The sequence below is a fragment of the Rutidosis leptorrhynchoides genome, chromosome 4, assembly GCF_046630445.1.
Source record: "Rutidosis leptorrhynchoides isolate AG116_Rl617_1_P2 chromosome 4, CSIRO_AGI_Rlap_v1, whole genome shotgun sequence".
NCBI lineage: Eukaryota > Viridiplantae > Streptophyta > Magnoliopsida > Asterales > Asteraceae > Rutidosis > Rutidosis leptorrhynchoides.
Window position 1 is genome coordinate 270735648 of NC_092336.1, and position 72089 is coordinate 270807736.

General features: G+C 32.8%; 3 protein-coding genes across 3 annotated transcripts; 1 reads left to right on the forward strand and 2 right to left on the reverse strand.

Annotated features, from left to right (window-relative positions):
- Positions 1–20180: 20180 nt before the first annotated feature.
- On the forward strand, positions 20181–21345 carry LOC139845050 (acyl carrier protein 3, mitochondrial). Its single transcript, XM_071835273.1, has 2 exons — positions 20181–20384; positions 21014–21345. Exons 1-2 carry the CDS (start codon positions 20184–20186, stop codon positions 21206–21208), a joined length of 396 nt encoding a protein of 131 aa, XP_071691374.1. The 5' UTR covers positions 20181–20183; the 3' UTR covers positions 21209–21345.
- Positions 21346–22093: 748 nt separating this feature from the next.
- Positions 22094–23264, reverse strand: LOC139841610 (uncharacterized). Its single transcript, XM_071831823.1, has 2 exons — positions 23048–23264; positions 22094–22413 (listed from the first exon to the last, which is right to left on the reverse strand). Exons 1-2 carry the CDS (start codon positions 23262–23264, stop codon positions 22094–22096), a joined length of 537 nt encoding a protein of 178 aa, XP_071687924.1.
- A 2436-nt stretch (positions 23265–25700) lies between these two features.
- LOC139843549 (nudix hydrolase 2-like) lies at positions 25701–30463 on the reverse strand. The gene is made up of 9 exons (XM_071833651.1): positions 30293–30463; positions 29678–29910; positions 27631–27696; positions 27387–27524; positions 26784–26861; positions 26652–26702; positions 26484–26518; positions 26247–26355; positions 25701–25889 (listed from the first exon to the last, which is right to left on the reverse strand). Exons 1-9 carry the CDS (start codon positions 30393–30395, stop codon positions 25701–25703), a joined length of 1002 nt encoding a protein of 333 aa, XP_071689752.1. The 5' UTR covers positions 30396–30463.
- Between the last annotated feature and the right edge of the window lie 41626 nt (positions 30464–72089).

Consider the following 72089-nt stretch of genomic DNA (forward strand, 5'->3'; position numbering starts at 1 on the left):
GGAAATGGGAAAACATTACCATGGATTTCATCACTAAATTGCCAAGGACTGCAAGTGGTTTTGATACTATTTAGGTAATAGTTGATCGTCTCACCAAATTAGCACACTTCCTGCCAATAAGAGAAGATGACAAGATGGAGAAGTTAGCACGACTGTATTTTGAAGTAAGTCATCTCCAGACATGGAATACCAATCTCTATTATCTCTGATAGGGATGGCAGATTTATTTCAAGATTCTGGCAGACATTACAGCAAGCATTAGGAACTCGTCTAGACATGAGTACTGCCTATCATCCACAAACTGATGGGCAGAGCGAATGGACAATACAAACGCTTGAAGACATGCTACGAGCATGTGTTATTGATTTCGGAAACAGTTGGGATCGACATCTACCGTTAGCAGAATTTTCCTACAACAACAGCTACCATTCAAGCATTGAGATGGCGCCGTTTGAAGCACTTTATGGTAGAAAGTGCAGGTCTCCGATTTGTTGGAGTGAAGTGGGGGATAGACAGATTACGGGTCCGGATATAATACAAGAAACTACCGAGAAGATCATCCAAATTCAACAACGGTTGAAAACCGCCCAAAGTCGACAAAAGAGCTACGCCGACATTAAAAGAAAAGATATAGAATTTGAAATTGGAGAGATGGTCATGCTTAAGGTTGCACCTTGGAAAGGCGTTGTTCGATTTGGTAAACGAGGGAAATTAAATCCAAGGTATATAGGACCATTCAAGATTATTGATCATGTCGGACCAGTAGCTTACCTACTTGAATTACCACAACAACTCACGGCTGTACATAACACTTTTCACGTCTCAAATTTGAAGAAATATTTTGCTAAAGAAGATCTCACTATTCCATTAGACGAAATCCAAATCAACGAAAAACTTCAATTCGTCGAAGAACCCGTCGAAATAATGGATCGTGAGGTTAAAAGACTTAAGCAAAACAAGTTACCAATTGTTAAAGTTCGATGGAATGCTCGTGGAGGACCCGAGTTCACCTGGGAATGAGAAGATCAGATGAAGAAGAAATACCCACACTTATTTCCAGAAGATACTTCAACACCTCCAACTGCTTAAAATTTCGGGACGAAATTTATTTAACGGGTAGGTACTGTAGTGACCCGAACTTTTCCATGTTTATATATATTAAATGAAATTGTTATTTACATGATTAAGTGTTTCCAATATGTTAAGCAATCAAACTTTTGAAGACTTGATTAATTTAAATAGGTTTCATATAGATAATTGACCATCCAAGTTGACCGGTGATTCACGAACGTTAAAACTTGTAAAAACTATATGATGACATATATATGATTATATATATATATATATATATATATATATATATATATATATATATATATATATAACATGATATTATGATAAGTAAGTATCTCATTAGGTATTTTAACAATGAGTTATATACATAAAATTGAGTTTATTGAATTAAGAAACTCGAAAACGATATATATAACGATTATCGTTATATCAACGTCTTACTAAGTACATATGAATCATATTAAGATATTGATACACTTGGTTAATTATTTTAAATGATAAGTAAATATATCATTAAGTGTATTAACAATGAACTACATATGTAAAAACAAGACTACTAACTTAAGGATTTCGAAACGAGACATATATGTGACGATTATCGTTGTAACGACATTTAACTGTATATATATCATACTAAGATATATTAATATATCATAATATCATGATAATGTAATAATTTAATATCTCATTAGATATAATAAACATTGGATTAACAACATTTAACATGATCGTTAACTTAAAGGTTTCAAAACAACATTTACATGTAACGACTAACGATGACTTAACGACTCAGTTAAAATGTATATACATGTAGTGTTTTAATATGTATTCATACACTTTTTAAAGACTTCAAGACACTTATCAAAATACTTCTACTTAACAAAAATGCTTACAATTACATCCTCGTTCATTTTCATCAACAATTCTACTCGTATGCACCCGTATTCGTACTCGTACAATACACAGCTTCTAAATGTATGTACTATTGGTATATACACTCCAATGATCAGCTCTTAGCAGCCCATGTGAGTCACCTAACACATGTGGGAACCATCATTTGGCAACTAGCATGAAATATCTCATAAAATTACAAAAATATTAGTAATCATTCATGACTTATTTACATGTAAACAAAATTACACATCCTTTATATCTAATCCATATACCAACGACCAAAAACACCTACAAACACTTTAATTCTTCAATTTTCTTCATCTAATTGATCTCTCTCAAGTTCTATCTTCAAGTTCTAAGTGTTCTTCATAAATTCTATAAGTTCTAGTTTCATAAAATCAAGAATACTTCCAAGTTTGCTAGCTTACTTCCAATCTTGTAAAGTGATCATCCAACCTCAAGAAATCTTTCTTATTTATAGTAAGATATCTTTCTAATACAAGGTAATACTCATATTCAAACTTTAATTCAATTTCTATAACTATAACAATCTTATTTCGAGTGGAAATCTTACTTGAACTTGTTTTCGTGTCATGATTCTGCTTCAAGAACTTTCAAGCCATCCAAGGATCCTTTGAAGCTAGATCTATTTGTCTCTTTTTCAGTAGGTTTATCCACAAAACTTGAGGTAGTAATGATGCTCATAACATCCTTCGATTCATACATATAAAGCTATCTTATTCGAAGGTTTAAACTTGAAATCACTAGAACATAGTTTAGTTAATTCTAAACTTGTTCGCAAACAAAATTTAATCCTTCTAACTTGAATTTTAAAATCAACTAAACACATGTCCTATATCTATATGATATGCTAACTTAATGATTTAAAACCTGGAAACACGAAAAACACCGTAAAACCGGACATACGCCGTCGTAGTAACACCGCGGGCTGTTTTGGGTTTGATAATTAAAAACTATGATAAACTTTGATTTAAAAGTTGCTCTTCTGGAAAAATTATTTTTCTTATGAACATGAAACTATATCCAAAAATCATGATTAAACTCAAAGTGGATGTATATTTTTCAAAATTGTCATCAAGACGTCGTTCTTTCGACTGAAAAGACTACCTCTTACAAAAACGACTTGTAACGTATATTTCTGACTATAAACCTATACTTTTTCTGTTTAGATTCATAAAGTAGAGTTCAATATGAAACCATAGCAATTTGATTCACTCAAAACGGATTTAAAACGAAGAAGTTATGGGTAAAACAAGATTGGATATTTTTGATTGTTGTAGCTACGGGAAATATTGTAACAATTCTATACAAATCATATCCTAGCTAACTTATATTGTATTATACACGTATTATAATATATTATGTAATCTTGGGATACCATAGACACGTATGTATTATTTGGAACAACCATAGACACTCTATATGCAGTAATGTTGGAGTTAGCTATACAGGGTTGAGGTTGATTCCAAAAATATATATACTTTGAGTTGTGATCTAGCCTGAGACGTGTGTACACTGGGTCGTGGATTGATCTAAGATAATATATATCGATTTATTTCTGTACATCTAACTATGGACAACTAGTTGTAGGTTACTAACGAGGACAGCTGACTTAATAAACTTAAAACATTAAAAAGTATTAAAAATGTTGTAAATATATTTTGAACATACTTTGATATATATATACATATTTGTTATAGATTCGTGAATCGACCAGTGGCCAAGTCTTACTTCCCGACGAAGTAATAATCTGTGAAAGTGAGTTATAGTCCCACTTTTAAAAACTAATATTTTGCGATGAGAATACATGCAATTTTATAAATGTTTTACGAAATAGACACAAGTAAATGAAACTACATTATATGGGTGAATGTTCGAAGATGAATATGCCCCTTTTGCTTGGTAACCTAAGAATTAGTAAACCGATCTACTAATTGACGCGAATCCTAAAGATAGATCTATTGGGCCAAACGAACCCCATCCAAAGTACTGGATGCTTTAGTACTTCGATGTTGTTTTTATCATGTCCGAAGGATTTCTCGGAATGATAGGGGATATTCTTATATGCATCTTGTTAATGTCGGTTACCAGGTGTTCACCATATGAATGGTTTTTATCTCTATGTATGGGATGTATATTGAAATATGAAATCTTGTGGTCTATTATTATGATTTGATAATATATAGGTTAAACCTATAACTCACCAACATTTTTGTTGACATTTTAAGCATGTTTATTCTCAGGTGATTATTAAGAGCTTTCGCTATTGCATACTAAAATAAGGACAAGATTTGGAGTCCATGCTTGTATGATATTATGTAAAAACTGCATTCAAGAAACTTATTTTTGATGTAATATATTCTTATTGTAAACCATTATGTAATGGTCGTGTGTAAACGGTATATTTTAGATTATCATTATTTGATAATCTACGTAATGTTTTTTAAACCTTTATAGATAAAATAAAGGTTATGGTTGTTTTAAAAATGAATGCAGTCTTTGAAAAACGTCTCATATAGAGGTCAAAACCTCGTGACGAAATCAATTAATATGGAACGTTTATAATCAATATGAACGGGACATTTCACACTCAGTGGTCACCTTATTGTAGGAAAGGCACTAGGTGGGTTTCTACTCTCAATATTTAACGGCTAATCACAACACCCTCGTAAACATCATCTCTATGAATCAGTATGTTGAGGTACAAGAAATCATTTTTGAAATTCTTTTCACTTGGAGTAAACCATTCTTTATGACCAAGGGTTCACGTATCTTCTCATCCGCGCATCCCCTTAAATATAAGGATAAATTCAGATCAACTCGCTCGTTGTACGAAGAGTTCACTCTCGTTCAAAGATCACACCTTCCGTGCAATTTTCTTTCGGAAATGTAATGTAAATTGCTTTAAAAATCTATAAGTCTTGCTATCCTCTTGGAAGGGACTGCTTAAAACGTCTATAACACCGATATGGTTACTCTATATATTCCTTCCTTCGTTGGTTACAACTATATGTTGTTCTAGTCGATGTTAACCATAACTTCTGCATTTAACTGAAAGCATATAGTTACATTACGGAACTGTGCTTTTACTCCATCCAAAGATAAGTTCACAGGCAGTATGTTAAACTGGGTGATATCTTTCATTGTTCGTTCAGACCGTCCTGAAGACACTATGAATAATTGTGGCTTGCATTGCATGTAAGTCTGATTAGTCACTTTCAGCTAAAATTTTGATTCATTTATTCAAATTGAACATTCCTTAAATATCGGGTTCTTTATGCCTATGGTCTCCTTCCGAAATTAATGAGTTAGTAAAATCCGTGGCTAACACTATCCAGACATCAAATCGCATGGTTGTAATCACCATGTTTTCCATTCTATCTGTCAGCTTTGTATTGCGACATAAGCGCTCAATGTTTTAGGTGAGTTTGGTAACATTCATGGTGCATTTCATGCATCCAGCTTACTGAAGATGCCTGTAAGGCTAAAAACATCATCTTTCCTTTTTTGGATATATATTCAGATGACATACTCATGTTAACAATAAACGAAATCAATTTTTTGATCTCTAAGGTCAAGAGACTTAATTAATGGCATATACTTTTATACGCCCAAGTACCTTTCAAGGTAAATAGCTCACTTCTGAGCCCACGAGTCTCTCAGAACTTTGATACGCTCCTTCTTCTTCAAATTCGGTACCGTTGTTAGTCACTCTTCAAAATTTCGGGACGAAATTTTCCTTAACGGGTGGGTAATGTAACGACCCGACTTTTTTGACTTATATTTTTATGCTCTATACTTTCACGAATCTGCGTATATGTGCGTACTGAGCTAGTTTATGCTCTGGGATCTTATTTCATGATAATTACTTTCGTTAATACCTTACAACGTGTTATTAAGTGTTTAATCACTTAACTTGATCCTCGAATGCATTTATGACCGTTAGTGTCACTTGTCGTTTTATAACGAGATACGTACTTGGTACACGTTAAACTTTGGTCATGATTGGAGTATTATGACTACTTAATTATAATTGTTATTTATTAATAATAATTACTTGACTTATTGGTTGCTTAATTACGCTTAGTAATTTACTAATGCACACTAGTTAGTCTTAATGGACTTATTACCTTAATGGACTTAGTCCCACCCTACTCTAGTTAATGGACCATTGAATTAGCCCAACTTTAATGGATTTATGATCCATTAAGATGTAGGATAAAAACTCATTTAGATGAGCCAACATACTAGCATTTTTGTTAGCCATTACTACATATGTTGCATGGGATCCCAACAACAAGCACTACCTTTAGACCACCACCATGCAAAAAGAAAAGTTTGTCTCCCCCTTGTCCCCAAAAAGCTACGGCCAAACCACCCCCACCACCGCTATAAATACAAGCCTTATTCTTTCATTTCACACTTGATCTCATTCTCATTTTACACGCGCACTTGCTCTCTAATTTTCTCTCTAGTCTTTCTCACACTAAAATTGTAAGTTCTTGAATTTTATTTCTTCTTCTTTTTCTTCTTTAATTTCGACATCATCATCATCATCATCAAAGGATTAAACTTTTTAGCTTTTTGATCTTGTTATATATTGTAGATTCAAACTTTGATTTGAATCCTTCAAGAACAAAAAAGATTCAAGCTTTTTAGCTTTGAATCTTCATTACTTTGTTGGATCTAAGTTTTGTAGCTTAAGATCACTTTATTTTTGTTAAAAGATCAAAACTTGTGTTTATGATCTTCATGTAACTTGTAAATCTAGCTTTTTTGCTTTAAGGATCTTCAAGAGCATTAAAGATCCAAGCTTTCTAGCTTAGGGTTTCATTATTTTGTTTAGATCTTAGCTTTTTAGCTTATGGTCTCATTACTTTTACTAGATCTTAGCTTTCTAGCTTATGGTCTCATTAATCTTGTAAAAATCCATGCTTTCTAGCTTAGGGTTTCTTAATACTTGAGATCTAAGTTATTATTTTAGATCTCACTTACTAGGAAACTTTTTATGATTTTTATGGTGATAAAAATCAAGTCTTCATCATCTCATATGATGAATATGCATAAACTTGTCTCAAAAGGACAAATGTTGAAGCTTTATTGTGTTTATACAATAAAGAGACAGCTTTGATGTTCAAAACTTATAGAAACTTAGCTTTTACTTTTAGATGTGTGTTGATGGTTGAAACTTGACCAAAGTGATGCTAAAACATCAAAGAGTTGTACATTTGAGGCTTATACGCATCAAGGATGAGAACCGTGATAAGCATCAATTACCAAGAAACCCACCGGAGCACTTGCTTTCTATTTTTCAGGGTCTGACCAGACTCCTGGGGCTTCTAAAAAGTTGATTTCCAGATCGTTCGATTCGAGTAGATGACTTTTCATTTAAGTCTCGCCTAGGTCGGTGATAGTGCTCCAAATGAACATATATTTAGGCACAATATCCTTCCAATATGTAAAGTTTTTAGTTGCAATTGTTCTATTTTTATGTAATAATCGTTTAAATAAATAAGTGCGAAGACAAAAGAAGAAAATGAAGATTTGAAGACGCAAACGTCCAAAATGCTCAAACGTACAAGTTAAACTCCAAGTGGTTTAATTTATTGATGATCAACATCTAAATATTGACAAGAGTACAAGTTGCGGAACGTAAAGTACAAGATATTAAATCGTACGAAAGGACGTTAGAAAAACCGGAACCGGGACCTGAGCCAACTATCAACGCGCGACGCAACGGAGCTAAAATTACAAATCAACTATGCACATGAATATAATATAATATATATATAATTATATAAAATTATATATATATATATATATATATATATATATATATATATATATATTACAAATCAACTATGCACATGAATATAATATAATATATATAATTATATAAAATTATATATATATATATATATATATATATATATTATATATTAAATAAATATGTCGACAAGCTAGGAGCCAAAAACTATGTGACCAGGAAATGATGGCCATGCGGTCGCATGGCCAGAAGGCACAAAACTCATGCACTCGCATGAGTTACTGTAGCAGGCCACATTCTATAAAACTCACGTTTTCTGGCCGAAATTAAACACATCTTTTTCTCTTCCTTTATCTGTAATCAAATATATATATTTATATTTATAATATTAAGTTTAAATTAAGTTTAATAATAAAAATAAATTAGTTTTTAAGTTATTTTTGTAAAAATATTTTTCATATAAATATTGAAATACAAAAATATAAAAAAAAAAGTATAAAAATATTTTTTTGTTTAGTTCTTAAAATTATAACTTATATTATTATTTTGTAAACTTAAAAAATCAAATTATAAATTAAAAACAGAAAAAAAAATATAAAAAGTATTCGGGCCTGGTACTGTAGCAGCCCAAATTTGACCTGGTATCCGAATCCATGCGATCGCATGGCCCATAAACGTAGAACTCATGCGATCGCATGAGCCTGTCTGACAGGTCTGATCCCTCTGCTGGTACAGATTAGGGTTAATAATTTTAATTGTTATTATTATTAAACCATAATTAGGGTTAATTATTATATTAATTAGTTTTAGTTTTATTTATTTTGTATTTTTAAGTTATAATTAGTTTTATTAATATATAAATTAATAATTTTATTAAATAATAATAATATAAAAATAATATTTTTATAAAAATATATAATTTTATTATTTTTTATATCTTTTATAAATTGTATATTTTAATCGTTTATTTCGTAATTTGTATATTTATCGTTCGTAACTAGTTTTAAACTTAGTATTTTGCCGTAGTTAATTTTTATTTCTATATTTTAAGACTTTGCCGTAAAATCCCTTAAGTACTTTTTCTTTAGATTAAGATTTAGGCGCTTTAGAATTTTGCGACGCCGTTTATAAATTTTCGTGCCTTTTAAGTTATTGCCGTTTTGGTGATATATTTCCTTTTAAGCTTTAATACCTTTAGGCGCAACTTTTTAGATTTAGTTTTTAGACTTTTAAGTTTCGACGTTTTTCTTTCTTATTTTTATTTTTCTACCTTTTATTTTTCGACGTTTTTCGACACGCTCTTTTTCTTTCTTATTTCTCGACGCTCTAGTTTTTAGGACATAGAATTTTCTTTATCTTCTTTAAATTTCAAAACGAAAAATTATTTTAAGCGGTTAAATTGATAGACATCTAAAATTTTCTGGTTCGTAGTAATAGTTGGATTTGTTAGTGGCGAGTTGTGGGCTTCCGATTTAAAGGGTCCTGGCTACCTGCTGCATCTATTGGCTATTCGAAACGTGGGCAAAATCAGAAAAGTCTATTAATTTGATAACTTATATAATTTTTATCTTTTATAACTAATAGGATATTCAGTGAATGCACCGAGCAAAACGTTCAACACCTTTCATACGTTCACCACCTGTAACTCGATCAAGTCATCTACCCAATATTGTCGCCATTGATTTTTCTTTAGAATCATCATCTAGTTGAACAAGTACTCTAATTCAAATTTTCGATAATCCATTTTTTGAACCCGACCTCACAATTGAGAATCCAGAGGATATTCAGGGACAATTCAGAGATCCTGAACCACTAATCATTCCTCCGGAACCACAAATTACTCATCCAGAGATTGTCGAGAAAGAAACCATTAAATCAGAATCCTCTAGTGATTCAGATTCAACAAATTCAATTATGGAAGTAACGGAACCCCTAAGTATGGAAGACCGAATGAGAGCCACACGCACGGGCCAAGGACACGCCATTATTAAGCCAGACATTAATGCGCCAGATTATGAAATCAAAGGACAAATCCTACACAAGGTAACCAATCAATGCCAATATAGTGGTACGCCGAAGGAAGATCCAAACGAACATCTTCGAACCTTTAATAGGATCTGTACTCTATTTAAAATCCGAGAAGTGGAGGATGAATAGATCTATCTCATGTTGTTTCCCTGCACTTTAAAGGGAGAAGCCAAAGATTGGTTAGAATCGTTACCTGAAGGGGCGATTGATACATGGGATGTTTTAGTTGAAAAATTTCTTAAACAATTCTTTCCGGCATCCAAAGCCGTGAGACTTCAAGGAGAAATTGTTACATTCACGCAAAAGCCAAATGAAACTCTATATGAGGCGTGTACAAGATTTGGAAAGTTGTTGAGAGGATGTCCTCAGCACGGTTTAGATACTTATCAAATAGTACAAATATTCTACCAAGGTGTCGATATTACTACACGAAAAGACATCGACATAGCAGCTGGTGGTTCCATTATGAAGAAAACTGCAACTGAAACTCACAAAATTATTGATAACACAGCCTCCCACTCACATGAGTGGCACCAAGAAAAAGATATCTTTCGTTCATCTAAGGCGGCTAGAGCCGATTCTAGCCATGACTTTGATTCCGTTTCCGCAAAAATAGATGCTTTCGAGAGATGATTGGAAAAGATGACTAAAGATATTCATGTAATACGAATTAGTTGTGAGCAATGCGGTGGACCACACTTAATGAAAGAGTGTCACATTGAGCAAACGATGGAACAAAGTGAGAATGTTTCCTACATGAACCAAAGGCCGGGAAATAATTATCAAAATAATTATCAACCGCCAAGGCCAAACTTCAATCGAAATCAAATCATTCTTTACAATCCAAATGGACCCAACAATAACTCGTATAACCAACAAGGTCTGAATAACCAACCAACTCAAAACAACACTTTCAATCAACAAAGACCTGGCTTGTATAAGCCATCACAACAAACCGAAGAGAAAAAGTCAAATCTGGAAGAAATGATGGCAAAGCTAATGGAATCTCAAACACAATTTATTACATCTCAAACCCAAACAAATGAGAGGTTTGATCATTCATTAAGAACTCAACAAGCTTCCATTTTGAATCTAGAAAAACACGTAGGTACTCTTGCAAGCATGATGAGTGAGAGGGAACAAGGAAAGCTACCGAATAATACTGAAGTAAATCCTCGAAATGAGAATGTTAATATGGTGTCAACAAATTCTGAAAAACCATCATCAGAAGATGGGAAGGTTTTCGATGTGAGTAACAATGAAGAAGTTACAATACCATCACCACCACCCGAGTATGTAAAGCCAGTGGTGGCACCATACAGACCACCCATCCCGTTTCCAAGAAAAGGAGTTGAGTATGAGCAAGTAATAGGTAATAAAGTTTGTGATACCTCTGGAAAGAAGAAGAAGAATAAGAAAGTGCAAGAAACAAAAACCGTAAAGATAAACACGGTGAAGACAGTTCCACCAAAACCTCCACCCAGGGTGGGTGATCCGGGTGAATTTATTGTTCCTTGTCTACTTAGTGATTGTGTCATGTATCATGCACTAGCAGATTTAGGTGCGAGTGTGAGTGTTATGCCTCTTTCATTATATAAGAGATTAGGAGTAGGTGAGTTAAGTCTAACAAAAATGAGTGTTCGACTCTTTGATCAAACCATTAAGCACCCATTTCGAATTGCTGACAACCTACCCGTTCAAGTAGGTAATTTAACCTTTCTAGTTGAATTTATTGTCATTGACATAGAAGAGGACTCAAACGTTCCTCTAATTTTAGGTCGACCATTCTTAGCGTCCACCGGGGCGTTATTTGATGTAAGAGAAGGTAGAATGACACTTAGTAATGATGAAAAATCGATCACCTTTGTGAGTCGAAAGTCTAAATCTCCAGCAACCAAAACCGCTGAACCAACAAAAACGATTGGTAAGAACCATATTGTTTTACCAACTCCAATGGTAGTGCTTAACAATAATAAAACGCCTAAGTGTGGGGAAGATGAAGTAACACCTAATGATGACCTGATAATAAAGAACCCCGTTGTTGATACGAAATTAAATGACCCCGTTATTAATAGTTCAATGAAGAAACTTATTAAACGGATGCGCGATGCTAGAACCAAAGGGAACTTTAAGTTATGTAACCGGTTAGTATCTAATCTATCGCCTAAAGAAAAGGAGAAACTAGTTGAATTTGTGGATATTACACAGGAATCCGATCAATGGCTTAAAGCAAAAGTCACAGATATGCAAGTTGATTATAGTCCAAGAGAAATTGACAATGAAGTTAATCACAAATTCAACACCACAGCTACCTAAGTGTGGGGAGATTCAGATGTTCTAAAAAGAAAATGATGTCTAGATTTAGTTGTTCTCTTCTCGTGTAGTTCCGAGAATGGAATCCAATTGGTCTTTTTCGCTAGCAGACACTAAAGAACTAGTTTTCTTCCCCCATTCAGAATTTTTTGTTTTATAGGTTTTATATGAAATTTATATGCATTTTTAAATTTAAGTTTTGTCTGAATTTAAAAACAAAATTTACTTTATTTCATTAAGTTTAAAAAAATGATTTCTAAAATTCATCGTAAGTTGAAGACTAGGTCATGGAACCGAAATTGCTTTACCCGAGGGCGGGGCGAAAAATTTTGTTATCATTATTTTCAATTTTATTGATCTAAAGTATACCAAAAAAATTAAAAAAACCCAAAAATCTTTGCTTATAAAACAATAGCTTTAAAAATGACAAATTTTAAATTTTGTCAAGGGACGGACTAGGTAAACATACCGAAACTACCTAAAGTAAAAGGAAACAAAATTTTAAAAAAATTATTCATTTAAATTGTTTTAATAAATAAAGGTTTTATAAAAAATATATATTCATATATATATTATATATATATATATATATGTTTGTAGTTTATCTTATATACAAAATAGGGTAGAACAGCGCACTTTCAAAGACTGACATTAAGTGCAGCAAAAGCTACCAATTTTAACGACAAGACGTAAAATATCAAATGTGATATAAAATAATATGTTGCAAACTCGGTATTTTTAATCAATTTTCTACACTAATTACCATCATGAATTTATAATTATAGTTTGATTTCATGCAAATGAGGGCATTGCATGATCTCAAGTGTGGGGAAGGGTTATAAATTCTCTCAGGTTTACACTTAGTTTAATTGCCAAATTTTGTGAAAATTTGAAAAATTTTCAACTAAATGAATTCAAAATCATGTTTACTAGGTATCACTACCGAAATTATTGTTACCTCGGAGGGAACATAAATGGAGAAACAACCCAAAACGTTAGAATTCATTTAAAATGGAATAGAGGAGAATAAAAAGGAAAAGAAAAAAAAAATAAAAGCTAAGTGTGGGAAGAATTTACCAAGTTCTTCAAAACACATATCACATATGTTTGTACAAGATTATTACACGTACTTTTGTTTTGGACGATTTTAATCAGTTTTACCTAATTTACTGTAATATATTTGAAAGAAAGATGGATCTACACGATGAATCAATTTCATCATTAAAATGATGTAAAGTCTTCAGAAAAAGACACGCGCTTCTTGATTTAGGTCAGGAAGCTGTCGTCCAGACCAGCTGTAGGTTGACGAAAAATCTAGAAAAGTCATCTCTAAAATCAGCAGGAAATCCACGGACCTCAGCATCAAACAGGGTCGCCAAGTGGTCAGACTTATCCTAACCATGAGAGGATCTGTCTCGTAAAATGGGGAGGGCGCCGTGCAAATTAGCTTGATAAGACTAATGAATCAGACCCCCAGAAAGGATAATCTCCTTAAAGATTAAAAATCAGCTTTTAAGACTGATATTACTCATTCCTTGATATTGACTTTAAAGATTGAGAATTACAAACTCATGGAATTCAATGATATCTAAACTCGAGCTTGAACGAGAAAATATTTTGATCAAATTAAAACCGATTTGTTTTCTGAAAACCCATTTTTAATGCGTTCATTACCATTGAACGTAAAATCCTAAGAATTCACCGAAATTCATTAGGTCACCTGAACCAAATCGGGTGTCAACCGTAAGAACGGTGGTTGCATAGCATGGTCGAAGACAGGACCTTGTGCCAGACCAAAAAATTATAGGGTGATCTTTACTATTGCTCCTACAAAGAATAGTAATTGCATCCGACACGTTTTTGACCATAATTATCTGCATGTCACGGGACATTGCCTTAACAGTTGCTTGTTCAACGCTTTCCTTTACAACCGGACGGTAGTTTACCGAAAGGTAATATACGGAGCAAGTATACTGAACGTGTTGCTTTCCTAATACAAGGTTAGCAAGTGGGTGAAACAAAACCATAAGTTTTGAGCTAAAATTTTAAAATATGAAACCCACAAAACCCACAAAAACATTTGTAAACACCGGTGAAGGGTTATTCCGGAAAACTTATCTAGGGTAAAAGCTAGAATGAATTTTCAAAAGATCAAATATTTTCATAAAGATCCAATTTCCTAAAGGATCTAAATTTTTATAGTCATGTGGGACTGTAAACCACATCGTTACTATCATTGTTTATACCGCCATACCAAAATCACTGATGTATAAAGTGTGAGAATAAAAAGTGATTCGAGTGAAGTGTGATTTAATTTCAAGTTCTGTATTGCTTGAGGACAAGCAACACTCAAGTGTGGGGATATTTGATAGTGCTCCAAATGAACATATATTTAGGCGCAATATCATTCCAATATGTAAAGTTTTTAGTTGCAATTGTTCTATTTTTATGTAATAATCGTTTAAATAAATAAGTGCGAAGACAAAAGAAGAAAACTAAGATTTGAAGACGCAAACGTCCAAAATGCTCAAACGTACAAGTTAAACTCCAAGTGGTTCAATTTATTGATGATCAACATCTAAATATTGACAAGAGTACAAATTGCGGAACGCAAAGTACAAGATATTAAATCGTACGAAAGGACGTTCGAAAATCCGGAACCGGGACCTGAGCCAACTATCAACGCGCGACGCAACGGAGCTAAAATTACAAATCAACTATGCACATGAATATAATATATATATATATATATATATATATATATATATATATATATATATATATATATATATATATATATATATATATATATATATATAATTATATAAAATTATATATATATTATATATATTAAATAAATATGTTAACAAGCTAGGAGCCAAAAAGTATGTGACCAGGAAATGACGGCCATGCGATCGCATGGACAGAAGGCACAAAACTCATGCACTCGCATGAGTTACTGTAGCAGGCCACATTCTATAAAACTCACGTTTTCTGGCCGAAATTAAACACATCTTTTTCTCTTCCTTTATCTATAATCATATATATATATATATATATATATATATATATATATATATATATATATATATATATATATATATATATATATATTTATTTATATTTATAATATTAAGTTTAAATTAAGTTTAATAATAATTGGGTTATTGTAAGGAATATTTTAAGGTTTTGTAAGTCGAAACTCTGTCCGTGTAACGTTACGCGATTAATCACCACTGTAAGTTATGTTCTTCCTTTTAAAATTAATGTCTCGTAACTAAGTAATTATTATGCTTATTTGAGCCAAAGTAATCGTGATGTTAGACTAAAAATTAAGATGGGGTTATTAGATTTTGTACCATAATTAAGGTTTGGACAAAAAACCGACACTTGTGGACATTGGACTATTGACTATTAATAGATAGGGGGTATTGTCTAATCGAATAACAACTCATTAGAATCTGTCGAACCTATCTTCAAATTAGTTAATCTAATAATTATTAAAATGATTATGTATGTTCTATTTAGTGACGTTTATACGACATCTTTTACGATCATTTATTTAATTATTCGGGTTGGGTAATTGATTATTCATTCTGATCAAGTTGGTAAATTAATATTCATATCTCATTAAAATAGGGGTGGATTACATACAAGGATAATTGGTGTAATTGTTAACAAAGTAATAAAACCTTGGATTACACGAAGTCGATAACCTGGTGTAATCATTAAACAAAGTATTAAAACCTTGTTACAGTTCGAATCCCTAATTAGTTGGAATATTTGACTTCGGGAATAAGGTTAATTTGACGAGCATTTTATAATTATGACCGATGGACTATTATGGACAAAAACCAAATAGGTATCAAATAATCCAGGACAAAGGACAATTAACCCGGGTAACAATTAATCAAAACGTCAAACATCATGATTACGGAAGTTTAAATAAGCATAATACTTTTATTTCATATTTCATCGTACCTTTATCTACTGTCATTTTAATTACTGCAATTTACTTTATCGCAATTTAAATTCTATCATTTATATTATCGTCATTTATCTTTACGCTTTATTTAAAATCGACAAATCGGTCATTAAACGGTAAAAACCCCCTTTTATAATAATATTACTATATATAATTATATATATATTTTTATATAAAAATAGTTAATAAAAATATAGCGTTAAACTCAGCTAGCTCCCTGTGGAACGAACCGGACTTACTAAAAACTATACTACTCTACGATTAGGTACACTGCCTATAGTGTTGTAGCAGAGTTTAGGTATATCCACTCTATAAATTAAATAAATAACTTGTGTAAAATTGTATCGTATTTAATAGTATTTCGTAGTAAAAATAATAGTATTTCGTACCCCTCCGCTCACACATCAATCGAATATACGGTTTAGGATTTATAACCTTCCAAAAATCACTACGCCCTTGTAACGACGTGATGAAATTTCTGACCTACTCGCACTTGAACCATCGCCACGGTCAAACGACATCGAGTTAGGGTCTGAAAATTGTACAGCGGTACGAGGACTCACATACGGAGCCTTGGCCACTGGTCACGCATCTTTTTAGTTTGTTTAGAGGTCGTAGCAGCTGATCGAATTCAGCCTTTCGTTTAGACTTCCATTCTTGTTGAAAACTTACTTTATCCTTTAGGAATGATGATGATGATGATACTTAAGACTTAACTTATTTACTTTTAAACTTTTGGGGACGATTTATTGACCTAGTAACCATTGACTTAGGTTGATGACCTTTTGGATCGACCAACTTACTCGTTTGGACCGACTTACTACTTGATTACATTTTCGTATCGATTTTACCGCACATTCACTGTGAGTTATAGCTCCCTTTTTACTTTAACTATTTTTGGACTGAGAATACATGCGCTTTTTATATTTTACATACTAGACACGAGTACTTAAACTTTATATATGTGTGGGTGACATAACGGCACAAAGATTCCCCTTAGCACGGTAACGTTTAACTATTGGTTTATGAACCGGTAGACGCGAATCTTAGATATGGATCCATAGGGTTTGACATCCCCACTCGGGCTAGTTGCGCTAGCATTCAACGGGTGTTTAATACTTCGTAAACTTACGCACTCGCCAAGTGTACCTTTAGGGGGGTGATTTATTACTTGTTAAGTTAGTTACCGGGTGCCCACGGATAAGCATATACTTTATCATACTGATCTGAAATACTGATTTGAAATGCTGATTTGAAGCACTGTAATTTCGTGGTCTACATTACATTGCTGATTACAATCAAACTATAGCTCACCAACATTCGTGTTGACTTTTTAAGCATGTATTTCTCAGGTGCTTAGACGTTGTTGCTTCCGCTGTTAGACTTGCTGTTATAGTCTTGGTGCTATAGACTTGCTGTTATAGACTCGTTGTGTTAGACTTCTGCTGCATTGTTTAGAGATGTCTCAATCATGGAACTTTTATTTTGCATTCACAACTTATGATATTTACGAGCTATGGTTTTGTAATGACCTTTGTGTCACGCACTTATGTTAATGCTCTCTATTCGTAGAAACACGTTATCTTTTGTAAAACATTTGACGTTGGTAAAGACGTTACCTTTTGTAAAACATTTGATGTTGGTAAAAAAGTTGTCTTTTCATGAATGCAAAACTTGTTTTAAAACAGCATATAGTGTTGTAACCGTGTAAAGATCCTGTTGTTGATGATCCGTACACATTGATTTTGTACGGGACGTCACAAATTATATAGCATGTGAGTCAAGTTGTCAAGTTTCATGCAAGATATAAGTATAAAAGCATGTTAGAACGATTGCATAAGTATTTGGTTAAGTTTGACTAAAAGTCAAACTTAGTCAAAGTTGAAGTCAAAGTCAACGGGGTCGGGTCGGGTATCCGACAATTTTTCTTCAATTAGTAGTCATATATAAACATGTTGGTCAAGTTTCATGTTAATCGGACTTGCGAGTAAGCGGGGGTGAAATTGTGGAATCACAAAGTGATTTTGATCAGCCAGTTTCAGCTCTTTCAGACACTGCTCCGCGATCGCGAGGTTTTGTGTGTGGGGGGCTCTGCGATCGCGAAGCTTGGGTTTCCAGGAGCTGTTGCTGAATTTTATCTAGTGCACGAACCAAACTTCAAACCAACACAAATAATGAACCGTAAACATTCAAAACGCATATCATACATCGTTAGAAAGGTAATTTAACGAGGAATACAACTAAACACATATCGTTAACCAAATCCAACATTTACGATAACCGAATCCTCGTCGAATGATCATTTAATGCACCTCATTTAATGTTTCAAGCTCATAAATGCATATGTAGATTCGGAAACTTAACATGCACATATAATACGCCATTTCGTAGGTAATTACGCATATAATACTATTAAACACTTACCAACACCATTGCAAAGCATTTAAGGCATCAAAATTCATATTTAAGGCTACCAAACCCTAACCAAAAATCATAAACTCATCAATCATGTTATTGGAGTCTTTCTAAGTCAACCTACATACCAAATTGAAGCTAGTGATGCTAGTAACACATTTAATACATGCACTTTAACATCTAACAACATTTAATCAACCAAAACGCAAGATTAAACAAGTCACTTTTCATGTTCAAGCTAGTTGCACAAAAATGTCAAGAACGAACAAACAAATCATATATTCATGTTAGACTTGAGCCACATACACTAACTAACACTTTTATTAGTTAAGAACACCAAGAACAAAAATCTAGAGTTTTTGAAAAGCTTACCCAAAGTATTAAAATTGGTACCAAAATGAAGGTCTTGATTAGTAGATCACAAATATGTAGTTTGTTTTGTTGTAAGCTTGCTAAATCGAATTTAGATGATGAATCTTTGTTGAGTGGGTTTGAGAGAAAATGGAAGTATCAAAAAGAAAAAGGGAGGTGGAATGAATGGTGGAGAAGAGATGGTTGACTAGTTGACCTAGTTGATCAAGTTTGGTCATTTGGCACAAATAGTCCCTCGAGTTTAAAAGCGGGTACGTTAATTAGCCTTACGAATTATCTTAAATACGTTAGTGTAAACGACAAATGTTATAATTAAATAACGTACTTTAAAATAATTAAACGGAAAAAGACGGATTATTACACACGCATCGTACATGATGCATGATGTGTGGTGCGTTAAGAGGGATTAAATACAAATATGAAAATTTACGAGCATATCATTAAACATTTGGCGATATTTACCCAGAAAATATCAGTATACATCTGATCCGAATGCAAATGATTAATGGGCCAGGTTCTATTTGGGCCATCATCGAAAGCTTGAGGGTCCAATTCAATTGCCATATTTTGACCAACGCTTACGATTGCACCAGGGTTCTACTTCTGCTGCCACCGCCGACGACGACGACTTCCGTTCAAATCTCCCCAGGTTTTACTTTTACCCTTCAAATGAAATGATACACTACTTTGTTCTTTCTTTTTTCAATTGACCAGCATATATAATATAACTACTTTTTAATATTAAAACCCAACTAATATAAATTTATAATATAATACCTGTTTTTTACTCAATCATATAAATATGATGTTTCATTTTCTCACAACAGTTTTTTAGCTAAACTACAATTATTCCACCTTTTTTTTAGAAATATAAAAATAAAGACCAATTCATCCAATTAATGAAAATGGTCGAGTTACTACAGATTGATGTTTGTTGTGAGATAAATTATTGGAATTAAAAATGAGAATGGATTGAGGAATTGAAAGATTTTTATTAAGAGTTATTTTAGGTAACTGGATAAAATTGGGAGGGAGTGACTCTCATTTTTACCCTTTCATAGTAAACTTTGTGAAAAAATGTAAGAATTGAACGGTAAAGTTGGTTGACTGGTTCTACATTATTGAAAGGTAAATTCACCACATATATACTTTAACAAGTTTTGGGATGTTTGCCATATATCAAACAGATATCTTTTTAGTGGAATACAACAAAAATGGTGAAGTTAGATACATTATGGTATTAGTTGCGCCTGTATTGATAAATATAAAGTCTGCTTATCTATCTATAGCTATAATCAACTAATTCAGGTAAATATGCAAAGTTTAAGAGAATCCATTTTGAAGCATTTAAGGATCACAGTTTGTAGAAGACGAATTATTAATGGAGTGAAAGAAGTGAGTGCAAGTTTCAGTCTTCAACGACAACTTTGCACGTCTACAAGGTCGAGTAGTGACCTGGTTATGGATCGAGTGATTGGGATAGTTAAGAAATTCGACAAGATCGAAGCATCTAAGGTACCTTCATGCTAATGAATGACCTAAAGTATCTAAATTTTTTTATTTGTTTATTTTTTTATTTTATTTTTGTAACCACCTCTTTATTCTGCCAATATAAAGCCTTAAAAACTTTCTGATGTTTCTGTTTTTGGTATTCAGTAAGACAGTAACCTTGTTAGGTAACTGTTTTTGCCGATTTTGAAAAGAAGTCAACAAGGTCAAACTAACCGTTTTGTGTCCTCAACCATGATCATTGTTTCGACTTGGTGACTTATTCAGAGTATTTCAAATTGAATTTCTTTATCAATGTATTAGGGCCAGGGGCGGAGCTAGATATTAGTTAATTTTTTCGTTGCCTTTTTTTCCGGGGTCAAAAACATTAAAATGTCACTAATACCCAGTGTTGTAAAAGTCGGCCGACTTGGCCGACGCGTCGGCTGATGGGTATTAGTAATACCCATAAAACAAAATCAGATTTTTTGAAATTTTTGAGGTGGCAAATTGATTAGGGTGTTTATGACTGATGATAAGAACTTTAAACCGTGACTCGAACTGAAGTTGTTTACCTTTTTTTATGCAGTAAAGTGATCCCCTAAACTACCTAATCTATTAACTTTAAATATATTTTATATTTCATATTTAAACAGGTAACTGAATCAGCTGATTTTCAAAAAGATTTGAGCCTTGACAGCCTAGACAGGGTGGAGCTTGTGATGGCTTTTGAGCAAGAATTTTCTATTGAGATTCCGGACGAACAAGCGGATAAACTAAAATGTTGTGCAGATGTTGCCAACTACATAATTTCAATCCCTAAACGGGAGACTGCATCTGAAGATTCATGATGAAATGTATCTCAGCTAATATCAGATATCAATTCAAGATTTTTAACCTCTCAGGTTATCCAGTTTTATTATGTTTTTGATGTTATATCCGTGTACACATATTAGGTATTCAGGCACATTAGTTGTACGTTTAAAAAGTTCGTTCCCAATGAAAAAATCTTTAAGTCATCTTCGGTTGGCAGGAATGGAATTATACTATTTGGTTGGAGTAATGCAATTCCAATAAAAATTGTAGATTCCATTAGTTTTTTTTTCTTTTTTTTCGCAAAGAATTGTTATGGCGGAAAGTGGAGGACTACTTGATTATTCGTTCGTCGGAACCAGAATTCCCTTTATATATAGGCAATATACTCTAAATAACCAATTTGGTATCTGTGTAACAATTCCGTTTTGTTGCAACGTTGAAAATCAATGGGCAAAACAACGAATTTCAAGCTTTGTGATTGGTTGGTGTTATTTAAATTATTTTTTTCTCTCAACTATCAATCATTTTTGTCACATCAATCACAACCTTCTCCCGCAACCTCACCATAACAACTCATTTTTCCACAACATTGCTACGCACAATTTCTCCCACAATTACGCATCATCCACACCACTCACTATACAATTAACAAATGGTATATTATAAAATGTAAAGATAACCCTTGACGAAAACACACAAAGATGGTATAGTATATGTCAAGTGCATATGAATTGTCTGGGTATGATCAACGCTTTAGTATATACATCGTCTCACTGGACTTGATTTGTTTGCACTCGTGCACACACAAATGAAAAAAAAAAATGTAGCTTATGAAACAGGATGAATTTCCGCAACTCGTTGTGACTGAAGCGCCTTCTGGCATAAGTTGTGGTCATATTAGCCATGGTTAAGGTCTCTTTTTAGAATGTGACTTGTTTCTTGAGGCATGGCTGTAAATCTTTAGGTATTAAATGGATCTCATGGGCAGTGTATATGCGAAATCCATTATCTGTTGATGAAAACTTTATTCGTCTGTGTTCACCGGTTAAGGCTTGGTTGCAGGGAGAGGTTTTTGGTACCTCGAGGATCTTGACTATGCATTTATTTTCGATGTTTTGAATTGCGTGAAGATGGGATGGGAGATCTATAAGGAAGTCGCCGTATTCGTCTGCTGTTCCCTTAATCCAATCTGATTTACTTGTCTTTTTGCTAGTGTCGCATATAACTGCCAGTGATGCTCCTGAAACGCACAAATGTATTTCATTAGAACTAGCAAAAAAGAGCCTAATACAAGTAACTTTAAGCGTAACCATCAATTTCGACCCATTTACTTACTATTTCGTTTATTTGGTTTAGGTTTATCCCTGACATGTCAAATAACATAAAAACCATTAAGAAGGATGCACGTTTAATGGGTTTATCACGTTTAAGTCGTTCAAAACATTTACAGACTCATAAATTGTATTCTTTTAATAAGATACATGTTGTAATAACGTAAATCATCCCAAAATAGTCAAGTAATTTGGGTCATGATATTTTAAAGAGTTTCCATATTCAAACCTCGCGAGTAAACATATATTGGAGTGGCCAGGGGTAAATGTTAGAAACGGTTAGTGGATAGCCCAGTTAGGCCGTCAGGCTGCATCTGAGTAAAAAAACTCGTTTTCCCCGAGTGGCTTGGAGAGGGAGAACCTTGTTTATTTACATATTGTTATATCGTAGTTCATGTAATGATATTAAACGCACTAACGTTTTTATACAAAAGTTAAAAAAACATTGAATAAATTGGACTATCTTTGCAAGCCAACTTGACCCGACTTGTTTTGGCCCTTACAAAAACGTGTTTCAACCCGAACTCACACTACAATACTTACCAGTAATGGGTTGTGATTGAAGAGATGAATTTTCATCATAGCAAGCATGATCACACACAATAGAACCGCCAACCAACACCGTAGAGAGCTTATCTTCCCCATATCCAACTTCTTTTCTAAAATGATCGTCTTCAAAAAGTTCCGCTACAATATCACGTCTAGCGGCCTTAGCATGATGGCCGAGATACACGAAAAAGATGAGAAATAATATTCTCATGATATTGGTGAATCCTTGAAAATTGGTCATAAGTTTGTGCATTTGTTTACACAAGAAAGAACTTAAAAATAAAGCAATAAGGGAGAAAATGATAAGCTACCAGCCCCTGACTTAGAGGTTTTATTTATGCTACTAGTGGTAAATTTGTGCATGGGGATTTTAGTTTATTTAAGATACATACATTTAGACTTGTCATATATTAAACAAATAATTTTTTTTCAATGTTCTTGTGGTTGTATACCTACTATATATCCTTTGACCAGTGCCTTATACCAAAGTTGGATAGGTAATAAACCACAAAATATAGTCCAACTAACACTTGAGAAAGAAAGGGGAAGTTGGCTTGTCAAGTTTTTAGTGACCCAAAAATTAATGAGACTCAACAAGGTTGTGAAACTTTGCTTTACCTTTCTTTTTACTTTACTCATTGTACTTAGGAATTAAATAAATTACTTCTATATTTCGCGTCTTTGGGAAAAAAATTCATATCTTAATAACGTCACTTATGATATACTACTGTATACTTAGCATGCATATGTTAGGGTACTATATGGAGTGGCGGAGCTCGAATTGAATTATTAGAACATCAAACTAACTGTAATTTTCTTTGAATCAGTCAACCCAAATTATAAACACCTATTTATTAAAAACGGTAACTATGTAGGTAAACCATTCGATTAACGAGAAGGGTATTTTAGTCATTTTATCATGGTTAACCCCTGAGTAGGGGTGGCAATTGATCGGATATGGATCGGGTGATGCCGTATTCATATCCATATCCATTTAGTTTTTGTCCATCCATATCCGTATCCATATTCATTTAATTATTGTTCATTCATCCATATCTTGTGGATGAAACGGGTTAAAAGATATCCATTGAATATTAAAAAAAAATATTATAATATTTTCTAATATGCGATAAAAACAAAAACGTAGTATAGCAAAAATATATATATAACATGACATAATCAAAATATATATACAAGAATGTGTAATCTTTGTCGATGATAAAAGAAATTTGTTGAATTTGCTACTCCGTATTAAACATAGATTATGAAAAATTAAATATGTAATTTGTTCGTTTAATTTGTTAGATATACGTGTTTTATTGTAATATATCATAGTTATTTCATTATAAGTTTAAAAGCAAAATGTAAATCTAACGATAAATACATTTGTAATAGTAAATATATAAGCATATATCTATATTTATGTATTTATTTATTTATTTAATTTTTTTTTTTTTTACGAGGAACTCCTACTACGAACGGGCACATTGGCCCCCTGCAGCGGGTAAACCCCGGGTAAACGGCAAGCCAACCCTCCACCTCTACCAGGTAAAGCATCCTCAGGCTATTGGTCTCTTAAGTTCGCCCCAAGCGTTTGAAGTGCCTTGAAGGGAATCGAACCCGTGACCTCACCTTCATTGAAAGTGTTGGTGGCCATCCAAGCTATGCCTGGATGGTTTATTTATGTATTTATATTTTGGGTGTTAATAGATATATCCAAGGTTGCAAAATTCGCTATTCGGGGATTAATCGGTCGGCTTTTGAAAGATTAATCGGTAAATCGGGGATTAATCTGGGATTAATCGGATTGTACTGTATACATTTAAATATTAAAATTTAAAAATTATGTGTAATTATAGAAAAAATCATAAATATAAAAATAAACTTTAACATAATTGTATAAAATTATTCATTTTGCTCAAAAACTATAAATTTCTAGTGTAAATTCATGATAAAATGTTAATCATTTTTTATTTTTACCGACTTTGATTACCAAATTCGATTTTGTCCCATCAATTGACGTTGACCGTTTAATTAAACGGATTTTTGAAAATCGAAACGGATTCCTCTTAAAAATGATTAATCGGAGATTAATCGGCGAGTAATCGGGTTTTTTACAACACTGGATATATCTATGGATGAAACTTTTCATCCATGTCCATATCCATATCCACTTAAGTTCATCCATATCCGTATCATTATCAAGTTAGGTTCATCCATATCTATCACAAAACGAGTGGATCATATGAATATTCGCTGGATCAGGTGACCATTGTCATCCCTACCCTTGAGTGGTGTGTGGTGGGTAAATAGAAATTTCAGACGCAATCAATCAATCAATAGAGGTTATACACGAGGACAATGAGTTGGAAAGAAATACAACCACAAAACTAAAGATGGTTAGGTAGGCAACCAACCAAATACTCCTTGCAAGCTTAAAACACTTCTGGTCTAGCCTAATTTAACCATCCTTAATTTTATAATATTTCCAAAAACACTATCAAACCTTCTTCTTGGTTGACATAATTTTTACTTAATTAAATTCAATTATGTGTCACTCTTTTGGGAAGGATATGACCACATGCCTCTAATAGAATATTCATACAATATCAACATAAGTGTAGGATACATAATAATGATATTCTAGCTAAGAGTTAAGATCCCTGGTGTTGAAATAAAGGTTGCTATGTTTGTTAGAGAAACTTGTGATTGTAGGTACAGCCATAAATCCGGCATACTTTTCGTCTCGTTTTGCTATGCATATCTTCACCATATACTTGAGAAGATCATGCTTCTGTACGAACGATTGAGCTGCATATTCCTCGAACGCCATCCACTACATAACAAAATAGCCAAACTAATTAACAAAAAGGTAACAATCTCATTCATCATTTGGGTTCTGTATTATCTAGAGGGCGCAATAATGACCTGTTTACTCATGAATGTGTCTATTTGGGTTCTGTATTATCTATAGTAGTTCTGATGGGTCGAACATGTCATATGGACTGAAACTCTGAAAGCCATCCCCATTGAAACCATACACCGCATAAACACGTTTTTTTATCTAAAGATCTATATTGTGATATGTTGTTTTTAAGCTATATTAATGGAGAATAAGCGTTTGTAGTTCAACCTGACCGACCCATTATGACTACTACAACAAATGACCATTTTGACCCCTTCAGAAATTAACCTGGGCTGCCTCTATTTCTCTTTCTTGTTTCTGGATGTTGAAGGATAAAGGTTGCAGCATGCACATGAAGAATAAATCTGACTTGTCAAAGAACGATTTATGGCTTTGTCTGCAAAATAAGGAATAAGGCGAATAAATAAACAATCAAGAACCCTACAAACATTGAGACTCGAGAGTTAAATTGTAGTAAATTGGTTCCAATCGTATGCTTTATTCAAAGAGATTAATCTTGCTTACCTGAATGCTAATATTTCCACGAACTTGGTATCAATCTAAGCAATCAAAAACATCCATTTAGTTCCAAATAAGAGATCAATTTTAACTTTTGAGGTCAAATCTCATGTTTTTCAAGTCAACTCATAAAATAAACCAAAAAAGAATATGTGGTTGTAAATTGTAACCTACTCCAGTCTCTTCTTTTACTTCTCGAACTGCTGCATCACAAATATCTTCTCCCTGTAAACAGCATTTTAATTTTAGTTATTAAAAGTATTATATCCTCTATTTGTGATGAGTAAACTACCGAAATGTGCGTACCTCATCAACGACACCAGTAGGAAACTTCCATATGCCAGTTCCTTGAAATTTTCCACTCTTTTCTTGCACCACTAAAACCTAAAAACAAAAGTTAGCAATATAGCATGTACGCACATATATTATTGGTCACTATTGTAATAAATACCAATTACTCCCGATTAATCCCCGTTTACTCCTTTTTAAGAACATCCGATTTCCAAAATCCTTTTAATTAATCGGTCAATGTCAGTTAATGAGTCAGAATCGGATTTGTTGGTCAAAGTCGGTCAAAGTCACTCAACATTTTAATACGAGTTTAAAACATTTTAATACAAGTTAAACTAGAATTTTAGATTTTTTAACAAATGAACAGATATATTTATGTTTTTAGACAATTATGCTGGAATATATGTTTATGCTTATGGTTACTTACATATAATCCTGAAACGTATTATTTAAATGTATAAAAAATCCAATCCGATTAATCTCCGAGATGCCGATTACTCATTACAAAGTCCAAAGTACTCCGCGAGTAGCAAGTTTTGCAATTGTTATTGTTAGTTTTAAATTAACTCAAACCATAGAAACATACAAAATTATACGATGGACTTGTACGAGAAGTACCTCTCCGTTCTCGTTTGTCACAAAAGCACCAATACCAACTCGATGACTTGCATTTGCGGGCAAAGTATTAATTGTATCTTGAACCCACTTCACAAGCATCAAGTATTTTGGTTCGGCATGGTGAAACTCGAACCCTTCCTGCAACATCAAAAAAAGACTTGAGACATATTGAGGCTTAATAATTATTAACCACAAGTTAATTATTTCAGTCAAATCTCTCAACTATTTGTAACCATCAACTTACTTTGACTACAGGCTCGATGAGATTTGCAACCTCGATTGGCAATTTGATCCATATACCCCTTTTACCCTACATAAATATTAAACTTATATTTAATATAGATGCAAAACAAATTCAATAAACTTAACTACAATACAAACAAATATAAAAAAAAAAAAAAAAAAATAGCGATAGAAATTAGCTTAACATAATTAGCCATACATATATAATTTATACTTTGTAGAGAAGTTTCACAAAAGAACATAGTAAAGTTCCATTTGGGTTTTCAATTCATTAATATTTGTGATTTGTGATACAATGATTTGTATTTACTACTAATGTCACTTTCATCGACACGTACTGCAACTCTAACAAGCATTGTAACTACTCACAATACTTATCGTATATGCTTCAATCATGATTTTAAGTCGTAAAATGAAAGCAATGGGTACACTATTTCTCATATGTTAGATTACTGTACATTGACGAAGTCAGACGTTTAAGTAACCGAGGCACAAAACAATTAAAGAATTAATCAGGCTGAAATACACTAAGATTATTAAGAATATTACATTTTGCATACAAAAAATAAGCAATCTTTTAATACATGGGATATATTTACCTTAACATATTAAACCTAAACCTAAACACTATGCAATCAAATTTATTATAGAGTACTACACAAAAACTCATTAGAAATTTGTAATTACTTATGAATTTACGTCGTTAAAAATTGGATTTAAACAACCCATAATATTACACTTGATGAATAAAACCTTACCATTATGTGGGCTTGATATAAACAACAAAATTAAAAAGACTGATGTTAGCATAATCAAAACCACTGGCAAAGTTGCTTGTTTCAAAAAATGCCTTTTGATGACATTAGTAATCAAATTTAGCATAATCCATATGATGCTATCGATGATAATTAATTTTTTCTTATCGATTACATCTAAAAACATAACCCTTTATACTTGGATAGAATGATTCATGGCCTGCCGGAAATACTGACTCACTAATAATTAATTTGATGATAAATAGTTTGGTTGAGAAGCATTTGTGTTTTCAAACCAAGGATCGGAGATGGTGAGTTGAGATTTGTTGATTTTCTTCTAGGGGAAAAAAAGGAACAAGTCTTGAAACAAGTATCTAACGCAATTGACGATGACATACAATTTAAACTTAATGAGTATCAGGATAGCCTAGAAGAACACAATTGAAAGCTTTATGATCACGTCTACCTTCGGAAATGTGGGCCATGTACCACTAACAAAACAACATATATAAAAAATGTGAGAATGAAGGCAGTTCGTCAAATAACATATCATGAGGTGTATAGATTATAAAGACTGACGAGTCCTCAAGGTTGTTATATGACTAACAGCTAATGATATCCCTAAGATTGTTTTTGTAAGTGTGTAATTTAGAGTTCTTGAAATTTTCGTTTAATTACTCCAGTTAGTTAAATCGTAGGTGGATGCGCATAAAATAGGTGATTGAATGATACAAGATAATTAGTCCAGATAATTTTAACCCTAGAGGAAAGTGCTTCTTCACGAATATTTGAATTGCTCAAGGTCCATTATAATGAGTCTTAATAGCCATAAAAGGGGGAAAATATTAGTGAACCACGTATGTAGATGCTCTATAAGGACCCCACTCATGCTTAAGAATGGACAAGACGAGATCGTTTATTTGTATTTGTGTTAAAAGAAGGCTAAGTACACAGAATTTTAACCAGAGAAATGTAGAACAAAAATCATCATCCTTATTGAATGAATTTACATTATAAAAAAGAAGAGTGTCCTCTTTTATAAGATTCTAATTTACAAACAAAATAGTCAACAAATATTTGAAACGGACACGAATAGTTGGGGACATGAGCAAAGGATTACTAACATGTAATGTAGCATATAAGCATGTAATCAGCATGATCCAGCATGTCAGTATAATCGAAAAATACACACTCGTTGTCATACATACATACATACATCCAACTTATCCGCCACTGGAAAGGACTCGCACTAAAAATCACTTGTAAATAGAATAGGAAGTGAGAATGAGTGACCTGTTGTTTCCAATGCAGCATTGAAGCTTTAAGTGATGAAGTAAACATAACTGGGTCAATGGGCTCTTTAGACATTTCGACAATAACACCTTCATGTTCATCCTCTTTACCTTTTAATAAATCAATATCCGGTACTGTTTGTTTCGCCGACAATACAGGAGACGAAGAACTCGCTGAAGCTGACATAGATCTTACATTTAAATGGACCCCAAAAGTATTACTCTTTAATTTACCTAGAAAACCAGAATAAAACCATGAATTCCAAATTAAGGGGGTCTTACATATGGCTTATACAAGTGCTCATCTACTTAAACTATAACCTGTTTACTTACTTATTTACTAATTAAATAAGCACTTCCAAAATGAGCAAATGGAAATGGGTCAAATATCAAACAAATGGGTACTTAAATTACCCTACACTACAAACATTACCCGAAAAAGAAAAAAAAAAAAAAATCTAAATCTAAATACCATGAGCAGAAAAGATTCAATTTTTACAGGTGGGTTCTTATACAAAGACGATTTCAAATCAACCTAGATAAAAAAAAAAAAAAAAAAAAAAAAAAAAAAAAAAAAAAAAACATCTGAATTTAAAGTAAGTGAAGAGAAATTGACCTTTAGAATGGATCCAGTTTGACCTAAAATGTAACACGGAAGGATTAGTTTTGGTGGTGATGAAACAAAGAATTGAGGACCTTGGAAGAAATCTGAGTATCATTTTATGATTCTTTTAACTCTTCAGTTTCCTATGATTGGCCTTTTAAAAGAATTAAAAAATACATGTAAACCTAATTTTTTAAAATATTATTTATTAAAATAATACTCCATAAACCATACGATGGAAAGAAGAGTCTTTGTTTACCGTCAAAGAAGGTGGGGTTGGAAATCTGAGACGTGGCCAAGAATTTTGAAAGGGATTGATAACGAAGAAAGATATCATCAACAAGAGGGAGTGTTAGATGAATAATCTTTTATTTAGGGGATGATTCTCACACACTGTTTTTTGATCCTCACACACCAATTTACTTGAACTCCTCCCTAATAATAGGGTAAAAGGGTGTGTGAGTATCAAAAAACAGTGTGTGAGAATCATCCCCCTTTTATTTATTTTTTTTAAAGAAAAAAACGATTAATTTTGCTTAAGATGTAATTAAATTTGCTAAGATCTGATTAGTGTCGATGAAAAATTAAAAAAAAAATAAGCAAATATAATGTTGCTTAGACTTTATTGGCGACTTGACTGACTCTTAGAGCCTAAAGTAAATTTCAGGAAGGATTTAAAACTCATGAAAATTTGATTTTACCATTTTCATGGCGTCTTAATTTTATTTTTAATTTTATTAAAAAAAATTTCTACTTATTGGCCGGAGGTCCACTCGGAAGCAATCTCTCTATCCGTCGAATAGAGAGATGGATGACTTTCTCTACTTTTGAGAGTGTTTTCACTCTGGTTGGAGAAATGACTTGTCTTTATTCTCGGATAGGGGAAGGATTGTCTACATCTCACCTCCCCATACACCACCTATGTGGTATTGGGTTTTGTTGTTGTTGTATAATGTTGCTTAGACTATTCGTTAGCATGATTGTGATATGGAGTCATCTGAAATTTTTTTTTTTTCCGTGTTAGAGTGAAATTTATTGTTACGTGACAATGTCATTTTTATGGCGTGTTAAATATAATTGTGATATTGAAGCATTTTGAGAGTGTTTAGGTGGAATGATTGTTAAGTGTAAATGTTATTTTTTTAAGAGTGCTATGGGAATTTGTGAGAACAACAACAAAAATATATAATCCTGCACATGCGATATATGGGAGCTTAGATATATACAATTCTTCTTCTACCTTAGAATAAAAGAGAAGTCATTTTTCTAACTACGAGTCGAGAAAAATTTCTCTACCTACAGATGAGCAAGTCATCTCTCTCTACTTCAGAGTAGAGATTTTGTTTTCGTGCGGACCTCCAACCAAAAAATTAAATGAAATAAATAATAAAAAGGGTAAAAAAGATAAAAAAATAAGAAATAAGAAATAAGAAATAAGAAATAATAATAATAATAATAATAATAAGAATAATAATAATAATAATAATAATAATAATAATAATAATAATAATAATAATAATAATAATAATAATAATAAATAAGTAAATAAATAAAATAAATAAAGGGACTCCATGAAGATAGTAGAATCAAATTTTCATAAGTTTTAAAATCTGCCTGAATTTAAATTTAGGCTCTACAAGACAGTCAAGTCGCCAATAAGTCGACGATTGTTGTTGTCTCAATTAATAGAGCCGAAAGGCAGTGAAAACAGAAACTCGAGAGGCATGCCAGATGGAAGTTGTTGCGCAAGCAAAGAGGCAACCACCCGTAACAAACTAAACATCACTCGTGCACCTTTACGATAGACATTCTCGAAACCACACAACTAAATAAAAATCAACCAAACTCACGAGTAATAAAGGGAGTTTGTGAGAAGTGTTATTAATATATTTTAGGTGGGATGACAAAGTACGGTTAAAAGTTAAGTAAAAGAGAAAATAAATCAATATTATATGAATGTGGTGTCAAAATTGTTTAAGTTGTCTTTTTTGCCCATGAAAAACTTGCTCGACCTCCACTAATTTGTTAAAAACGACGCCCTATAAGGAGCGTCAATTTGATGACATGTTCGTGACAAGGAAGAAAATGATAGCCCGTAAGGGTAGTCTTGTAGTGTTGATTATTTTGAAGAGTTATTTTTGTGTAAGTATTGTTCATTTTTATTAATATAACTAAAAAATTTGAAGTAATTAAATAACTAATAAATTCATAAAAATAAAATTATAATCATTTATAAAATCTTAAAATAAAGAATAGCATAATTTAAATGTACTAAAAATATAAAATTACATAAAGTCTAGTCAAAATAACAAAAATTCAGTGGAAGATGTCAGATGTGCTTGATTTGGTCCTGCCGCAATTGATCGTGGGCCCTCTTATCTCGTATTTATCTAGTTACTTCCCACAATCCCTCATCTATCCTTAATACGTCAAACTGGTTAGTTAGATTAATAGTCATCTCTTTCTCAGTTGAACTAATTGTGAAACCATTAATTTCTTGTATCATATTATATGATATTGCGCAAGTTACATTACTCTTCGCATCATGTTGACACTTATAGAAACGTGAAGTTTTTGTTACAAACTCAAACCCACCTTGTAATATCTAAAGTCCGCTCAATATCTTTCCGTGCACTTTTTTAAAATTTAGTGAACTTGGCTCGTGACTCATCAGTATGAACTATAAACGCTTTGACATGCATCATCTGGGATGTCAATGGTCACCCGACCGACATATATCCATCCGATACACCTGCTTCATAGCGGATATGAATGATATAAATCGATGAAAAGTGGGTGTGGATATAGATGTGGATGATTTACGGACCGGATATGGATGAAAATTTACATTCATAGATATATTGATCGAACATAAATCTGCTCAAATAGCTAAATTAATGTTGAGTGCATGAAGGAGTGTTTAAGAATGCTTATAGCTTTGATCTCCGGTCCGGTTTACCGTGAATAACCCTTATTGAGATGATGATCTACGAAAGGGTGATCAAAGCTACGTCCACCATTGATGGCAGTTTTCGCAACAATGACCACTAAAGGTGGTTGCATAGGGTTTATGTTCATAGAACATACCTGTTACCGTAAAAGTATTTTTTGGATGCAATCGCAAGTTCGAATAGTACATAAAATGCTATGTGTTTAATGAATGAGGTTAGGGCTGTATTTATAATAAAACCCTAACCCTAGATCGTCTCATAATTAAGTTCTAGATCTTTCTGAATAACAACCATAAGTAACGGGTTTATAGTTGGAAAAGGATCATTGTTAATTATGGATAAGATTAAATCTGATTGCTTTCATGTGCGCTAAGCAAGACACGCGTGCGCACCTCCTAATCAGATGTTCCGATCATATTCAGGACGTGCCTGATGCACGTGATAAGCACGAGCGCCATGCGCGTAGGTACGCGTATCATTAAGTCCCCCCAGTTTAATATGATGTGCGATCACCATGACGCATCATGTAAAACTACTACTTCGGAGCACTTAAAATGAAATAACATGTTTTAATCTTTGTATGATATATCTGAAATGTCCCGTTCATATTGATTATAAACGTTCCATATTAATTGATTTCGTTGCGAGGTTTTGACCTCTATATGAGACGTTTTTCAAAGACTGCATTCATTTTTAAAACAACCATAACCTTTATTTTATCAATAAAGGTTTTAAAAGCATTACGTAGATTATCAAATAATGATAATCTAAAATATACTGTTTACACATGACCATTACATAATGGTTTACAATAGAAATATATTACATCGACATATGTTTCTTGAATGCAGTTTTTACACAATATCATATAAACATGAACTCCAAATCTTGTCCTTATTTTAGTATGCAACAGCGGAAGCTCTTAGTATTCACCTGAGAATAAACATGCTTTAAACGTCAACAAAAATGTTGGTGAGTTATAGGTTTAACCTATATATATATCAAATCGTAACAATAGACCACAAGATTTCATATTTCAATACACACCCCATACATAGAGATAAAAATTATTCATATGGTGAACACCTGGTAACCGACATTAACAAGATGCATATATAAGAATATCCCCATCATTCCGGGACACCCTTCGGATATGATATAAATTTCGAAGTACTAAAGCATCCGGTACTTTGGATGGGGTTTGTTAGGCCCAACATATCTATCTTTAGGATTCGCGTCAGTTAGGGTGTCTGTTCCCTAATTCTTAGATTGCCAGACTTAATAAAAAGGAGCATATTCGATTTCGATAATTCAACCATAGAATTTAGTTTCACGTACTTATGTCTATTTTGTAAATCATTTATAAAACCTGCATGTATTCTCATCCCAAAAATATTAGATTTTAAAAGTGGGACTATAACTCACTTTCACAGATATTTCCTTCCTCGGAAATAAGACTTGGCCACGGATCGATTCACGAACCTATACAAAATATGTACATATATACCAAAGTATGATCTAAATATAATTACAACCATTTTTATTATGTTTTAAAGATTTGAGTGTATTAAGTCAGCTGTCCTCGTTAATAACCTACAACTAGTTGTCCACAGTTAGATGTACAGAAATAAATCGATATATATTATATTGAATCAATCCACGACCCAGTGTATACACGTCCCAGGCTAGATCACAACTCAAAGTATATATATTTTTGGAATCAACCTCAACCCTGTATAGCTAACTCCAACATTACTGCATATAGAGTGTCTATGGTTGTTCCAAATAATATATATACATGGGTCTATATGATATGTCAAAACATTTGCATACGTGTCTATGGTATCCCAAGATTACATAATATATTAGAATACATGTATAATACAATATAAGTTATCTAGGATATGATTTGTATAGATTTGTTAAACATTTCCCGTAGCTAAAAAGATCAAAAATATCCAATCTTGTTTTACCCATAACTTCTTCATTTTAAATCCGTTTTGAGTGAATCAAATTGCTATGGTTTCATATTGAACTCTAATTTAAGAATCCAAACAGAAAAAGTATAGGTTTATAGTCAGAAATTTAAGTTACATGTCAATTACTAAAGAGGTAGTCATTTCCGTCGAAAGAACGACATCTTGATGACCATTATGAAAAACGTACTTTCACTTTGAGTTTAACCAAGATTTCTGGATATAGTTTCATGTTCATATGAAAAATCATTTTTCCAGAAGAACAACTTTTAAATCAAAGTTTATCATAGTTTTTAATTATCCAAACCAAAACAGCCCCCGGTTTCACTACGACGGCGTATATCCGATTTTATGGTGTTCATCGTGTTTCCAGGTTTTAAATCATTAAGTTAGCATATCATATAGATATAGAACATGTGTTTAGTTGATTTTAAAAGTCAATTTAGAAGGATTAACTTTTGTTTGAGAACAAGTTTAGAATTAACTAAACTATGTTCTAGTGATTACAAGTTTAAACCTTCGAATAAGATAGCTTTATATGTATGAATCGAATGATGTTATGAACATCATTACTACCTCAAGTTTTCTGGATAAAACTACTGGAAATGAGAAAAATGGATCTAGCTTCAAAGGATCCTTGGATGGCTTAAAAGTTCTTGAAGCAGAATCATGACACGAAAACAGTTCAAGTAAGATTTTCACTCGAAATAAGATTGTTATAGTTGTAGAAATTGAATCAAAGTTTGAATATGAATATTACCTTGAATTAGAAAGATAACCTACTGTAAATAACAAAGGTTCCTTAATCTTAGATGATTACTTGGAATGGATTAGAAAGCTTGGAAGTAGACTTGCAAATTTGGAAGTATTCTTGATTTTTATGAAACTATACTTATGGAATTTATGAAGAACACTTAGAACTTGAAGATGGAACTTGAGAGAGATCAATTAGATGAAGAAAATTGAAGAATTAAAGTGTTTGTAGGTGTTTTTGGTCGTTGGTATATGGATTAGATATAAAGGATATGTAATTTTGTTTTCATGTAAATAAGTCATGAATGATTACTAATATTTTTGTAATTTTATGAGATATTTCATGCTAGTTGCCAAATGATGGTTCCCACATGTGTTAGGTGACTCACATGGGCTGCTAAGAGCTGATCATTGGAGTGTATATACCAATAGTACATACATCTAAAAGCTGTGTATTGTACGAGTACAAATACGGGTGCATACGAGTAGAATTGTTGATGAAACTGAACGAGGATGTAATTGTAAGCATTTTTGTTAAGTAGAAGTACTTTGATATGTGTCTTGAAGTCTTTAAAAATTGTAAGAATACATATCAAAACACAACATGTATATACATTCTAATGGAGTCGTTAAGTCTTCGTTAGTCGTTACATGTAAGTGTTGTTTTGAAACCTTTAAGTTAACGATCTCAATTAATGTTGTTAACCCAATGTTTATTATATCAAATGAGATGTTAAATTATTATGTTATCATGATATTATGATGTATGAATATATCTTAATATGATATATACATTAAAATATCGTTACAACGATAATCGTTACATATAAGTCTCGTTTCGTAATTCTTGAGTTAGTAGTCTTGTTTTTACATATGTAGTTCATTGTTAACACACTTAATTATATATTTAAATATCATTTTATCATGTTAAATATAGTGTATCAATATCTTAATATGATACATATGTATTTAGTAGACGTTATCATAACGATAATCGTTATATATATCATTTCGAGTTTCTTAACTTAGTAATCTCATTTTCTATGTATATCACACATTGTCTATATAAAACTTATTTCATTTAATCAAGTATTAACAAGTTTGATTGCTTAACACGTTGGAAACATTTATTCATGTAAATATCAATCTCAATTAATATATATAAACATGGAAAAGTTCGGGTCACTATAATATCTTGAATAAATAATTATTTCAATTAACCAAATCGTTTGGCCAAGATTTTATCATCATGGTCATTAATTACTTGACAGACGTTGTCAATCAAATGTCTGCTATTCAGTCTTGGAAATGGCTGCAGTGCAGATAATCATGACAGACTGTCAAATCAAGGCTTGCGTAACCACCAGCCAATGCTAACCTGCACCACACCGTAACTAAACCATATAACATTCTTAGCGTTAACCGATCATTTAACTTGTCATTTGTTCAGATCCTGACACGTGTACAGTGCTTATTAAATCACGATGTTGGTCCCTTGATTAACAACAGGAGTATTGTAGAGGGGGGGGGGTGAAAATTCTCTTTAATTAACTTAACAGTTAAACCAATTTAGTATTCAAGCAAGTAATTTAAATAGAGTCTAAGGTAATTTTTCAACGGTTATTCTTTATTGATTGAATCACAAAGAATTACAACTATCATTGGCGGAATGATAGTTAATTGATACAGATTATACCTAAGTTATAGCTATCGAGGATATCTTAAAGCTATTACAAGATTGGACTCTAAATAAATAATCCCACACCACTAGTTATTACAATAGTGGATACTTCTATTTATAGTAGTCCTATTATCCATGTAATTGTTCTATTATCCACTAGTACATAGGATGTCTGTACTTGTGGGGACAACTGCATCAGAGAGCGTACTCTCTTCTTTCCTCTTTGGTAGCTATTTGAAGGAACACCCAATTCGGTTTGGCACTAATATTTGATTAAACAAATAGAATGTTGTGTTTCCTAGGCGTTGACAAAGAATAACACATGTCTGCACATGCGTAAAACTTCTGCATTCCCATGTGATCTTGTAAGGTCACTTGTCAGCCGCCGACACGTGTCCTTTTCTGTTCAACTTTGTCTTCAACTTATGTTGAATAGTATAATTGATGTAGACCACTCAGGAAACCACTATGCTTGTAATGGAGCATAGTTGTCTTGTGTAGTAAGCTGCTTTCTAGCCATGCTGGTTCTTCTATGCTGAGTCACTTGATATTCTTGAATTGCTAGGTACACATCCTGTGCTAATCGAAGAATACTGTCCACCTTGTGCTGGTAGACTAGGCAGCAAACTAAACACTTGTCACAGCAACATTTGCTGTCTATACATGAATAAACATGTGCTGGCTGCACATAACATTCTAGTGTACATATATGCTGTTTTGTCATAATTAAATCCTTAATTGCTTTGGTGACTCAACAATCTCCCCCTATTTGATGATGACAAAACCTATGACATAAAGAGAAAAACACTAAAGCCAGCACTAAGGAACCTAATGAAATTAGGCAGTAAAATTTGTCCCTTTGTGGTTTATTTTTTGATATCTTTTGCTGAGTTATCTATATCTTATAAATTGATATGATTTTAAAGATAAACTCATTTCGCATTCATTACAACAAATATATACAAAAATTACAAGACAGTATAATGAATTATGAAACAATAAAAGATACAATTCCAATCATAAGAAGAGTATCTATCTTTATCTTTATCCTTCTCTTTTTCTTCATCAGATAGCTCTTTTTCTTTAACTTTAACAGCTACCCAGGCTTCAGGGAACAACTCAGGCAAGTCTCTCCTGTTAAACATTGGTATTGGAGGAGGTAGAATGATGATATCTCTTCTGTATAGGCCAGCACCAATAGATTTCTTTCTTTTAGGTTTCTGAGCCAGAACTTCTTCTACTTTCACTACTGGTGCATTCCCATACTTGACTGCTTTATCAAATAGGTCTTGTAATTTAGGTTTCAAGGTATCTCTGACATTACTTTGACCTTTACCAATGAAGTACTGTAGTATCTCCATCCATTCATTGAATTCAAAGGTTCTTAGATTAGTATAATCTACTCTCTCATAGACATTATTGTCCCTGCTGACACTGAAGGTCCTTATTGTGCCTTTATAAACTTTGATGATCTTACCAGGATTAGATCTTCTGGTCATCACATCAACATACTTACTCCTGAAGAAATGATCAGTCAGTTTTTTCGTTCTTTCAGTTTCTTCTGGAGCTTCTGTAGGGACCTTCTCAGCAGATTCCAGTTTATCAAAGACCTTGTCCTGTGCTTTGACTATGGCTTTTGCTAACTTGAGAGATGCAGCCTCTTGTTTTCCGTTAGCAGCCAGTTTAGCTTCTTCTTCCCTAAGCCTGAGCCATTCAGCATACTCAGCATCCTCCCTTCTTTGATGTTCAAGTTGAATACTTGTAATGTATTCATTTATAGTGATGTTCAGGGATTTTTGTAACAACCCAACTTCATAAACCCAAAAACGCGTACCTAAAAAAAAATTTTTTAAGGCAGTGCATCTGGACGGCGTCCAGCTCAGAAGGGTGGGACGGCGTCCAGAGTTTTGGGACGGCGTCCAGCTCAACCAACTGGGACGGCGTCCAAGGAATTGGGACGGCGTCCCAATGGCCTTCCAGCCACTGATCACGGGTCCAACTCACACGAGCGGAAAACCCGCTTCCCGACACTTTCAAACGAAAACCTTTTTACCACAAGTCAATATAAATGAAACTAAGAGATTTTCATCATCAAATCAAGTTTTACATCAACGGGCCCACATCGCCCGTTTTACGAGTTTCGTTCAAAAATAAAAGTTTCGACCAAATATAAGTTTAAGTTCCAAACGACACTAGAGCATGGTGTTTGGGGTTAAACTACCCAATCTCGGTCGAACTCCAAAAGCTAACACCCAAAAGCATCCCCTAACAAAACAAGCGGGAGATCACTAATCCAATTGAACGCTCTTACCCTTGTCAACGCCTGAGCCTATAAAAAAAAGTAAACAACGAGAGGGTAAGCAAAGCTTAGTGAATGCAATAATTATACATACATATATATAACCCATCTATTTGCAATCACAATTACCGAATACCTTGTACGAACTTGAAACTCAAATTAGCATAACATCATACCCGAAATACTTAACAAGTCGCACATTATCACAAAACCGCATTAGCATATACTCAACACAATATATTTAAACAATATGCCAAACAATCAACAATCTCAATATGGTTAACCATAACGCTATGGTGCTACCGGCTCGTGGTTCACACCAAACGCAATTGAGTCATACTCTTTTATAGTGCTACCGGCTCGTGGTTCACACTCGATGCTACCGGCTCGTGGTTCACATCTTAGTTTATAGTGCTACCGGCTCGTGGTTCACACTCGATGCTACCGGCTCGTGGTTCACATCTTAGTTTATAGTGCTACCGGCTCGTGGTTCACACTCGATCACACACATGTTATGGCACTACCGGTTCGATGGTTCATACCATAACACCCACAAATAAATACGTCATATACACATAAGTATAATTACTCCACTCACCTTAAAGTCTTGTGAGAGTTAACCGAGCTTGAAACCTTTAAAGTAACGTACCACAACTATCAAAACGTAGCTAAGGAGGAGATGAACAACTTTAACTCCCGAGTTCTAACCCGAAATGAGCCTCTTCTTCCCCGATTTAAGCTTTCTCACACTTAACCACTCCCTCTCTCTCTAGAATGAATGGATGATGTTTGGTGGTTGAGAAATGAAGTAATGAGATCACCAAACTGATCCTAAGGCCTTTAATTCGTCCACCAAGTGAAATTACCAATTTACCCATCTAAAATATTTAAAAACCCAAATCTGGCTTGACAGATCATCTGGACGGCGTCCAGGCCTTCACAATGGAACGGCGTCCCAGATATTTGGACGGCGTCCAGGCCTTCATAATGGGACGGCGTCCCAGATATTTGGACGGCGTCCAAACCAAAAGAAAACAGGATCTTACAACTCTCCCCCACTTGAACCGGATTGCGACCTCGCAATCCACGCCGCATGACAAGCAGGAAGATAAACCAAGACAAACTCTTCGGGCTCCCAAGTAAACTCGGAACCTTTACTTCGCCGCCATTGAACCTTGAAAGTTCTCACCTCTTTATTCCTCAACATTTTCACCTTATCGTCAAGGATAGCAATCGGTTCCTCGACATATTCTAACTTGTTGTTTAGCTCGATCTCGTCTAAAGGCATCCATGAGGAATCATCCGCAAGACACTTACGGAGGTGGGAAACATGAAATGTATTATGGATCCCCGCAAGCTCTTCGGGTAATTCCAATCGATATGCAACTTCACCAACACGAGCTAAAACCTTGAATGGCCCAATAAACCGAGGAGCTAACTTTACCCGTTTTCGAAATCGAATAATACCTTTCCATGGCGAAACCTTAAGCATCACCATATCGCCTTCTTGGAACTCAATCAATCGCCTACGTCTATCGGCATACGACTTTTGCCTATCTTGAGCCTTCTTCAAATGTTCCCGAATCAAATCGATCTTGCTATTGGTCTCTAAAACCAAATAGGTACTCCCGATCTCTCTTTGACCCACTTCTCCCCAACAAACGGGAGTTCGACACCTACGCCCATAAAGCATTTCGTAAGGTGGCATCCCGATACTAGTATGATAACTATTATTGTACGAGAATTCCACCAAAGGCAAATGCTCATCCCAACTACCACCAAAGTCAATGATGCACGCCTGTAACATATCTTCCAAAGTTTGATTCGTACGTTCGGTTTGACCGTCCATTTGAGGATGATACGCCGTGCTCAACTTCAATTGCGTGCCCATATCTTCATGAAACTTTTCCCAAAACCGAGATGTAAAACGGGTATCTCGATCCGAAATAATAGATATAGGAACCCCATGTCGCGAGACCACTTCCTTGATAAACAACTTAGCCAAAGTCTCCGACGATATCGCTTCTTTAATGGGAAGAAACAAAGCGCTTTTTGTCAAACGGTCAACTATAACCCAAATCGAATCGAATTGGGTTCTCGCCGTTTTAGGTAACTTTGTAATGAAATCCATGGTAATGTGCTCCCATTTCCATTTCGGGATTTCTAACGGTTGCAATTTACCATATGGCTTTTGGTGTTCGGCTTTTACTTGCAAACACGTGATGCATTGCTCAACATACTTCACAACATCACGCTTCATGCCCGGCCACCAATAATCTTTCTTCAAGTCAAGATACATTTTCGTCGCGCCCGGATGAATGGAGTATTTTGACTTATGTGCTTCATCAAGTAGCACTCGTCGGTAATCACCCATCTTAGGCACCCACACCCTTCCTTGAAAAGACAACAAACCACGCGGACCCATAGTAATAAACTCCGATTGGCCCACGATTCACTCCGTATGCTTGTTGTGAACATAAGCCTCTATTTGAATCTCACCAAGCTTTTCAAGAAAATCGTTGGTAATAATCAAACGTAACGACCCCACTTTTATCGCCGGATGTTGACTCTTTCGACTCAACGCATCCGCGACCACATTCGCCTTACCCGGATGATAAAGTATTTCACAATCGTAGTCTTTCACCACATCCATCCACCTACGTTGGCGATAATTCAAATCTCGTTGATTAAAGAGATGTTTCAAACTCTTATGATCCGAATAAATCGTACACTTGACACCATACAAGTAATGGCGCCAAATTTTCAACGCATGCACTACCGCCGCCAACTCAAGATCATGAGTCGGATACCTCGTTTCATGTTCCTTTAATTGTCGAGAGGCATAAGCGATGACTTTACCTCTTTGCATTAGAACACACCCGAGACCATTTAAGGAAGCATCACAATAAACCACCATATCTTCTCCCCCTTCCGGCAACACTAACACCGGAGCTTGACACAACTTCTCTTTTAACAATTGAAAAGCAATCTCTTGCTCGTTCTCCCAATTAAACCTAGCATTCTTTCTCGTCAACTTCGTCAATGGAGAAGCAATCTTAGAAAAGTCTTGGATAAACCGACGATAATAACCGGCCAATCCGAGAAAACTTCGGATTTCCGTAGGCGTAGTCGGTCGTCCCCAACTCTTCACCGTCTCGATCTTCCCCGGATCTACTTGAATACCGTTTTCATTCACAATATGACCAAGGAATTGAACTTCCCTTAGCCAAAATTCACATTTGGAGAACTTTGCATACAACTTCTCCTTTCGTAGCGTCTTCAATACTTCACGCAAATGATGTTCATGTTCGTTAATACTTTTCGAGTAGACTAGTATGTCGTCAATGAACACTATTACCGACTTGTCCAACATAGGTTGGCACACTCGGTTCATAAGATCCATGAATGTCGCTGGTGCATTCGTAAGACCAAAGGGCATAACTACAAACTCATAATGCCCGTAACGCGTTCGAAAAGCGGTTTTCTCTATGTCTTCCTCACGGACCCGCATTTGGTGATAGCCGGACCGTAGGTAAATCTTAGAGAAATACGTTGCACCTTGGAGTTGATCAAATAAATCGTCAATCCTAGGTAATGGATAACAATTCTTGATCGTCACTTTATTCAACTCACGGTAATCAATGCACATACGCATACTACCATCTTTCTTCTTCACAAATAACACCGGAGCGCCCCATGGCGAAGCACTCGGTCGAATAAAATCCTTCTCGAGCAACTCTTGGGTTTGATTTAACAACTCTTGCATTTCCGTTGGTGCTAAACGATAAGGAGTTTTAGCAATGGGAGTAGCTCCCGGAACCAACTCAATACGAAACTCAACTTGTCTTTCCGCCGGAACACCCGGTAATTCGTCCGGAAAAACGTCTTCGAATTCACTAAAAACCGGAATTTCACGAATAGGTGGTGGCTCATTGCGAGTATCAACAACATGAGAAAGGAAAGCCATGCCACCGGTAACAACAAAACGACGTGCCCGTGCAAAAGTGCATATCGGCACCGGTCTCCTTCGCTTATCACCATGAATAATTAACTCTCCCCCACTTAGGGTCTTCACACGAATAAACTTATCATGGCATGCAATATCGGCTCTATAACGATCGAGCCAATCCATACCAATGACAATATCAAAGTCGCCCAAGGTCATTGGAATAAGATCAATTTTAAAGGTTTCGGCACCAAAAACAACATCACAATTTTCACACACATCAACCACTAGCACCGTCTTGCCGTCCGCTATTTCGACTTCTATCGGACGACTTAACTTAGCTAACAGTCTATTAAGTTTAGGCACAAATTTAGGAGACACAAACGACAAATTTGCACCGCTATCGAAAAGAATCCTTGCCGGATTAGAATTAACCATTTAAGTACCTGAGACAACTTCGTGCGATTGTTTGGCTTCATCATTGGTCATCAAATAGTTGTGACCCCTAGCCGTACCCGCCGCTTTCTCTAACCGTTTAACATTATCATTATTTAAATCGGGACATTCCGGCCTCTTATGCCCCGCTTTACCACAATTAAAGGAAGTGATTTTGGTCGACGCCTTGGTGCAATCACGGGCCATGTGTCCTCTTTGATTACAATTATAACACATGGGCCCGAAACCCCCGGAAGCACCCTTCTTCACACTATTAAAGCTTTCGGAGCCTTTCTTGGACTTCTTATTTGAAAAGTTCGAATGACTTGAACCCTCAAACTTCCTCTTTGAAAAAGTAAAATCGCTCTTTCTTGGCACCTCCGGCTCAAAACCCCGAGCAAATTCAAATAACTCGTCAAAAGACTTAGCCATACCCCGACTAATCTTACCCTTGTACTCATCATTTAAAGTGCGGTAGAAATCCTTCATTAGCTTGTGATCATCACCAACATACTCCGGGCAAAAACGAGTCTTTGCCAAGAAGGTAGACTTAAGAGTAACTAAGTCCATTGAACCTTGTTGCAAATGGTGCAACTCGTCCCGAATTCTATCGAGATCGGAAGAAGTTCGATATTCCTTGAAAAACTCCTTCTTAAACTCTTCCCACGTCAAGCCCATACATTGTTCCTCACCATACAAGTTGATTTTATCATCCCACCATAACTTAGCCTCTTCTCGTAGCATGCTAGAGCCATACCTCGCCTTCTTCTCGGGAGGACATTCCGAGGTACGGAAAGCTCCCTCAATATCGGAGATCCAACATGTACTTTTTAAAGGATCCCGCACCCCATTAAACATCGGGGGTTGAGCATCCTTGAAGTTCTTGTAGTGGAAGTCCCGCCTTCCTTCACCTCCTTCACCGCGAGGGTAGATATTCCTAGCGTCAAGGGCCTCTTCGATAGTGGCCTTCATTCGTTCATTTATCAAATCGGTCACCTGCCCATCGACCGAATCTTGAAAGACCTTTCGGACGTCCGTAAGAAAATCCGCTTTTAACATTTTAAAGACGGCCTCAACCTTGGCCGAAAACTCGGCGTCCTCGCTTGTACTTCCGTTATCATGATCGGGAACGTTTCTCGTCTTCATTCTATAAAACGAAATAGGTTAAACCACAAAAACGAAAGGATGATTACATGTGTATATACATATATGCCACACTACTCCATCTCGCTCAACAATCGTCGTACATTGCTTGTTTAACATGACTTGCGCCCGTAATAATGGTAGCTAGTCATTACTACGCGAGCACGTCGCATTAACTCGCTAGTACAACGCCTATCTCGCTTGATGCTTGCTAAACACAACACAAACAATTAGCACAAGGTTAATTCTCATAAACCAAAGCACTAACAATTCCCGATTAGACCCAAAGTCCTACAAGTCCCGCATAAAGCGCTCACACAATAAAGTCTAAGTCTAGGCACCTATCTCAAGTCGCCTAAATCCCTTAGACCATGCTCTGATTCTACTTGTAACAACCCGACTTCATAAACCCAAAAACGCGTACCCAAAAAAAAAATATTTAAGGCAGTGCATCTGGACGGCGTCCAGAATCCAGGACGGCGTCCAGCTCAGAAGGGTGGGACGGCGTCCAGAGTTTTGGGACGGCGTCCAGCTCAACCAACTGGGACGGCGTCCAAGGAATTGGGACGGCGTCCCAATGGCCTTCCAGCCACTGATTACGGGTCCAACTCACACGAGCGGAAAATCCACTTCCCGACACTTTCAAACGAAAACCTTTTTACCACAAGTCAATATAAATGAAACTAAGAGATTTTCATCATCAAATCAAGTTTTACATCAACGGGCCCACATCGCCCGTTTTACGAGTTTCGTTCAAAAATAAAAGTTTCGACCAAATATAAGTTTAAGTTCCAAACGACACTAGAGCATGGTGTTTGGGGTTAAACTACCCAATCTCGGTCGAACTCCAAAAGCTAACACCCAAAAGCATCCCCTAACAAAACAAGCGGGAGATCACTAATCCAATTGAACGCTCTTACCCTTGTCAACGCCCGAGCCTATAAAAAAAAGTAAACAACGAGAGGGTAAGCAAAGCTTAGTGAATGCAATAATTATACATACATATATATAACCCATCTATTTTCAATCACAATTACCGAATACCTTGTACGAACTTGAAACTCAAATTAGCATAACATCGTACCCGAAATACTTAACAAGTCGCACATTATCACAAAACCCCATTAGCATATACTCAACACAATATATTTAAACAATATGCCAAACAATCAACAATCTCAATATGGTTAACCATAACGCTATGGTGCTACCGGCTCGTGGTTCACACCATACGCAATTGAGTCATACTCTTTTATAGTGCTACCGGCTCGTGGTTCACACTCGATGCTACCAGCTCGTGGTTCACATCTTAGTTTATAGTGCTACCGGCTCGTGGTTCACACTCGATGCTACCGGCTCGTGGTTCACATCTTAGTTTATAGTGCTACCGGCTCGTAGTTCACACTCGATCACACACATGTTATGGCACTACCGGCTCGATGGTTCATACCATAACACCCACAAATAAATATGTCATATACACATACGTATAATTACTCCACTCACCTTAAAGTCTTGTGAGAGTTAACCGAGCTTGAAACCTTCAAAGTAACGTACCACAACTATCAAAACGTAGCTAAGGAGGAGATGAACAACTTTAACTCCCGAGTTCTAACCCGAAATGAGCCTCTTCTTCCCCGATTTAAGCTTTCTCACACTTAACCACTCCCTCTCTCTCTAGAATGAATGGATGATGTTTGGTGGTTGAGAAATGAAGTAATGAGCTCACCAAACTGATCCTAAGGCCTTTAATTCATCCACCAAGTGAAATTACCAATTTACCCATCTAAAATATTTAAAAACCCAAATCTGGCTCGACAGATCATCTGGACGGCGTCCAGGCCTTCACAATGGGACGGCGTCCCAGATATTTGGACGGTGTCCAGGCCTTCATAATGGGACGGCGTCCCAGATATTTGGACGGCGTCCAAACCAAAAGAAAACAGGATCTTACAATTTTGCAGTTGAAATCAATTGTCTGCCTTCATCAGTAGTCATGGCATCACAATATTGCCTTAAGTCCATACCCAATTGCACAACCTCATAGAAAAGAGCTTTCTCCTCATCATTGTGGAGTCTTTAGCCACTGTTATATAAGTCCATACCAATATCAATGTTATATAATTATACAACAGTCTGATTTGGCGTATTCTTTGAAGCGACCCGTCCTAATCCATAAGGACGAATACATTAAATTTGGTTACATCGCGAGGTACTTGACCTCTATATGATACATTTTACAAACATTGCATTCATTTTTAAAAGACAACTTTCATCACATCAAAAGTTGACAAGCATGCATACCGTTTCATAATATATCCAACTATATTTGACTTAACAATAATCTTGATGAACTCGACGACTCGAATGCAACGTCTTTTGAAATATGTCATGAATGACTCCAAGTAATATCTCTAATATGAGAAAATATACAGTGGAAGATTTCTTTCATACCTGAGAATAAACATGCTTTCAAGTGTCAACCAAAAGGTTGGTGAGTTCATAGGTTTATCGTAATCAATCATTTCCATAGTTTTAATAGACCACAATATTTCATTTTTCATAAATAACATTACACTCGCAAGTGTATAAAAATCATTCGTATGATGAACACCTGGTAACCGACATTAACATAATGCATATAGAATATCCCCCGCATACTCGCAAGTATGACGTAATATTGGCAATCGCAATCACCATTTAAATTGAAGTACTAAAGCATTCTAAAATTCCAGAATGGGGTTTATTAGGCCCATAGATCTATCTTTAGGATTCGCGTCAATTATGGGTCATTTCCCTAATTCTTAGGTTACCAGACTTGACGGGCAATATTCGGTATAGTAATCCAACCATACAATGTAGTTTCAAGTAGTTGTGTCTATTTCGTCAAACAGCTATAAAAGCAGTGCATGTAATCTCAGCCCAAAAATATATATTGCAAAAGCATTTAAAAAGGGAGCAAATGAAACTCACAATAATGTATTTTGTATTAAAAATACATATGATGACATTGAACAACTGAACAATGCAGGGTTGGCCTCAGATTCACGAACCTATATCATTTGTATATATATTAAAACATATTTTTATAATCGAATAAATTTATAGATTGTTATTAGTAATATAATTTTTTTATCTTATTAATTATGTGTTTTCTTTATTTAATTTAATATATTCATTTTATATTTATTTTGAATAAATATTATAACGACCCGTCCTAATCCATCTGGACGAATACATTACAATTGGTTACATCGCGAGGTACTTGGCCTCTATATGATACATTTTACAAACATTGCATTTGTTTTTAAAAGACAAACTTTCATTTCATTGAAAATTGACGGAATGCATACCAATTCATAATATATCCAACTATAATTGACTTAAATATAATCTTGATGAACTCAACGACTCGAATGCAACGTCTTTTGAAATATGTTATGAATGACTCCAAGTAATGTCTCTAAAATGAGCAAATGCACAGCGGAAGATTTCTTTCATACCTGAGAATAAACATGCTTTCAAGTGTCAACCAAAAGGTTGGTGAGTTCATTAGTTTATCATAAACATTCATTTTCATTATTTTAATAGACCATAAGAAATTCATTTCCAGTTCTCATAAATATACATCCCATGCATAGAGACGAAAATCATTCATATGGTGAACACCTGGTAACCGACATTAACAAGATGCATATAAGAATATCCCCTATCATTCCGGGAAATCCTTCGAACATGATAAAAATGAATTCGAAGTACTAAAGCATCTGGTACTTTGGATGGGGTTCGTTAGGCCCAATAGATATATCTTTAGGATTCGCGTCAATTAGTAGATCAGTATACTAATTCTTAGGTTACCAAGCAAAAGGGGCATATTCGGCTTCGATCATTCACCCATATAATGTAGTTTCAATTACTTGTGTTTATTTCGTAAAACATTTATAAAAATTTCGCATGTATTCTCAGCCCAAAAATATAAAGGGTAAAAAGGCAAATGAAACTCACCATACTGTATTTTGTAGTAAAAATACATATGAAGATATTTAACAACTGAACAATGCAGGGTTGGCTTTGGATTCACGAACCTATATCATTTGTATATTTATCAATACTCATAATCGTAATCGAATATATATATATATATATATATATATATATATATATATATATATATATATCTTATTAGTTATATCATTTTTATATTAATAATATATTTAGGTTTCATATATTCGTTTTATATATGTAAAAAAAATACTTTGTTATGTTGTATGTGTTAAATATATTTATGTATATACATATTTCGTTTGTTTATCAAACAGTAGTTCTAATTATACTAAGTTAATATTAATAAAGGTAAAAATAATGATAATAACCTTAATAATATACTTATATTAATAATAATAGTTCTACTATATATATAAAATGATAATAATACTAATATTTATGAAAGTACTAATAAATCGTATCATTTTTATAATAATATTACCAATGTTAATCATAATCATAATAGTTATAATAATACTAAAATCGTACGATTAATAATATTAATATTACTTATAATAATACAAATGATAATATTAATAATATTATTACTTAATAATAATACTAGTGATAATGATAATAATAGTAGTCATAATTGTAACTTTTATTTGTATTAGTAATAATAAATGATAACTTTTATTAGTAATAATGATAATGATAATAATAACTAATATTAACAATAATATTAACAATAATGATAATACTTATAGTAATAATAATGTTAATACTAATAATTTCTAAATAATACTGCTAATAACAATAATAATAACAATAATACTTGAATTAATAGCAATATTTAATAATACATAACAATAATAATAATAATAATAATAATAATAATAATAATAATAATAATAATAATAATAATAATAATAATAATAATAATAATAAAGAATGGTTACTACCTTAAAAGCTCCAAAAAGATATCAAACCGCCCAAGCCGAGACTCGAACCCGTGACCCCTCGCTACCTGAGAACACCCACGACCACACCTCCAATCCAGTTTTTCTGATTTAAACTCCCAACCAAATTCATTTAACCTATAACCTACTGTGTTCATCATCTTCTTCTTCTTCACTTAATTTAATCCCTTCAAACTCATTTTCTAATATTACTAACCTTTACAGAATTGAGTTCAGAGCTTAACATCCAACCTATAGATACTTATTGGTGATAGATTGGTTTGAAAAAAAAAAAAAATTATAAACGAAACAGTAGGTCTGCTGCTCGTCGGTTCATAACACAAAAAGGATTTTTGATTTTTGAATTTTACTGCATTATAGAAAAACATTATAACACGAAATAGTTTAGTAATCATATATATAAACTGTTGAAATCATCAATTGAGCTTAAAACATAACAAATAACTTGAATTTGATGGAAGAACAAATGTTGACTTTTAGAAATCTAAACTTTGACTCGAAATTTCGTTTTTGATTTGAAAAATTGGAAGTTGAGATTTTTCAGATAGATTAAGTAAAAGATTCCTAGCAATCCTACATTTATAGATTTTGAAATTAAGCTCGAATTCGAGGTTTGATAAAAATTACCAAGAACAGAGGTTTTTAACTGGGTGTTTGTTTCTTTTTCTTGTTCCTTTACTAAACACAGCCTATAATTGATATAGTGTAATATATAATTGAAGTAGTACATATGATGTGAGCGAGTTTTTGTTTGGTATAGACAATGGAGGTCGTCCATTGAAATTAAGCAAGCAAGAGATAAAAAAAAATATTCCAGACAGTGATATAAATTGATTCGTGATTTTTATCTGATATTACCCTTTAATAATTATATATTTTATCTGATTTATCTGATTTATATATTATTACTAACTTACTATTAATTATTAATTTTATTAGTGTTATTAATAATAATACTAATATAACATATTACATACATCAAATCTGTTATTAAAAATAATAACGAAAGTAATAAAAATTTTAATATACTAACTATTTTTGTTATATTAATATTACATGTTGTTTAGTTAGGTAATATTATATAATGTATATTACATAATAACATATAATGAATATTTAATATTTATACATTTTTTATTTGTTGTGATATACATATGATAATCATGTATAGAAATTTATATATATTTTACATATATTAACTCACAATTGTGTATATAAGTATTTGTTATTAACTAAGAAAAATTAATATGTGTATTTCTAATTAAAGTAATCAAAGTTTATATATATATATATATATATATATATATATATATATATATATATATATATATATATATTGTAATAAGTTTTATTTTCTCTTACATTATTTTACTTATTTATTTAAATCACTTAAATCGTATATTACTTCAATTTACATTTCAATTTACTATTTGTATTTTCATACATATTCAAAAATATATATATATATATATATATATATATATATATATATATATATATATATATATATATATATATATATATATATATATATATATATATATATATATATATATATATATATATCATTTTGTAAAAAGCTGTTCGTGAATCGTCGGAAATAGTTAAAGGGTAAATGAATTCATGTAAACAGTTCCAAGAATTTTGAGACTAAACTTTACAGACTTTGCTTATCGTGTCGAAATCATATAAAGATTAAGTTTAAATTTGGTCAGAAATTTCCGGGTCGTCACAAATATTAATATAGTTAAGTTAAATAAATTTTTATATGAAGATCCTTTGTTTGTGAATGATAATACTAGTATTAGTAAAAAAATATTTATATTATACATTAATAATGATAAAAGTGACAGTTTTAATAAAATGATAACTTTGAAGATTTTTAGTTATAATGATATTTCTAATAGAAAGATTTAATAGTGATAATGATACTAACATTGGTGATAAATATAATAAATTATTTTATGATAGTAATAATAAAACTAATAATACTTAATGTTAATACTTAGTGATAACAATACTAATAGTACTAATTATTCTAATAATCATATTCTAATATTAGTTATAATAACGATGATTTTATTAATCATTTTTATACTAATGCTAATAATAATAATGTTAATACTAATAATAATAATAGTGATAGTAATAATAATAATAATAATAATAATAATAATAATAATAATAATAATAATAATAATAATAATAATAATAATAATAATAATAATAATCATCATCATAGTTGTAACTAGGGTTATGCTAATAATAATATTAAAGGGTAACTAATACTTGTATTAGTGATAATGATAATACTAATAACTAATGTTCGTAATACATAATAATAATAATACTAATAACTAAAACTTTAATACTTAATGATAATAACAATAATAATAATCATGATATTCTTAAAAATTAATATTAATAATAATAACATTAGTAATACTTTTAATTTTTGCAACTATGATGTTAATAATAATTACTATATTACTAGTAATAACAATTATAATAATAATCATAATAATATCAATAATAATAATCATAATAATAAAAATAATAACAATAATAATAATAATAATAATGATAATAATAATAATTATAAAGAAAAAGAAAACTACCTTTAAATGTTTTCTCAAAAAAATATGCCCACAACCGGGCTCGAACCCGAGACCTTTCTTCCCCTACCCACAACCTTAACCGTCCCTCTGCTCTCACTTTTCTAATCTATACCGCGTTTTAATTTTATGTAACCCAATATCCTTGTTCTATCTTCTTCTTCATCATTACTTTTAAATCGACTGAAGAATCACAACCAACCAAACCTTGAAATAAGTTTATGATTCGTAATTGAAACAGACAACAACATACAACGGATGCTTTTGTTAAATCAAACGAAAAAAAAAAATATATATAAAAACAGTATCAACCTGATGTGCAGTTCGTAAGAAAAAAAATAAATTTTGATTTCCATTTAGATAACGTTTTGGACAAATCTTGCAACATGAACTTGTTTCTAAATTGTTCGTATAATCTTTCTGAATCCACAATTTTATCAGAAACATCATAAAATTTACGAATTTTAATGAAAAATAAACGATTGACTTTTTTAAAATGAAACTTTGACTCGAGAATTCGTCTTTGTTTCTAAGAATTGGGAATTGAAACTTTAAATAAAGTTTGAGTATGTGATTCCTAACACTTCTACATTTTTACATTTTGAAATTTGATTCGAATTCGAGACTTGGCTAAAAAGGCGAAGAACAGGGTAGCTCGACTAGTTTTCTTGATTTTTTTCTGTTTTTAATTCTCACCAAATGCAGTAGGTTAATTATATGGAGTAATTAAGTACATGCTTTAACTGTTGAATTGGATCCTAATTGATTTTGTGAAGTCGACGTGAACCAGATCCTAGACAGGAAGTACATAAGTTGTTAATCAAAAGAATAAAATAAAAATAAAAAATAACATTGATAGGTACACTCAACTGATTTTGGATTATTATCTATGAATTCATTCGATACATGTACTAGATTAGAGACATAAACAAGACTTTAATACAGTAAGATAGTGATGCAAAACAAAATGTGTAATTATCTTGTATATGGATACGTGTATATCTGTATTATACATAAATTGCTGTATAAGTGTTGATTTATATAAATATGTGATCGTATTTTATATATATATACGTGTTCTTGTATCTGATTTATATGTACCATTTTATATATCTGTTTATATAAGTATATAATTAATAAGTTTTGATATTGATAATGTTATTAATAATGAAATATTAATACTAGTAATAAATTAATAAAATTATTATTAATAATATCAAGATACAAATATATAATAATACTAATAGTTATATTAGTAATAATAATAATAATATCAAAATAGATAATAATAATAATAATACAGATATGGTAATACTAGTAAAAATAATACTAATCCTATTAATGATACTAATAATAATATTAATATTAATTATAATAATTACAATTTTACTATTAATTATAATAGTAGTGACATTAATAATGATATAACAAATCAAATGCGTTAAATTTCATATGGATATAATATTAATAATAATACTAATATTAATATTAACATTACTATTTATAATGGTAACAAAATTAATGATATTAATATACCATTTATATTTTAACTTGTATTATGTAATATTTAACAATAATATGATAATATTCATCGAATATTTATTAGTTATAAATGTGCTATATATATTATAATATACAAATAATAATAATTATTCATAAAATTCATATATATTTATATACAGATTCACTTCTCATATTTACTTAATGATTCTGTTATATTATTTTACATTTTTTTAACTTAAATGATTAAATTATATTTTATTAATTCAGAATATTATATATATATATATATATATATATATATATATATATATATATATATATATATATATATATATATATATATATATATTACATTTTTATTTGTACACAACTGTTCGTGAATCGTCGGGGATGGTCAAAGGTCAAATGATTTCATGATATCAATTCAAAGTTTTTGAGACTTCAACATTACAGACTTTGCTTATCGTATCGAAACCATATAAAATTAAGTTTAAATTTGGTCAGAAATTTTCTGGTCATCACAGTACCTACCCGTTAAAGAAATTTTGTCCCGAAATTTGATTGAGATGGTTATGGATAACCATAAAAATGTTTTCATGACGATTATGAGTTGATAAATAGAGTTTTATCAATATTGAGTAATATGGATAAAACAATTTGCTTAAGTGAAGCGTACGAGTGAAGTTATCACAAAAGAGTGAAATGAGGAAATAAAGATTCGTATTAACTATTGACATAGTCACTGTTGAATTCCGAAATTCAAGGAATTTAAGAAAATCTTTGAATCTATAATATCTGATTCTTCAGGATTTATAGAAATTATGATCTCTCTAATTAAATACGAAAATCTGCCTTGATTTCTTTATCAGATATTTCACTATAATTTAACTTCTTCCGTTCCATTATTTTTACCACTCCTATACTCAATTCCCAAATTCAAAAGATTGTGAAAATGCTTAATCCAGTTCTGATCCTTGTCCTTATTTTGACTATCGCAACAATCATTCTCCTTTTTCAACTTCCACCGGAGGAATATGTTTTCTTCTACTTCGCCCTTGGGGTTATAGTGTTTTTAATTCTCCCGTGTCTTTATGTTGCGATAAATATTGATATACACGGTTTGTAATTTATGTGTTGTTATCGGGCTTTATATTCTCCCTTATATTTTGGAGCTTCATGCTTTTGTTTTCTTCCCGACTTAAAGTAAAGCGATTAGTACGTCTCGGTTTCGTAAATTAAATTTTTGAATTTCGAATGATCATGGCTAACGTTCTAAGAAAGAACAGGTAATAGCATGATCTGTCTTGTTAAATTACTATAGAATTCGGAGAAAATAGAACTATCAAGAAATTATGTTCTTGATATGTTTGGAGATTAGATAGAATGTAAGAGTCATGTAACATGGCACCTGATGACGTTATGGTCTGTGAATCATCATGTTCCATTAAAAACTCAGCATGACTTACTGTAATATAATCACGTTGATCAAGTGTCATTATATTATACTAACTCATGCTTCAGTTCCCAACACTACTTCAAAAACATTCATATTTTAAGTTAGAATATTTACAGAATATAGAAACTAAAACAGTTTCCCTTTATGATATAACACAGATAGCGCAGAGAGATAATTAATATCGGATGAGAATATTTATGAAGATATCTTCAGAAATATTGAGGATATTTATAATGAAAGATACGATAATATCTTATAATTCTACAATCAAAATGTGATGAAGAAATTCATTCACAATGATTTAGAACAATTACGGAATAAGGTATTCGCTAAAGATTTCATCAGAAACAGAATCATCAGGATTCTTTATGTACAAGTTTAGTTCTTGTGATTTGTCCACAGTCTCCTTCATAGTTTCGCATAATCCGCTTTTTGGTACTAAATTTTCTATTGAGCGTTTCCAACACTCCATTTTTTATCATCATACATTCGACTGTTAAGGCCGTTTAGAGTTTGCTGCTTCCTCAGCATTCCCAACATTCAGAGTATTAGTTCGTAGACTGGGTGCTTATCAGAATTCTAGAATGGAAGGTCATAATTCTAAGAGATAAAGATTATATGTATACATATACCTGTTGATGTAGACATGCTGCGAGATTTAAAAATATTGATTGCTGATTCCTGATAATTGGGTATGGCAAATTCTCGTTTCAAGATACGGATGAGTATATGAATAGGTTTTAATGAACAAATATAATAATTTTTCGGAAAGTCAAAGATCAATGAAGTTGCTGGTAAGTTTACAGCTAATATGGTGGAATATAAACGGTTCTCCAGTAACGATGATGAAAGGCAGCTTATATATCACAGTTATAATAAGGCAAATCCGAATGAAAGTCGAAGTTGCTTTGCTGGAGCTGTGACAAATTTGGCTACTTTGGAAAGGGATTGCAAAGTTATTTTCGGTAATAATATCGCCAAAGGAGCTAGCACAAATATGTGTTATACGTTTACTCAGGTTCTGAGTGTTTTCAGGTGCATAACTATATGCATCAATCTTTTATTCCATAGATGAAGTGCGGTTGGTTCATCCTCTCGATTGAGGTGTTTTCAAGAATCATGAAAAGTTTGAACGCAGATGGTAATCATCAAGATACAAATGAGGTTTAAGATGAAATCAAGTGGAAAACTTGAAGAGATGTTTAGTTTCATATGTTATAATCAATATTTTAATTTATTTTTAATTGTCCAATGTTGGTAGTCCACAGTTGGTAATTCAACAATTCATATATAATATTCGAATTAATTAATACGTATCGTGACCCATTGTATACATGTCTCAGACTCGATCACAACTCAAAGTATATATATTATTATAGAATCAACCTCAACCCTGTATAGCTAACTCCAGCATTACCACATATAGAGTGTCTATGGTAATTCCAAATAATATATATAGATGCGTTGATATGATATGTCAAAACATTGTATACGTGTCCCAATATTTAAAGTGCGTAAAATAAATAACAGAAATTAAATGACAATAAATAAAATTGCGAGAATTTAAATTGCGATAAATAAATTGAGATAATTAAATTACGATAAATAAATGTAATAAGGAATTAGCAGTTAGCTAGGAACAGTTAGCTAGGACTTTGTTAGTGTGGATTCCTAATAGAATTCCTCATAGTTAATTTGTTTGTTTCTAACAAATTTTATTTTGTCCAATGTTTTCTTCATTATGCCACTTGTTAGATTCTGATAAGTCAAAATCCAAATATGAAATTGAATAAAAATGGTTATTCTGTGGTGAATGAATACGTATATCGGTGGATGTAAGTATGATAGTAAATAACTGTTGAATCAGATTCGAAGAATGTACAGTGTAACTTATTAATGTGAAATCTAAATATTCCTCGGGTATTACCTACCCGTTAAAATATTTTCACCATTAACAGTTTGTACAAATTTTTTTTAATTACAATCCTTATGAAAACATATATACATGTATATTTTATTCAGATGTAATCATGGATTTATGAATTAATATGATTTTAATCTCATTTGCGTTTTGGTTTGAGCTAAAATAAATAATCTCTAAGACATTAGAGATTACATAATCGCCACCTAATAGTTCTCCAATGAAGTTATGAATCAATACTTCATTGTTGATTCTTATTAGTACTCCTTGGTATCTATGATAAGTACGATGTTGATGCTTGAGGTACAGATTGTGATGTCGAGGTGTGGGATGCAGATGTTGCTGTTGGTAGTGGTGATGGTACTGTTGTTGTTGTTGCTGGTGGTACTGTTGCTGCCGGTGCTGTTGCTAGTGCTTGTAACCTTTGCACCATATTCTCCAAAACTACTACCTGGGCGCAAAGCTCGTTGACTTCTTCTATTACACCTGGGTGATTGTCGGTTCGGACGAGTGGATAAATAAGATCTAGAATTTGATATAGTATATAATCGTGACGAGATACTCTGGAAATGAGGCTGAAAATGGTGTTTCGGATAGGTTCGCAGGTAAGTGCTTTAGGTTCCTCATTGAGAGGTCAATAAGGTGGGTGGAAGGGATCACCTTCTTCTTGTCTCTAGTGATTAAGTAGACTACAAACCCATCAGATGAATTGTGTAGTGACCCGAACTTTTCCATGTTTATATATATTAAATGAAATTGATATTTACATGATTAAGTGTTTCCATCATGTTAAGCAATCAAACTTGTTAAGACTTGATTAATTGAAATAGGTTTCATATAGACAATTGAACACCCAAGTTGACCGGCGATTCACGAACGTTAAAACTTGTAAAAACTATATGATGACATATATATATGGATATATATATATATATATATATATATATATATATATATATATATATATATATATATATATATATATATATATATATATATATATATATATATATATATATATATATATATATATATATAGTTAACATGATATTATGATAAGTATGTATCTCATTAGGTATTTTAACAATGAGTTATATACATAAAAATGACACTATTGAATTAAGAAACTCGAAAACGATATATATAACGATTATCGTTATAACAACGTCTTACAAATTACATATGAATCATTTTAAGATATTGATACACTATATATAAATATGATAAATGATAAGTAAACATATCAATAAGTGTATTAACAATGAACTACATATGTAAAAACAAGACTACTAACTTAAGGATTTCGAAACGAGACATATATGTAACGATTATCATTGTAACGACATTTAAATGTATATATATCATATTAAGATATATTAATACATCATAATATCATGATAATATAATAATTTAACATCTCATTAGACATAATAAACAATGAGTTAACAACATTTAACAAGATCGTTAACTTAAAGGTTTCAAAACAACACTTACATGTAACAACTAACGATGACTTAATGACTCAGTTAAAATATATATACATGTAGTGTTTTAATATGTATTCATACACTTTTGAAAGACTTCAAGAAACTTATCAAAGTACTTCTACTTAACCAAAATGCTTACAATTACATACTCGTTCATTTTCATCAACAATTCTACTCGTATGCAACCGTATTCGTACTCGTACAATACCTAGCTTCTAAATGTATTTACTATTGGTATATACACTTCAATGATTAGCTCTTAGCATCCCTTGTGAGTCACCTAACCATGTGAGAACCATCATTTAACATCTAGCATGAAATATCTCACAAGATTACAAACTAATGGAGGCTATATGTCAAGCCTCATTCACTTGAACACTCACCAACCATAAACACATTTCAATTCCAATTTTTATGCACCAACTACTCTCTCTCAAGTTCTCTCTTGGTGTTCTAAGTGTTCTTCATCATCTTCATCAAAATCTAGCTCAATCTAGTTCATAAATCCATATATAAACCAAGATACAAAATAACTACTCAAGAACACACCAACAACACTTCCAAGTTTGCTAGCTTACTTTCAATCTTGCAAATCCATTTCAAGTGATCATCCAACCTCAAGAAATCTTTCTTATTTACAGTAAGATATCTCTCTAATACAAGGTAGTACTCATATTCAAACTTTGATTCAATTTCTATAACTATAACAATCTTATTTCGAGTGAAAATCTTACTTGAACTTGTTTTCGTGTCATGATTTTGCTTCAAGAACTTTCAAGCCATCCAAGGATCCTTTGAAGCTAGATCTATTTTTCTCATTTCCAGTAGGTTTATCCACAGAACTTGAGGTAGTAATGATGTTCATAACATCATTCGAATCATATATATAAAACTATCTTATTCGAAGGTTTAAACTTGTAATCACTAGAACATAGTTTAGTTAATTCTAAACTTGTTCGGAAACAAAAGTTAATCCTTCTAACTTGATGATAATGCTAAAAACGAACATATATTTCATAGCATTATTCCTCAAGAAAGACAAGCTTTTAGTTGCAATTGTTCTATTTACAAGTGATATTCGTTTAAATAATAAAAGGTGAAGACAAAAGACAGATTCGACGAATTGAAGACGCAAACGACCAAAAAGCTCAAAAGTACAAAAGACAATCAAAAAGGTTCCAATTATTGATAAGAAACGTCTCGAAATCACAAGAGTACAAGATTCAAAACGCAAAGTACAAGATATTAAATTGTACGCGAGGACGTTCGAAAATCCGGAACCGGGACTAGAGTCAACTCTTAACGCTCAACGCAACGGACTAAAAATTACAAGTTAACTATGTATATAAATATAATATAATATATAATTAATTATATTAATTATATATATATTATATATATATAATAAAAACCGTCGGCAGCAAGAAACTCCAAGGGTGTGAGCTGTAAATATCTCTCCGCGACTCGCGGAGTTTGAGGGGCATTTTGCCGCGAGTCGCGGAGCCCCAATTTTCAAGAAAGGCTATAAAGCCAACCGAATTCTGATCAAATTTACACATCTTATTTCTCAATCTCTCTCTCAATATATACGTAAATATATTTATATTTATAATTTATATTTTAATTTTAATTATAATTCTAATAATAAGGGTATGTTAGCGAATGTTGTAAGGGTGTAAGTCGAAATTCTGTCCGTGTAACGCTACGCTATTTTTAATCATTGTAAGTTATGTTCAACCTTTTTATATTAATGTCTCGTAGCTAAGTTATTATTATGCTTGTTTAAAACGAAGTAATCATGATGTTGGGCTAATTACTAAAATTGGGTAATTGGGCTTTGTACCATAATTGGGGTTTGGACAAAAGAACGACACTTGTGGAAACTAGGCTATGGGCTATTAATGGGCTTTATATTTGTTTAACTAAATGAAAGTTTGTTAATGTTAATATAAAGATTTACAATTGGGCGTCCCTATAAATTACCATATACACTCGATCGGACACGATGGGCGGGGTATTTATATGTACGAATAATCGTTCATTTAACCGGATACGGGAATGGATTAATAGCCACTAGAATAATTAAAACAGGGGTGAAATTACATTCAAGGGTAATTGGTGTAATTGTTAACAAAGTAGTAAAACCTTGGTTTACACGCAGTCGATAACCTGGTGTATTCATTAAACAAAGTATTAAAACCTTGTTACAATTCGAATCCCCAATTAGTTGGAATATTTATCTTCGGGTATAATAATAATTTGACAAGGACACTTGCAATTTATATTTATGACTGATGGACTGTTATGGACAAAAACCAGACGGACATATTGAATAATCCAGGACAAAGGACAATTAACCCATGGGCATAAAACTAAAATCAACACGTCAAACATCATGATTACGGAAGTTTAAATAAGCATAATTCTTTTATTTCATATTTAATTTCCTTTATTTTATATTTAATTGCACTTCTAATTATCGCACTTTTATTCATTTTATTTTTATTTAATCGCACTTTTAATTATCGTACTTTTAATTATCGCAATTTAATTTTATCGCATTTTTATTATTCGCAATTTCATTATCGTTATTTACTTTACGCTTTAATTTAAAGTCTTGTATTTATTTTATATTTTACATTAGGTTTTAACTGCGACTAAAGTTTTAAAATCGACAAACCGGTCATTAAACGGTAAAAACCCCCCTTTATAATAATAATATCACTTATATATATATTTGTATTTTTATAAAAGTAAACTAATATAGCGTTGAGCTTTGTTTAAAGATTTCCCTGTGGAACGAACCGGACTTACTAAAAACTACACTACTGTACGATTAGGTACACTGCCTATAAGTGTTGTAGCAAGGTTTAAGTATATCCATTCTATAAATAAATAAATATCTTGTGTAAAATTGTATCGTATTTAATAGTATTTTCTGCTAAAATTTAATAGTATTTTATACCCCTTAGCTTTAACATCAAGTATTTTTGGCGCCGCTGCCGGGGAATATCTTAAAAGCCGGAAGCGCAACGCCAATATAAAAGAAAAAAAAAAAAAGATTTTTATCTACTTTTATTAAAAGTCGTTTTTTTTGTAAAATTACGTTTTAAAAATTCGAAAAATATAAAAAGAAAAACAAAAATATTAGTATTTTTAGGATTTTGTTAAATATTTAAGTTTTATAAGTTTCTTTATTTTTATTTTAGTTTATAAAAATATAAGTTTTAATTTTAATATCTTTTAATTATTTAAAAAACAGAAAACATAAAATAAAAAAAAAAAATAATAAAGAAAAACGTGTAAAAGTGAAACCTGTCAGCTCAAATTCTGAACCCCGCGACTTGCGGGGTTTTCTTCTTTATTTGCCGCGACTCGCGGAGCTACTCTTCTTTATTTACTTTATATTTATGTATTTTGTTTAATTAGTTTTATTAAAATTGTAAAATTAGTAGTTTTAATTAAATAAATAATATAAAAATAATATTTTTATAAAAATTGTACTTTTTACAACTTTTTGTATATTTTTATATTTTGTACCTTTTTAATCGTTGTAGCGTAATATTTATATTTTTAGCTCATAATTAATTTTAAACTTAGTTTTTGCTATAGTTATTTTTACTCCTATATTTTTAGGCTTTGCCGTAGAATTCCTTAAGTGCTTTTTCTTTAGACTAAGATTTAGGTGCTTTAGAATTTTGCGACGCCTTTTTAAGTTTTAGTTTCTTTTTAAGTTATTTCCATTTGGGATTTAGTTTTTCCTGTAAGCTTTAATATTTTTAGACACCTTTTACTATGTATCAATTATCATTCCAATTAGTAATTTCAATTTGCGATTATAATTTTAAGTTAGTTGTAGTAATAAGGTTAAATTAGTTAAGTATTTTTAAGTTTTGATAAGTTTCTTTTATTTTTCCGTCACCTTTTATTTTTCAACCATTTTTTCTTTTTCGACCTTTTGCGACGAACTCTTTGTCTTTCTTATTTCTCGCCATTCTAGTTTTTAGGACTTAGATTTTTATTCTACTTCTTATCTAAATTTCTTAAAATTACGAAAATTTATTTTAAGTGGTTAAATTGATAGACATCAAAATTTTCTGGTTCGTAGTAATAGTTGGATTTGTACGTGGACCGGGTTATTGGAGCCAAACAGTCCTCAATTATATTGAGACCAAACGAATCCTGCCCCTCTGCTGCATCTTTTGGCTATTCGAAACGTGGGCAAAATCAGAAAAGTCTATTGATTGGATAACTTATTATAATTTTTCTTTCCTTTTAAAAACTAATAGGATATTCAGTGAATGCACCGAGCAAGACGTTCATCACCTTTTGTACGTTCACCACCTGTAACTCGATCAATACATCGTTTAACAAATATAACCGCCGTTGATTTTTCTTTAGAATCATCATCCAGTCGACCAAGTACTTCAACTCAAATTTCCGATAATCCATTTTTTGAACCCAACCTCACAATTGAGAATCCAGAAAATATTCAGGAACGGTTCGTAGATCCTGAACCATTAAACTTTCCTCCGGAACCACCAATCATTCAAACAGAGATTGTTGAGGAACGAACTATTAAATCAGAATCATCTAGTGATACCGAGTCAACAAATTCAATTATGGAGAATCTGGAACCTTTAAGTATGGAAGACCGAATGAGAGCTAAACGCACTGGCCAAGGTCACGCAATTACTCATCCAGACATTAATGCGCCAGATTATGAAATCAAAGGACAAATTCTACACATGGTAACTAATCAATGCCAATTTAGTGGTGCGCCGAAGGAAGATCCAAATGAACATCTACGTACCTTTAATAGGATCTGCACACTATTTAAAATCCGAGAAGTGGAGGATGAACAGATATATCTCATGTTATTTCCCTGGACTTTAAAGGGAGAAGCCAAAGATTGGTTGGAATCGTTACCTGAAGGGGCGATTGATACATGGGACGTTTTAATTGACAAATTTCTTAAACAATTTTTTCCTGCATCTAAAGCCGTAAGACTTCAAGCAGAAATTGTTACGTTCACACAGAAACCAAATGAAACTCTATATGAGGCATGGACAAGATATGGAAAATTGTTAAGAGGATGTCCGCAACATGGTTTAGACACCTGTCAAATAGTACAAATATTCTACCAAGGATGCGACATCACTACAAGGAAAGACATAGATATAGCAGCTGGTGGTTCGATTATGAAGAAAACCGAAACTGATGCTTACAAAATTATTGATAATACTGCTTCCCACTCACATGAGTGGCACCAAGAAAAAGATATCATTAGATCATCTAAAGCAGCTAGAGCCGATTCTAGCCATGACTTAGATTCCATTTCGGCAAAGATAGATGCTTTCGAGAGACGAATGGAAAAGATGACTAAGGATATTCACTCTATACGAATTAGTTGTGAGCAGTGTGGAGGACCACATTTGACAAAAGATTGTCTCAGTATTGAATTAACAATGGAACAAAGAGAGAATATTTCATACATAAACCAAAGGCCTGGAAATAATTATCAGAATAATTATCAACCGCCAAGACCGATTTACAATCAAAACCAGAATTATAACCGAAATATTCCATACAACAACCAACAAGGTCCTAGCAATCAACAAGTATCCAATAATACTTATAATCAGCAAAGACCAAATTTTCAAAACAAACCACCACAACAAACCGATGATAAAAAGCCGAATTTAGAAGATATGATGACGAAGCTAGTTGAAACTCAAACGCAGTTTTTCACATCTCAAAAACAAACCAATGAACAAAATGCTCAAGCATTTAGAAATCAACAAGCTTCTATTCAAAATCTGGAACAAGAAGTAAGTAACCTAGCAAGGTTAATAGGTGAAAGAAAACCGGGAAGTTTACCTAGTGATACAAATGCTAACCCCCGGAATGAAACAGCTAAAGCTATTACCACAAGAAGTGGTACAACACTTAAACCACCTGAAATACCTGTAACTTCTGATGAAACTATTCCTACTCCACAAGAACCACAACCTGATCAAGATAAGGAAAAAGAACCGGTAGTTGAAAAGGTTAATGAAGATAACACAGTTAAGGCTAAACCTTATGTTAAACCATATCAACCACCACTTCCTTACCCGAGTAAAATGAAGAAGGAAAAACTTGAAGCCGAGCAATCCAAATTCTTGGATATGTTTAAACAGATAAATGTAAATCTTCCTTTCATTGATGTGATTTCAGGAATGCCAAGATATGCTAAATTCTTGAAAGATCTAATCACGAATAGAAAGAAAATGGAAGAACTCTCGGCTGTTACTATAAATGCTAATTGTTCAGCAGTGCTGTTGAATAAGATACCAGAAAAACTATCTGATCCAGGAAGTTTCACAATTCCATGTTTTCTGGGTAGTCTTAGTTCAATAGAAGCATTGGCAGACTTAGGTGCTAGTATAAATCTAATGCCGTATTCACTATACGCTAAACTAGACCTTGGAGAATTGAAACCAACCAGAATAAGCATACAACTAGCCGATAGATCAATAAAATATCCTAGAGGGATAATGGAGAACATGCTAGTTAAAGTTGGTACTTTAGTATTTCCAGTAGATTTTGTTGTTTTGGACATGGAAGAAGATTCTCAAGTTCCTCTCATATTAGGAAGACCATTCTTAAACACGGCTAAAGCAATGATAGACGTGTTCGGTAAGAAACTGACCCTAAGTATAGAGGATGAGAGTGTTACCTTTTCAGTTGATAGAGCAATGAAACAACCACAATCTGCAGATGATACATGTTATTATATTCAAACTATAGATGCACATGCAGAATTATTAGAAGAATTTCCAGAATTACGAGGAACAGGAGAATGTTCTTTAGGAGAAAGAAATGAACCAATTGATGAAGCTGAAATGTTAGCTACACTTATAGCTAATGGATATGAACCAACAACAGAAGAAATTCAAATGCTAAAAGAAGAAGACAGATATCGATATAAATCATCGATAGAAGAACCTCCGAAATTAGAGTTAAAGCCACTTCCAAACCATTTGGAATACGCTTATTTACATGGTGAATCTGAATTACCTGTAATAATATCGTCTTCTCTTACTGAAAATGAGAAATCACAACTCATTTCTGTGTTGAAAGCTCATAAACCAGCCATTGCATGGAAGATTCATGATATTAAAGGAATAAGTCCTTCGTATTGCACACATAAAATCCTTATGGAAGAAGGTCATAAAACGTATGTGCAACGCCAACGAAGATTAAATCCTAATATGCAAGATGTAGTTAAGAAAGAGATTATTAAACTGCTAGATGCAGGTTTAATTTATCCAATCTCTGATAGTCCATGGGTAAGCCCAGTTCAATGCGTGCCTAAGAAGGGTGGCATGACTGTCATTACAAATGAGAAAAATGAGCTTATTCCTACTAGGACTGTAACAGGATGGCGTGTATGTATTGATTATAGAAAATTAAATGACGCCACCAGAAAAGATCACTTTCCCTTACCTTTCATAGATCAAATGTTGGAAAGATTAGCCGGAAATAGTTACTATTGTTTTCTAGATGGATTTTCCGGATATTTTCAAATTCCAATAGCACCCGAAGATCAAGAGAAAACCACATTCACGTGCCCTTATGGTACTTTTGCTTACAAACGCATGCCATTTGGACTTTGTAACGCCCCTGCAACCTTTCAAAGGTGTATGATGGCGATTTTTCATGACATGATAGAAGAATGCATGGAAGTATTCATGGATGACTTTTCAGTCTTCGGTGATACATTTAAATCATGTCTAGTTAATCTGGAACGAATGCTAATTAGATGCGAAAAATCAAATCTAGTACTTAATTGGGAGAAATGCCATTTCATGGTTAAAGAAGGCATCGTTCTTGGACATAAAATTTCAAAAGAAGGAATTGAAGTGGATAGAGCTAAAGTAGATGTAATTGCTAAACTTCCACATCCCACCAATGTTAGAGGAGTTAGGAGTTTTCTAGGGCATGCCGGTTTTTACCGACGTTTCATAAAAGATTTTTCTAAAATTGCCACTCCTATGAATAAACTCCTAGAAAAGGATGCGCCATTCATCTTTTCAGATGAATGTATCAAATCTTTTAATATTCTTAAAGAAAAACTCACTAATGCACCGATCATGATAACACCAAATTGGAATCTACCATTTGAACTAATGTGCGATGCAAGTGATTTTGCAATGGGAGCCGTTTTAGGACAAAGGATTGAAAAACGATTTCAACCTATATATTATGCTAGTAAGACGTTACAAGGAGCACAAACGAACTATACAACTACTGAAAAAGAACTCCTTGCTATTGTCTTTGCTTTTGACAAATTTCGATCATATCTCGTTCTAGCAAAAACGGTGGTCTATACCGACCATTCTGCTCTTAGATACCTATTTTCAAAACAAGATGCTAAACCAAGATTAATCCGTTGGATCTTACTCTTACAAGAGTTTGATATTGAAATCCGAGATAAAAAAGGAGCAGAAAATCTCGCCGCTGATCATCTTTCTCGTCTTGAAAATCCCGAATTAGAAGTTCTAAATGAATCAGCCATACAAGACAACTTCCCTGATGAATATCTATTGAAGATAGATTATAAAGAAATCCCATGGTTTGCAGACTATGCAAACTACTTAGTTTGTGGATTCCTTGAAAAAGGATTATCGTACCAAAGACGAAAGAAATTCTTCAGTGATATAAAACACTATTTCTGGGAAGATCCACATCTGTTTAAAAGTTGTCCCGATGGAATAATACGCCGATGTGTATTTGGAGATGAAGCTAGTAAAATTTTAAACCATTGTCACACAGGACCAACAGGAGGGCATTATGGGCCTCAACTAATAGCAAAAAAAGTTTATGAAGCTGGATTCTATTGGCCTACAATTTACAAAGACGCACACCTTCTTTGCAAATCCTGTGATGCATGTCAAAGGGCCGGAAAAATAAGTCAACGTGATGAAATGCCACAAAATGTCATCCAAGTATGTGAAGTATTTGACATTTGGGGTATTGACTTTATGGGTCCATTTCCAAAATCTCATAATAATCTATATATACTCGTAGCCATTGATTATGTATCTAAATGGGCGGAAGCACAAGCTCTCCCAACTAACGATGCACGAGTTGTAGTCAACTTTTTAAAACGTCTTTTTGCAAGGTTTGGAACACCGAAAGCTTTAATAAGTGATCGGGGTACTCATTTCTGTAATAATCAACTTGAGAAAGTTCTTAAAAGATATGGAGTAACTCATAAAATCTCCACCGCATATCATCCACAAACAAGTGGACAAGTTGAAAATACCAACCGAGCTTTAAAACGTATTCTAGAGAAAATCATAGGATCAAATCCGAAGGAATGGTCCATTAAATTGGAGGATGCACTCTGGGCTTTTAGAACAGCCTACAAAACTCCAATTGGAACCACACCTTTTAGACTTGTTTATGGAAAAGCATGTCATCTTCCAGTAGAAATTGAACACAAAGCATTTTGGGCTTTGAAGACATGTAACCTTGATTTACATGAAGCTGGACGTCTACGATTAAGTCAACTAAACGAATTAGAAGAATTAAGACATGAAGCATACGAAAATTCGTTAATCTATAAAGAAAGAACGAAGAAATGGCATGATAAAAGAATCAGAAGTTCAAGGGAATTTAAAGAAGGAGACAGAGTTCTTCTTTTCAATTCACGATTCAAGCTATTTCCTGGAAAATTGAAGTCAAGATGGTCTGGACCATTCATAGTCAAAAGAGTTTTCCCATACGGAACGATAGAATTAATAAATTCAAATGGAATTGAATTTAAAGTTAATGGTCACAGAGTTAAACATTACATACAGGGTCCGATGGAAGTCGACAACGAAGTTAATCACAATTTCGACACCACAGCTAACTAAGTGTGGGGAGAATCAAGTCTTTAAAGGATAATATGTATTTCTGTTAGAGTTAGATTGTCTGTTTTCGTGTAGTTCTCGAAAATGGAACACGTATGGTCTTTCCCTAGCAGACCCTAAAGAACTAGTCTTCTCCCCCCATTCTGAATTTTTATTTTTTTTAGGTTTTTACAAAATGAAGACTGCCTGTGAACTAAACCATGGTCTAATGCTACACGCTTTGATCACTAAAAGAAATAATGACATACTACCGAGTGAATTAGTATCAGTAATCAGAGAAAGAATGGACGGAGTTAGAAAAGGATCCAGATGCGAAGATAATAAGTTACAATTTGGTAAAGGAAAATCAAAATCCGCAGCGAAAAGAAGAGCACGACACCTAGAAAAATGTCACAAATGCGGAAAATGGTCACATGGAGGTAAATGTTCAAATAATCAAACCTATTCAAATACCGAATTTGTTACTTTATGCAGAGACGGACCGTTCATATGTTTAGAAGAAAAGACAATGAATGCTAGAGGTTACGCCTATGCAGCCATGGAAAATCAATTAAACCGACTATCTTATGAATATAATAGATCATATAACTAAGAAATCTATTTCACAGGTATGTCTGTACAGTTTTTATTTTTATTTTTATTTTTAACCTTTTGATAATAAACGCTAATTTGTTCGCTAAAAAGTATTAAATTGGTATTAAATAAAATTAGGTTTGGCGACCGAAATTATTGATATCCTTCAAAAATTTATTACATCACTGCGAAATTTAACGTTTATTCTTAAGGTATAAATATCTTTAATCAATCAACCCAAAATATTTCAAAAATTCGTCAGGAGTTAAATTAGGTCTTGGAACCGAAATTACTTTACCGAAAAGAGGGGCGCATATTTTTGATAATATTTGATTGATTAAAGTGGGATAAAAAGACAAAAAGATTTTTAATTTTATTATGTTTTTAATCTTAATATTTAAATCTTAAATTAATATTGTAAACTTTGTAAAAACAATATTTTTAAAATTGTAATTATTTGAAAAATTAATATAAGTTTGGTGTGAATTTTTAATTTTTAAAATATTAATTTTTAATTTTATGCATTAAAAATTTTGAGTTTGGTGTGAATTTTTAATATTAATTTTGAATTTTATATTTAAGTTGTGTGAATTTAAAAACAAAAATTTACTTTATCTCATTAAGTTAAAAATATGATTTTTAAAATTCGTCGTAAGTTGAAGACTAGGTCTTTGAACCGAAATTGCTTTACCCGAGGGAGGGACGAGAACTTTTATTATCATTATTTTTAATCTTATTGATTTAAAGTATGCCAAAAACATTGAAAAAAAAAAAAAACCCAAAAATCTTAGCTTTTAAAACAATCGCTACAAAAAGACAAATTTTAAAATTTTGTCGAAGGACGGACTAGGACATCGATCCGAAACGACCTCGTCCTAAATAACAAGGGAAACAAAATTTTAAAATTAATTTCTTAATTGTTTTATAAGTTAAAGATTATAAAAAAAAAAAAAAAAAAAAAAAAAAAAAGGGTAAACTCCGCGACTCGCGGAGTTTGCAGTGAAAAACCTCCGCGACTCGCGGAGGGACAAAATTACAGAAAAAAAAAATATAAGGAGCTGAACGATCAGTTCACTCCCACACAAAAACACTGCAATTTTAACAGCGAAAAAAGACCCCGAAAAACCCGAAAATCACCCCCAAAAATCTCAATTTTTAACCGTTAATCACCAAATTTTTTGCTAAAATCATGTTGAGAAGGATGATATCTAAGAACTACTCAAGAAAAACGGTAAATTTCTACACCTAAACACCATTTAATTCGAATTTTAGTGTTCTTGAGCTAATTTTTACCCAATTTGATTTTGATGCTTTTTAGTGTAATTAGACTTAAATTGTTTATGTATTATGCTTGTATAACCTAGATTGATGCTGTTTAACATGATTAGAAGCCTTAAACTTCAAATTTTGAATAATCTAGGGTTTGTGTTCTTGAGCAATTTGGGGCTTTTTGATATAAACAGGTTATGGCCGATTTTTGTCATGATTTGTTGCTAAATTGAGTAGTGTAACATGTCTAGGTAGTTAAATGATCCAAACTTTGAGCCTAAACATGATTTTGAGAATTAAAGTGGACTTTTTCAAGTCCAAAATTCATGAACTTGATTTTTGAAAGATAATGCCATTTGAGACTTGTTTATTTGCTAGTAATGATTATTTTGACATGTTATTTGAGTTGAATGTTTATGAACTTGGCGAAAATTTTCGTATATGCTTATTTGAAAAAGTGTAGATTTGATAAAAATGTGAAAATAAGCTTAAGTTTGATGTAAATTGATAATGTCATTGTAATTATTTTGATTGATGATTTTGCTGACACTAATGCATATTTGGATGCACAAAATTTGTGTTTGATGTGTTTTGCAGAATGAAAGGGGTGAATCTTCATCCCAAGCCCGCCATGCTCCTGCTGAGAACTTGGAACAACAGGAGGTAGATAACTACTACAAGCAGGATGTACCTCATCCAGTCATGACCTTTTCAGATATGCACTTGGAACAGTTGCACCCGAACCTAAGATTTGACAGACTTTGGATAGATTATCCAAAATATCAACGGGGTTTGCATACTCTTCATTCCAAGGTTGTTGAGGTACCGAGGGTCATAGAATGGGGACCCTTAGAAGCTGTAGAATTGGCCGGGCCAATTAGGGAATTACTGGTACAGAGGTATGGTAATTCTTCTTTTAATGACTGGATATG

What these genes read in the sequence shown, in the direction of transcription:
- LOC139845050 (XM_071835273.1), top strand. Translation starts at nt 20,184, where the DNA reads ATGCAAAGTTTAAGAGAATCCATTTTGAAGCATTTAAGGATCACAGTT. An exon ending in ACAAGATCGAAGCATCTAAG is followed by an intron (nt 20,385 to 21,013) that starts GTACCTTCATGC and finishes ATATTTAAACAG; the next exon opens with GTAACTGAATCAGCTGATTT.
- LOC139841610 (XM_071831823.1), bottom strand. Translation starts at nt 23,264, where the DNA reads ATGAGAATATTATTTCTCATCTTTTTCGTGTATCTCGGCCATCATGCT. An exon ending in TCAATCACAACCCATTACTG is followed by an intron (nt 22,414 to 23,047) that starts GTAAGTATTGTA and finishes TGTGCGTTTCAG; the next exon opens with GAGCATCACTGGCAGTTATA.
- LOC139843549 (XM_071833651.1), bottom strand. Translation starts at nt 30,395, where the DNA reads ATGATACTCAGATTTCTTCCAAGGTCCTCAATTCTTTGTTTCATCACC. An exon ending in TGACAAACGAGAACGGAGAG is followed by an intron (nt 26,862 to 27,386) that starts GTACTTCTCGTA and finishes TTTTGTTTTTAG; the next exon opens with GTTTTAGTGGTGCAAGAAAA. An exon ending in GAGAAATAGAGGCAGCCCAG is followed by an intron (nt 25,890 to 26,246) that starts GTTAATTTCTGA and finishes TTTGTTATGTAG; the next exon opens with TGGATGGCGTTCGAGGAATA.